The following is a 62,145-nucleotide window of genomic DNA, read 5'->3' as shown; positions in this document are numbered from 1 at the left end:
ATTTCTGGCCATCTTTGAAAGGAGACTTGTATTATATAGGTTTGTTTGTACGGATGTTCTCTCATACCATAAATCATATAGTGTTTAAGATTGCTAACAAGGCCTTTTCCCTCTTCCTATATTAAGTAATTAGTTCCTGTTATTAATGAAAAGATATCTGCCTTTGTTACTGTGTTTTCAATCAACCTAATGCTTCCTGGAGTAGGACCATTCTGCTGAATTTTCACCAGCATGCAAGTTTTAGTAGGAGCCAACTCATTAAAATGGAGAATGAACACTTAGGATAAATATGTCCATCATCACATGCTAATGACACCATGTGGAAGGTCCCTACTACAGCCAAATCAGTCTCCAAGTTGTTATTTGTTTTACCTTACAGTTTCACCCTCACACCTTCTGTTTAATTGTCGTGTGAATAATGAGAAAGTGCTTGGTTTACGCTGATCGCTGTTGGTAGGAACAAAAGAGATAAACATGCCGTTCAACACTCAGTTGCTATGTCCATGAGCCATGAACTCACTATCACAACCTCCTAACACACACACACACACACACACACACACACACACACACACACACACACACACACACACACACACAGTCAGTTCTGATTGGGAAACATCAAGAAATGCAACATGCTTCATCCTTTACTGCTGTGTGTTGAAGCTTTACAACTTCAGCTACTCGTACACCTCATTAGCATACATCAAGTGTATTTACTTCAACAGTCTGGTTACATATAATCCTTTTCTTGCAAAGGTCAAGCTTAGTAAGATGACTAAATGGTGACAATATTTGCTTTTAGATGCTTAATAATCAATACCAATACCAACAATACCAAAAAGACCAAATCTATTAAAGTTTGTGATCTGTATAACTGTAGCTTTTTTCTTGTCTCATCATCTGCCTTCAGCTGAATAAGTTACATAAAATTGCATTGAGTATTGCTCAGCAATGGCCTCGGTTTCAAGTTCAGATAGAGTTGAACCATTGAACAATGAACAATTGAACAAATTATTCAGCTCTGATTCAGTATATTAGAAAATTTAAAGGATTATATTTTTCTTTGTCACTGCAGTGGGACCATCAATGATGCTTACATTTAGTAGGTACTCCTAACCTAGAAGTGTTTAACATATTTATAGTATGTAACTTAAATCCATTTTAAAAGGTTTCCAAGTAAATAATATATACATACTAAAGATAAACAGGGGGAGGGGGAGCCTAGAGTTTAAGGCACCGGATTTCGGATCTGGGGATTGTGGGTTCAAGTCCCGGCCATACCAAGCTTTCACACCCCACCCCAAAGGGTGCTCAGTTGTGGAAATGGGGATAAAGTACTTCGCCATGGACAGTCCCAAGCCCAGCTGCAAAAGGAGGATTGTGCATTGGGCTAGCAACCCGACTTTGTAACAAAACTACTGTACTATCGAAATGGCAAGTAAGCCATCATGCTCTTGTTGCCAAAACCCCAAAGCACCCAAAAGACTAATAATAACATGTCCCCTTACTTTTGACAACCCCTGACATATATATTCTATAAAGTTCTTCTGATTCTTGCTATTTAATTTTTTAGCTAACATTACATTCATTCATCAATCCTATTACAATGTGTAATGATTTAGAAAGCATGTTAAATGATCCATTCATGCTTAATTTACATTAGACTCTTTGTTCTCATTAAAATGTAGGGAGATGATAAATATTTGCTACAAGACAGAAGATTTAGAATGAGAATGAGAGTTCTGATGCTTTATAAAGCAATTCTTTAGACAAGCTACTTCAACAGCATGTTTATGTACATTTAAATATATATATATATATATATATATATATATATATATATATATATATATATATATATATATATATATATATATATATATATATATACATACTATGGCATGCCGTTTAAGAAATTATCCATTAGAGAATTTAATGATAACTCTGAACATTTTGAATAAATTCAGAATATATTGAATGGATTCTGAATATATTGAATGAAATGTAAGAATATTGAATGAATTCTGAATATGTTAAATGGATTCTAAATATATTGAAAGAAAAAAATGTCTGAATTTACAATTCCGACCTTTTTTTCACAATTGCGAATTTATCTCGCAATTCTTTACACACACTCAGTGTAAACAATCTCTTCATTTCTCAAAATTGCAGCAACTAAGTTTTTTTACTGACTGAATATTTTTTCTTATTCTGCCTAAAATCAGGTTTCTTTTAATAAATTCAGAATCCATTCAATATATTTAAAATTCATTCAATATTCTCACGCTTTATTTTCATTCAGTTCTCCCATTGATAATTTCCTAAACGGCATGCCGTACATATACAGCGGGTACTGAACTTAAGTACTGAACATTTCAACATTTTTCTTAGTAAAATATATTTTTAAAGGTGCTATTGACATTACATTGTTACCAGATCTTGGTATCAATGCATGCAATCCACAGATGCAAAGAAATCATACCATAGATGTCCTTAAATTGGGTTGTGTGTAATAATGTGAAATGACGCAGAGAAAAAGTACTGAACACGGTTACTGAGATTTATTTAATACTTTTACCTTTGTTGGTAATGACAGCTTCAAGACGCCTCCTGTATGGAGAAACTAGTTGCATGCATTGTTCAGGTGTGATTTTAGCCCATTCTTCCACACAAACATACTTGAAATCTTGAAGGTTCCGTGGGCCTCTTCTATGAACTCTGATCTTTAGTTCTTTCCATAGATTTTCAATTGTATTTAGGTCATATGTTTGGCTGGACCATTCTAGCAGCTTTATTTTCTTTCTCTGAAACCAATTGAGAGTTTCCTTGGCTGTGTGTTTGAGATCATTGTCTTGCTGAAATGTCCACCCTCGTTTCATCTTCGTCATCCTGGTAGATGGCAGTAGATTTTTATTAAGAATGTCTCTGTACATTTTTCCATTCATCCTTCCTTTAATTATATGAACTTTGCCAGTACTATATGCTGAAAAACAGCCCCTTAATCTGTGTTAGAGAGCACTTCCAACCGGCCTCAGAACTGCAGACCACGTGTAACCACACCAGCCCAGGACCTCCACATCCAGCACTCCTGTGCAGTTCTAAGGCCGGTTGGAAGTGCTCTCTAACACAGATTTAGACAGATTTGTGAACAGTATATATATACTGTATATATATACTATATATATATAGTGGGTAAAATAAGCATTGAACATGACACCTTTTTCTGAGTTCTGAGGCCGGTTGGATGTACTGCCAAAATCTCTGAGTAGAGAAATAAACATTCAATACACGGGCAACAGCTCTGGTGGACATTCCTGCAGTCATCATGCCAGTCGTAACATTTCAAACTTTCAAGCCAGATTTTTTGCAAGTTACCTTTAGTCCGGTTCCCAATGAAAAGTCGCGATCTATCTTGGTTGTGACTTTCAAGGTATCAAGGTTCCCCACAGTGTGTGAGGGTGGGGGTCAGTCAAGACTGCCCACTGTTGCTAGACTTTGGCAGGTTGTAACATTGCAGTTGCCACTTCAATCTTTGCAATTGTCCAGCCAGGACTTGTTTGTGTCCCACCAGCACATTCTCTCAATAGGATGATCTTGGCCAGCAATTTGTGGTTAAAAGAGCATGCCTCGCAAACTTGCAGTGTTTAATCATGTTTAAAAGAGGTTCTCGTTTGCCCTTTTTAGGTGGTGATGGCCTAACAGGCTTTTGTTGGGGATGCACTGGAGATTCCTGTAACATTTGTACTCCAATGCCTTAATCTACATCTCATTCAATGCTGTGAGTATCCAGCTTTCATTTACCAATATTACTCAATGGTTGTCAATGATATATAATATAATTTTCACTGGTATGCTGATATTGTTGTACTTCTAAACATTGTTCAATCTGGTCATGGCAAAGAATGGCAAACGGTTTGTTTTGGTATTTTCCTTTTTTTTTTTTTTTTTTTTTTACTTTTAATTAATTTATTGCCATCTTTAGTCAAAATGTACACAAAAGGACTTGAAAACCTCTTTCTCATCCTTCTGTCCACATACTGTTTAATAGTGCCTTTTGGTTATCACTGTTTACAAGAATATCATTTTCAGAGCCAACTTTCAAAGCATAAGCACTTCTGTTGATGACTAAATGAGTATTTATTTTGTTTCTGGTGAGGGCAATAAAGGCCAAATATTTATTCTCAATCAAATATTATTTTTAATATTCATTCTAAAAAGTCCTTTTCATTAAGCTTTTATTGTACTTCATTCCCCTTCTTAAATCTGTTTTCCTCTTTATTCTTAGCTCTGCTTCTTCCCCCCTTAATTTGTCATTTTTAATCACAAGTTTTTACTTTTCTCCTCCTCAATGATTTCTCTTTAATTCTTTTTTTCTCTTGACATGTTACTGTTCTCTCTTTTTTTCACTCGGCGTGTTGCTTGCTCTGTTGCCTGGCAGAACTCTACATCCGCACACAGACTGAGGCGTTCAGAGGGCTTATAACAAGGTGTGGCTAGGTGCAGGATGTTAAGGCTGATTACATTCAGAAGGGCATTGCATAGCAACCTTGCCGGGTCTGCAATAAATGCCTGTGTATGTGGCTTTGGATTTGTTCCTTATTTTGTGTATTTTGTCTCCTACATAAACCTTAAAAGGATGTTGTAGGTTATTGTACTGTTTCGAAGCCAAGCAGTAAAAAGCTCTCTCTACTGCATTACAGTGTCTGTGTTTTATACTATACCATGGGTGTTTGCTGTTACAAGATTATTCAGATGATCAGTAAAAGTATAGTAAATAATTTTATATCTGCACTTCGATACAAACCTAAGCAGATAGGGAAAATCTGCAGTAAACACCATATGTGCCATTTGTGATCATAAACCCTCCCAAACCAGACAATAACCAGAAAATACACAATGAATTGTTTCAAATTCATGTCACATCCAGTTTCACAGGGTTTATTGGTTGTTTAAAATTCAACTGCATGTATCTAGTAAGAAAACATACACTGATTTATTTATCAAATTTTTTCTGTTGTTGAATGATTTTGTTCATATAAATATGAATCACTCTGACACCGTGTCATGTTTTCAAGCTGTCAGGGTCTCTCTATAGCTTTATGTAATAAGATTAATTGGGACAAACAAGAGACACATTAGCAATTTTCAATAAACTACTTTAGGAAATGTAATAAGACTGTTTACAGAAAATGATGTGTGAGGAAACTTATTTGAACTAGCAGGTGGTAGTCAATGATTATATAAATACCAAACATGAATTAAATTGATTCTGCAAAAAAAAAAAAAAAAAACAACTAAAACCATTTTTCACCGTAGCCAGTCATCTTACCCACATGTTTTTGAGAGGTGGAAGGAAACTGGAGAACCTAAAAAAACTTGCAGACATACAGAAAACAATAAAAAAAACTCAAAAACTGTGACCCATGAAGAATCAAACTGCTGACCCTGAAGTTAAAAAACAAGGAATTATTAGGATATAGAAGACAAGAAGTCAAAGTGATAAAGATAAGGGAAGCCTCAGGAAAAAGCAGTAGATCTGTTTCCCAAGAATCTACCAAGACCATCTGACTAACAGTCACAGTATGTTCAAAATACAGTGCTGCCAAACATTTGCTCTGAAATTAAATCTTGCCAGGTCGTGGCTCTGAGTTCTGGGTATGCCATCATTCTTCATGTCAACAATGCCAGACAAATGGTGTGTATCTCAAAATTGCCAAATCACTGGGATTGAACTTTAAACATGCCAGACTATTGGCTGAGGTGGCAGGGGACGCTTGAGTGCTCATAGCACTGATTTATAAGCAATCAAATATTTTTTTCTTATGTCTAGCATTTTTTTATCCTTTTTAAACACTGAATGCTATTGCCCTATACATTATTTATTAATATAATAACTGATAATACAATTGAATATATTGTATTATAGTGTCTATAAAATGACACTATATAATTTCTTATTAAACTGGACCATCAATGAGTCATAACCAAGAAGCTCTCTTACATTCATCCATGATTTGCATTAGAGTATAGAAAAGTGATCCCAATATACCAATATTACATTTTCTATCAGTACTTATCAGACATGAAATCCCAGAAATGACTAGTTCAAGAAACCAACTATGACCTCAGGTCTAACTCTATTTCTTTCAGAACTAAATTATATATAATAGGTGTTTCCTCTGCTTTAAGACACATTTTAAATATCCGTTTTGACCACCTAAGAGCCTTTAAAAATCAGTCATATTATTTGAAATGTTCTTGAACAATATATTGCTATATACATTTTCAAAAAAAAATTCGTAGTGCTTCCAGATTTACACGCAAATCATTAAACATTATAAATAAAAAGGGATTATTATATTATTATTTTTTTATATTAAGACTTTCTATGTTGTTCTGCAAATATTCATTTATAGTCTCCTTCCTAGATAAAATAAAAAAAAACAATTGAGGTGGGCCAGTGAAATAAACATTGAAATAAACATAATACGGTCACTTAAGTTCACCCGGGTTTAATTTGGTAGATGTACTGCTGGTGCACATGCCCCTCTACTCTTAATTATTATCAAGAAAGAGATGCATAGTAAAGAGAAGAAGGTAGTTTAAAAGGAAACTTAATTTGCTAATTTGCTAATATTAAGCCTTTTCTGCTAATGTCTTTTCAGCCAGACTTTCAAAATTTGAAAACATTTCTACCCCAGCTTCTGTGGAAGTGCTCCATTTACGTGCCTGAAGAGTGATTTAAATTGATTGTCTATGCAGACACTCACATGTTTTATGCTAAATTTTGAAATCCTTGTCACTGACTAATAGGAACCACAAACCTAGATCAGGTTTTTCTTGACTCATGGACAAGCTGCCTATACAGAGTTGTACCCATTTCACTACACAGGCTACAATGTACTCATGTGTTTGGTCTGACACTAAGCAAAAGTTGAAGTTTCATGTAATTGGTGAAATCGAATATGCTTCTTTTTAGGTTTATTTAACAGAGATTTGGAAACTTTTAGCCAATGCTATGTTTTGAATAATATCAGGTACGATAATTATCTTTTTAGAAAAAATATATCATTCATATTATTACCTACATAACAAATTATAGCACATTGCACATTAAATGCACAGAATACCTCCTAGCTTTGTGGCTAGTCATATTCTGAGAGGATTTAATCAAAACAACATATGAACTAATAGCAGGATAATGCAGTCAATAATAGCATGTCTCTCCATTCCACTTACATTTCTCTTGTCTTCAGTCTCAGGAAAGTATTTACAAAAAAAATTTTAATACATTTGCATTGTGCACAGGGGTTCCTGGATAGGTGACAGTGTGGCACTGGTTTCCCATTGGGCCTCCTAGAGTTACCCTGACTCTCACAGAGAAATAGTTTAGCATTTGCCTCCTGAGTATACATTCTAAATGTATTTGTTATATGTTTAAATATTTAAATTGTTATAATGTAAGTATACAATAATACTTTTTACAATCTTTTCATAATTCCAGGTTGGATGGCTAGAATGGGAAAAATTTTTAATCCACAAGCATATATACCTCATCTGTGTATGTTCAGGTATATCACTGATAAACAAATAACAAATAAATAATAGCCTACATTTCATGAAGCATGCTAGCATTACAAATTCATGAATAACACACAGTAAAAATCTAATGTTATGTCTCAAGTTTATGAACTATATTAAAATAATGTGGTCAGAGGACTAGAGGATAGTTTTTGTGTTACGTATTTAAACCTGCTTGTTCTGGGATACATTATAGTGAATTCTTTCTATTTAAACAACAATAAAATGATTTTTTTTTAAATCCACCGAGTATTTCAGTTATGCTTATTATGACATTGGCAATCATTTAGATAATAATTATTTTATCCTGAAAATATTATTTGTACTATTGGCCATCCCTTAAGTTTATACAGACAGAATGAGTTTACAACAAGAAATGTATCCATCATGTACTGTATCTAATGTCACATTCCCCTAAAACTCAGTAGGAGGCCACCTATGTATGTGCAGCAACACAAAGGTTGATTCCCAAGTGATAAAAAAATATATTTTAAAATTGATTTCAAAATATACAAAAAAAAATTGCCGAAAAAAAGATTTGCTAAAATATATTTTCTATAAATATTTTGATCACTTTTTGTATATTTTTTAAAAAATATATTTTAATAAAAATATATTTTTTTTAAATGTATTTTGTCTTCCACATATTTTAATCCAAGAAAATACATTCACACGAAAGAAAATCTTTATTTTATGTCTAATACATGTACATACACATTTCACAAATCAAGCAAAAAAACACATCTATATAGCTATATATAGTAAATGATATAAAAAGTTAAATAATACTGTATATAAAACTTTACTGTAATCCCCAATGCTCCTCTGGACACACTGGGAAACCTCTGCCCTGCCACTGTAATAGACAAAAATCACAGCTATATTTTAAAGGGGTGGTTCACCAAATACCAGCATATAAATGCACACATCAGTAATTGCAAATAGAAGCTCAAGCATTCTTGCTTGAAGTACGAGGATGAGTATTGGGTTCAAGTAAAAAATAAAAGCCTGAATTAAATCTGTTTATCGTATAAATACATATATATAAATATGTATGCATCATATAAAGTGATCGAGTCTCTCCCGAAAATTGGGACTAAATTGCTTGATGAATATAAATTTGTATGAACTTTTTGAAGCATTAATGTGATAGCTGTGTAGATTGTTAATTGAGGGACAGAAATCTCTTAAATTTCATTAAAATACCTTCATTTGTGTTTCTGAATTAAAGTCTTGCGGGTTTCGAATGACATAAGGTTGAGTAAATGATGACAGTTTTTAATTTCTGGGTTTAATATCCTCTCAACTGAATTTTTTACAGAAAATTTTCCTTTCAACACCCTGCGTCTAAAACACAAATACTTTTCTTATATGTATGGATGCACACATACCAATTTTTTCCAGAACGAGTTCAATACTTTTATTTTTTTGTACTTGCAAATACTGATACCTGCATTTTCATAGCATTTTTATAAATAACAAAGAGTTAAACAAAAGGAACAAAAACGAATAATGATAAGAAGAATATGAACCATTTTAGCTGACTTCATTAAGCATATAGATATTTCCTTTAATTATTTTAATACTTAATTATACCAGTTAGAATGTATTCAACTATATACAGTGGGTACGGAAAGTATTCAGACCCCCTTAAATTTTTCACTCTTTGTTATATTGCAGCCATTTGCTAAAATCATTTAAGTTTATTCTTCTCTCTCATGAATGTACACACAGCTCCCCATACTGACAGAAAAACACAGAATTGTTGACATTGTTGCAGATTTATTAAAAAAGAAAAACTGAAATATCACATGGTCCTAAGTATTCAGACCCTTTGCTATGACACTCAAATATTTAACTCAGGTGCTTTCCATTTCTTCTGATCATCCTTGAGATGGTTCTACACCTTCATTTGAGTCCAGCTGTGTTTGATTATACTGATTGGACTTGATTAGGAAAGCCACACACCTGTCTATATAAGACCTTCCAGATCACAATGCATGTCAGAGCAAATGAGAATCATGAGGTCAAAGGAACTGCCTGAAGAGCTCAGAGACAGAATTGTGGCAAGGCACAGATCTGGCCAAGGTTACAAAAAGATTTCTGCTGCACTTAAGGTTCCTAAGAGCACAGTGGCCTCCATAATCCTCAAATGGAAGACGTTTGGGCAACCAGAACCCTTCCTAGAGCTGGCCGTCCGGCCAAACTGAGCTATCGGGGGAGAAGAGCCTTGGTGAGAGAGGTAAAGAAGAACCCAAAGATCACTGTGGCTGAGCTCCAGAGATGCAGTGAGGAGATGGGAGAAAGTTGTAGAAAGTCAACCATCACTGCAGCCCTCCACCAGTCGGGGCTTTATGGCAGAGTGGCCCGACAGAAGCCTCTCCTCAGTGTAAGACACATGAAAGCCCGCATGGAGTTTGCTAAAAAACACCTAAAGGACTCCAAGATGGTGAGAAATAAGATTCTCTGGTCTGATGAGACCAAAATATAACTTTTTGGCCTTAATTCTAAGCAGTATGTGTGGAGAAAACCAGGCACTGCACATCACCTGTCCAATACAGTCCCAACAGTGAAGCATGGTGGTGGCAGCATCATGCTGTGGGGGTGTTTTTCAGCTGCAGGGACAGGACGACTGGTTGCAATCGAGGGAAAGATGAATGCGGCTAAGTACAGGGATATCCTGGACAAAAACCTTCTCCAGAGTGCTCTGGACCTCAGACTGGGCCGAAGGTTTATCTTCCAACAAGACAATGACCCTAAGCACACAGCTAAAATAACGAAGGAGTGGCTTCACAACAACTCCGTGACTGTTCTTGAATGGCCCAGCCAGAGCCCTGACTTAAACCCAATTGAGCATCTCTGGAGAGACCTAAAAATGGCTGTCCACCAACGTTTACCATCCAACCTGACAGAACTGGAGAGGACCTGCAAGAAGGAATGGCAGAGGATCCCCAATTCCAGGTGTGAAAGACTTGTTGCATCTTTCCCAAAAATACTCCTGGCTGTATTAGATCAAAAGGGGGCTTCTACTAAATACTGAGCAAAGGGTCTGAATACTTAGGACAATGTGATATTTCAGTTTTTCTTTTTTAATAAATCTGCAACAATGTCAACAATTCTGTGTTTTTCTGTCAGTATGGGGTGCTATGTGTACATTCATGAGGAAGAAGAATGAACCTAAATGATTTTAGCAAATAGCTGCAATATAACAAAGAGTGAAAAATTTAAGGGGGTCTGAATACTTTCCGTACCCACTGTATGTATAGTAACTTACAGATCTTGATCCAAAGTGGTATATTTTTCCAAAGTGATTTCAAAGTAATTTATGTATATAACATAATATTAATTCTGTCTATTATCATTTAAAAAACACACGCTTAATTGAATATTTAATGGCAGAAAGTCAAATACATTTAATAAATTTTGTATTTTAACAACTGGCTCTGTTTTATTTGTAGTCATCTATTTTTATGTTGTACATAAGATGCATATCTGTTACAGTACTGTTAACTTTTTTACTTTTATTGTTTTTTTGTTTTTTTTTATGATGCTAAATACATTTTAAATTGTGGATACTTTGATCTCCATCCTCATACTTCTGTAAGGTTGGAAATGTATTTTCTTGACCCTAAAATATACTGTGAAATATATTTTGGATTAAATTAAATATATTTTTTATTTCAAAAAATATATTTTATTGAGCATAGCAGCATACAACATATATTTACAATATATTTTGGCCAAAAAAAATTTTTTTTTACATTTGGGGTTTACATGGCTTTCACTGTTCTGGCTGCACTGCAAGTCTGTTCACACCAAGAGAAGGTCAGAAAAAAGTTTGGGAAGCAAACTCTCAATTCTGTTCAGCAAGTTCCATATGGTACAGTCATTAACAATTGATGTTTCTGGGATCAGTGTACCTCTCATACACCACTAATTGACCCTTTACTAAAACAATAGCACTGAATACAGGACCAGTTAGACTAAAGGTTGATGATAATAATAATAGTGAACCGATTTCTGTTATGCTAGTGAAAATAAATTCTTACATTTTGTCATTGTCTATGTATTTGCTTCAGAAAATATAAAGTTGTTTTAGGGATCAGGTTTTTTCAACAGCAAGACATTTTAATTGATATGCAGCAAGTTGTATAGGTTTACAATAGAACATTTTCTTCTTCTTCTTTCAGCTTCTCCTATTAGGGTTTGCAGCAGTGGATCATCCATCTCCATACCCCCCTGTCCTCTACATCTGCCTCTTTCAACCCAACTACCTGCATGTCTTCCCTCACCACATCCATAAACCTCCTCCTTGGCCTTCCTCTTTTCCTCCTTCCTGGTGGTTCCATCCTCAGCATTCTCCTACCGATATACCCCATGTCCCTCCTCTGCACATGTCCGAACCATCTCAATCTCGCCTCCTTCACCTTGTCTCCAAAACGTCCTACATGCGCTGTCCCTCTAATAAAATGTTAATATTATTATCTCTGTTTAAAAGCAAATAATGTATTTTTTTTGTTGTTGTCTGAAAGGTGAATGTATTTCACCTTCACTGCAATCCAGACAACAATTTGTTTTGTTATTTCATGGCTATCTTCAAGAGACACTGTACCCAGCAGTGTGTCTCTGTCTCGCCACTTGTGTTTGTCAATCAGTGTTTAATGTGTGTGTGAAGCAGAAATTGAGGTTCATACACCATGTGTGAAATGTAAGATGATGATTTTGTCCAACCTGTGAATTTCCACTCGGCTTCTGTGGGCTTTTCATTATCATTTATTTATCCTCATCAGAATCGACATGATAGGAAATCAATACTGTTCTCTTTGCTTCACACTTTGAATCTATCTATCTGTATTTCCTAGATTATAAAACATGTTTAAAAGAAGAAAGAGACAGACCATCACAAAGTAATCAATTTTCATACCACAGTGATGTTGACTTTTTAGATCTGACTGTCAGAAGGTGTAACATCACCACTTTAACACTCATGTTCAACACATTAATTGTTTTCGATATGTTAGTAATTTTATGGTGACTAACACAGTGACTTGTACGGCAGATGCTGAAATGAAAGCATTTTCAGTAGTTTCCAATGTCAACAATTTGTTACAGTCTACAGTAACAATCAGATGTAAGGCTTTAACTATATGTTTTGAGAAACTGGAATTTCATAAGTTTTTATATATAGCTTGATAGGTGAACTCAGGAATTGTCTTATTTCTCAGACAATAAACTATAAATGAATATCAGTATGACAAAAGATTCGGCATAAATACTAAATGCTAGTATAAATTGGCATAAATACTGGTATAAATAATTTGGTTATATAAGATTACATGCTCATGGCATGTACATCAGTCCGAACCCCATCATGTTTTACTTGGTATATATTTAACACAATATATTATAAATACGTCTTAGAGCACACGTCTGATACCTTTCATGTGCCAATTTTAGGTGTGTAACGGTATACAAAATTCATGGTTCAGTATATAACCTCTATTTTTAAGTCACTGCTTGGTTACATTTCAATACGGTTATGGGGAGGAATTGCAAAACATGAAATTGCTTGTATTATATTAATCCAGTTTATTATTAATAATATTTGTGGACATCAACAGTTCACTTTTTTTTTTTCATAAAATGCCTGCTTGGTTAAATAATATATATAAAATATTATTTTATAAAAATTAATCAGAAAAACATTTAATCAATTCAATTGTTTGTGAATTTAGAGAAAGCGTATGGGAGACAGGGAGTTGTGGTATTGAATGAGGAAGAAGTATGTGAGGGTGGTGCAGGACATGTATGAGGACAGTGTGACAGCAGTGAAGTGTGAAGTAGGAACGGCAGACTGGGTCAAGGGGGAGGTTGGACTGCATCAAGGATCGGCTCTGAGCCCTTTCCTGTTTGTAGTGGTGATGGACAGTGTGGGAGAGCGTATAAATGCGGAAAGAAGGAACGCCACAACAGGTCAGGTGGAAAGGCTTCACAGCCACTTTTATTTTAGATTTTCGTGTCTGTTTGTTTTGGTGTCTCAGGCAGTACGTCTCCTGGCTCACGCACGTACACACAACACTCGTCTCACACACACTCTCTCCTCCTTAAATGCACCCCCCGATCACTGGAAAATAGAGAACACTTATTAGGTCACATTAGCTTCAGGTGAGGCCATCCCCTGCCTACCTGCTCCGGGCCCCGCCCTCTATTCACAAACCGACGCTCGGCCATGCCCTCGCTGCCACAGACAGGTTGACGGACGAGGTCAGACAGGAGTCTGCATGGACTATGATGTTTCCGGATGATATTGTGATTTGTGGTGAGAGTAGAGAGCAGGTTAAAAAGAGCCTGGACAGGTGGAGGTACGTGCTGGAGAGAAGGAGAATGAAAGTCAGTAGGAGTAAGACAGAGTACATGTGTGTGAATGAGAGGGAGGGCAGGGGTGCGGTTAGCAGGGAGAAGAGGTGGTGAAGGTGGATAAGTTTAAATATCTGGGGTCAACAGTGAAAAGTAATGGAGAGTGTGTTAGAGAAGTGAAGAAAAGAGTGCAGGCACGGTGGAGTGGGTGGAGAAGAGTGGCAGGAGTGATTTGTGATAGAAGAGTATCTGCAAGAGTGAAAGGGAAAGTTTATAGGACTGTGGTGAGACCTGCGTTGTTGTATGGTTTAGAGACAGTGGCATTGGGTAAAAGACAGGAGGTGGAGCTGGAGGTAGCGGAGCTGAATATGTTGAGGTTTTTGTTTGAAGTGATAAGGATGAACAGGATTGAGGACAGTGCATGTAGGACGTTTTGGAGACAAGGTGAGGGAGGCGAGATTGAGATTGTTCAGACATGTGCAGAGGATGGACATGGGGTAAATTTACTGATTGAAAATTTACTGTAAAATTTTATTAGTATGCAAAGGTTTCAGGGATAAAAAAAAATAAGTTTTAATATAAGATCATATAAGATTTCATTGCATTTATAAACCGAGGTTAGTGGGGCAGCTTGGGCAGATAAGACATTGTTTACTTGTTTATACAGTTTTACAAATGGAGCCTGGGTCAAGTCTGAGCTGTGCTATTTCTACAGACTGTGCTTTTAGAACTGCTTTTATTCTGTGGCTGTGTTTAAGTGTGTAATAGAAACAGGGGTTCAGTATGTGGGTGATTGTGTGTTGGGATTTGGAGGGTGACCATTTATATCTGATGGAAAATGAAGTTTGTGTCCTGTAGTGGCGTGACACGTATGACATAGAGAGAGTATAGAGATTAAGAGTGCTTACTTTTTTATTTCTGACCTACCTTTCCTCCTAAAATCTGCCAAGCTGGAATCATTATTAAAAACATCAGTTTGACATATAAAAGTAAATTTTCTATTCCACTGATTTGGTCAGCATTCAAGTGTTGTTCACTTTCCCCACTTATCTCTATTATTATTGCAGTGTTGTCAGAATCAGAATCAGAAAAAGTTTTAATGCAGGGTCCAGCAAAGGGTTCGACAAAGAGCCCTTTACAGTACCAGGAATTTGTTAAGTGTGTAATGGGAACAGGTGTTCAGTACGAGGCTGATTGTGTGTTGGGATTTGGAGGGTGGCCATGCATGTCTGATGGAAAATGGAGTTTGTGTCCTGTAGTGACGTGACTACTTGTGTGTTGTAGTGGTCAAAATGGGATAATACAGTATTTACAAGGGCCCATATGGGGCAAGAATTATATTTTTCCAGATTAAATATTTTTTTTGAGTTGTGAAGTAAACAGTCTTTCTTCTGAGTTTTCCCTTCACACTCTGTGATGGTAACAGGAAACCACACCTGCTGTGTTGAATGTAGTGGAATTACATTGGGGAAAAATCCATTTGAACATCAGCTATCAAAATTAACACTGCAATCATTTTAGTCCACAGTTTCCCTGATTAAAAAGGATGTGATTAGCAAGCGTGATCAATCTAGCTTGCTGTTACTAGCTGTGTTGGTAATGTGCCATTGGAATGCATCTACCTGCATTCTGTTTGCAATCATGATTAACCCTAATTTCTTTAAAAGTATAATTTTCTTTATAAATTTCAATAAAACCATAAGAAATTATTCATCTGAAAGATTGACAAGCTAAATTGATTTACAAATGAATCCAATTAAACAGTAAAGTAGCAGTGTTATGTCAGAGATGACCATTTTCATCTGATGCATCTCTTTCATAACTCTCAGCATCCTAATAAAGGTTTACTCTAAGCATTAGGCATCTTGACTTAAACTGTTGATGTTATTAATGTTGGCCTGCTCTGCCAAAATATTTGGTTCGGTTTGGAATTTTACTTAAAATACAGTGGGGTCATACTGAAGATTCCTGACCCTACTGAAGCTTTTAAGCTGAAGCAAGAACAATTGTACTTTCATCTGTTTCACACTTTTTTTTTTATGTCAGATTGTCAGTGAGCATTGGAGTTTGAAATGTCAAAGACGTGGCTTGTCAGATTGATCTTTTTAGACTTGCTTTGTAGCAAACAAACCAGCTTCACTTAAAACACTTACTTTATTTGTATATGCAACAAATTATGAATTGCTTAGCATTTAAATTTACTGACGATTTGTCGTTTGCACAGCAATGTGTATTGTATTAGGTCTTTATTTGAAATGTAATTCTATGTATCCTTTATTCCTTTTGAGACCACACATATAACCACCCACTCCCATATATCTATATATTTGAAATCAGAACTTTGAGCCTAAATTACTGTTTGGAAATAAAATAATTTGACCTGCATTTATTTTAATGTGTGTACTAACCAACAAATTAAGTGAATGCAGTGATTTATGTGATTTAATTGAATTCGCATTTTATTTGCAATTTCTGCACCTAAATCCCACTCTGTTGTATAATATGTTTATTGAATTATGTTTATTTGTTTCTAATGGTGGTCCTTGTAATTGTCAAGAATATAATCAATGATGTGGTAAATAAAGAGTACACCTAAAGTTATTTTTTAATAGAATTTTTAGTGTCTGCTTCTTGGATTGTAGAGGCTTCATTTGTGAAAACCAGCTTGCAGACCTAACTGTTAACTAGAATCTACATATGTCCTACTTTATTGTTGGCAAGAACTGAACAATAAGTTAGTAAAACCCCAAAGTCTGTCATTTATTTAAGTCATTGATTAGTCATTGATTGTTGTATTTTGAGTATTGACCAGTATTTAGCTAAAAGGTTTATTTAGAATTTTATTTAGTTTTACCCGGCTATTATACTCAAGGTTATTGTTAAAGGCAATCTCATGGATGGGGTTTGATGGTTTTACTATTGTACACTAGGGCACACTAGATTTAGCTGCAGATTCAGCCATAATTTGGAAGCTCTTAGTCAATATCAAACCTGTGAAATTCACTGGCCTGGAGTCCAGTAAACACTCCTGCAGTACACAAAAGAAAGGAGCAATGTTTCTTAACAGTTGCCTGTACAAAAATTATTCTAGTGCAAAATAAAGTTGTCTTGCAATTACTATGTGTATGTGTAGGGCATTTAAAACATCCCCTGTTTCAACTTCTGCATGCTTTTACAAAGTGAGGTTTAACAACACCAATTAGCAGACACATTATTAGCACTGCTAATACTTTTTTTGTATATATTTGTAAACAACATGGAAATAGTCCTCATTTTCTCCTACTGTTTTAACTTCAAGTCAACAAAAGTCAATATAGTGAACACAGCAGGACACTTAGCATTGCTTTTTCACATGTGGAGCAGCTCTACACCGTGTGCAAAAAGTGTGTAAAAACAGCTCACAGATCCTCTAAAACTGAACTACAGAGACACCAGAGAGGAGCCTCAAACAGGGACAACTTTCTTGATGCTCAAAAGAAAAGAGAGAGAGGCAGACAGAGCGAGTCAGGCAGAGAACGAGTGTAAACATAAGTTTGAAACGGTATGGTGAATAATTCCTCCGAAGAGCAGTCAAAGCAAGAATCCAAAGCTCCTGTTTCTGCTGCTTAACCATTTAAATCATATTCATAAATGACTGACAGACTCACTCAGTTGTCTTTGTCTCAGTTTTCTATGAGGTTCTACTGATGTAAAGAAGACTGAAGTTGTAACTCTGGCTTGTTTGTTAGATTCCAAGAGTTTGATTTGAAAAGAAAACTGCAGAAAATGCTACATTTGTTTATAATCAAGCTCAAATCAAAACAAAGTTCTTTTTTTTTTCTAATTTTATTCTTCTAGAATTCAATTATACTTACTCAGTATTTCTGCATGCAAATATGTTTTCACACACCAAATGGTGCACATTTGTTGCATAAATCAGGAACATTGCTAGTACTTCAGCTACCTTTATGCAATTTACTTCATGGGCTTATAATTTACATATCACATCATTGGGCAATTTATCAGTGGTGGGCCATTGATAAAAGACTTAGGTCTTCAGTTGTGTCCTATTTAAGTCAATTCACTTTTTAATACAGTCATTATAATGTCACTGCAGTGAGAATAAATGCTGTTACTAAAGCAAGAAACCCAATGAACACAATTCTTCTTTCACTGAAGCCACAGCTACACTGCCCAAATACATAATCTATAGTAGAAGCATCAATATTAATTTTATCAAATTACCCTGGGTTTTCTGTGCATTTTTTATGCATTACAAGTACTAACCCCAAAAAGGTTAACACAGTCAGGTAACAAACCAATAGCAAGACCTAGCACATACAGGACATAGAACAAAATAACAATAAAAAATTTGAGAATGCCATTAGTTGTCATGGGTTCTGTGGCCTGAAGATTAATTTATTATTCTAATTATTAATGTATTAATGTATTTATTTAAACATAGAATCAGATTGTTTTAAAGTGACATTGCAGTACCTTGACTAGTGTGGATTTGCCAGTTTTTTCATAATTGGCTCTTTTATCACAGAGTGGAACATGTTTTTAAAAAGCTTTTTTTGGGAAAATGTTCACCTCACTTGATCCTATTCTTTTAATTGTTGTGCACCATTTGTATGCTTTCGGTCCATTTTCTCAGGGATATTTATTAATTTAGTCTGTCGAGAGTAGAGCACAGGGTATCTGATGTGCAGACATACACTCATTAATCTAAGTCTGAGTCTTCATTAAAGCAGACAGTAACACAATCCCTTTCTCCTTCATCCTCAATTTAGCCAATTACTCCTATTTTATATTTCCTCCAAATCAGTCTTTCTCTTTGGAACAACTTCTCTTTCTACATCTCTACCCCTCAAATGATTACTGCAACCAAAGCAGGAACCACATGTGCTGTTGTTTGGCTCATTGTAGCATTTTATTATTAAAAGAAAGAGATGGGAAGGCTTTGTCTATTATCTATGGACCCATGAGAAATAGAAAAACAACAGCAAGTCCCATTGGGTAACTTGTGTAGAGTAATAGATGGTGCAATTGATTGGATTCTATTACATCTGCTTACTCATTCCTGCTGTGTTTTCTAAATCTAAATCTGTAAAACTCTACACTGGAAATGTAGATGCTGAACTGAACTAAATTCCTGGAATGTTTTTTTTTAAGGCTTCAATACAATGACTAAATAAAAAGAAATGTAAAACTTTTAATGCTCGTGCATTTGGTGAAAGGATTTTGAATTAGCCGTTTTCTCATTGCCTTCAGTAATTATGTATTTATATGAAACAGTGTTCTTCCCACTGCTCTTGCAGACATATTGGTTATCTTTGGTCACATTGCCCTAATTGCCTTTTAACATGCGTATCTAATGAGAGCAATACATATTTACAAGCTTTAGTTTCAGTCGATCAGAGCAAAAACTTTGCCAAGAGAAAAAATAAATCTAAACACCCTTTATGTAATCTTATTCTCTTAGACCCAAGAATGGTTGTTAAAATTGTGTAGATTGTGCATTTCTTCTATTTCTAAGTGTCTGCTCCTCTCCCAAGAAACAACTCTCACATCACAATGATGAACTACATCCCTTTCAAGTTCATATCTCATTTTCCATAACTGAAATTGATAACACAGAATAATATAGCATAGTACTAGAAAAAAGAGGTATAAATAAACTATGAGACAAAATGAGTCTAATTGTGAGAACAGGTGCCAACATGGGGTGTGTTCACAGCTAAACTGAAGCAGGAGAACGAAAGGAAATAGGAAATAGAGAACAGAAGGCAGAAACAAACAGGAAGAGAATATAAACAGAAGACACCTGTCACACTCAACTTTACCCTGCTTCATTTAGCTCCTTTAATTTCTGTGCTGATTATAAATACTGGAGACAGTTTTGGCTGCACTGTTTCTATGAACTGTTAAGTATTCTCAGGCCACAAAATAATACACCAAAAGAGCGATGAGTTTAGTTTCTTGTAGACAGGAATTCATTTATAGGCTACAAGTTAGTCTAGGCCAATAATTAATATATTGACATGAGAAAAATAGTGTGAAATAGATTATTGTGGCCACAAATATGTAAAAATGGAAATGATTAATATTACACACTATTACAATCTTAACACACAAGCTATACCAGAGGCTACATTATTTACCATTAGCCTGCATAAACTTAAGTGACTTTTTCACCTGTTCTCGTCCAAGAATTGCAAAGATGCAGCATATTAAGAGACAGATATAAAGCTGTAGTTTCAGCATGCACAGTTCCCCACACATGGTGTATCATGGCCAGATCTTATTTGTGCATAAGATATTTCGTTTGTGGCTTTAAATCATATTTACTATGGCCTTAATGTCATGTCAGTGGCTCTTTACTTTTTCAGTATGTTACCTGTCTTTTTTTTATTTTATTATTTTATTGTTTTTTTTAAATATGCAATGCAACAATGCAGATTCTGCACATTGCTGATGGCCATAAGTCACAGATGGGAATAAAAGTTGAGATGTGAGATGATTTGCTTTTCTGGAAATTAGGATTCAGAGGCCTTGGTAGCACTAACACAGAGATTTACTGCAGTGGACATTTGGGGACATGGAGGGGACAGTAAAAGAGATGATGCCTATCGGTCAGTGGTAGAGGAAGTATTATAAATAAATCTTTGCCTTCTGTAAATCTGAAAGTAGTTTGAGGTAATATTGGTCTCTGTGAGCAGGCCAGCCTTTATAACTATTCCAGTACTAGCAATAATAAATCAACAAAGTATTGAATTATTAAATAAGTAGTGAATAAAATAATAATTATGTCCTTTGGACACAAAAAAGACAGTAGAGTTATTGTTTAATATATTGAGGATTACTTCTTTAATTCTGCAGTATATTTTAGCAACGGTTGTAATAAAAAATAGACAATAACACAAAATATTTAAAGTAGAAATACTTTTTAATATAATATATGGATTATACTGGTCAAGGGTCAGTATTTTGCATATGATTTATATGGGCAATTACATTCAATAACCATTCAGCCTAATAATAGACCACCACTTTCAAGTCCAAATACAGGACGAATCAGGTAAAAGCAGATTCAAGATCAAGACATAAGACCTTTAAATCATTTTAGAGACTAAGCCTCTAGTTTGCTTTATTATTGCATTGTGACAATGATCATGTTATGTTTGTAGATGATGGAATTTATGTTGTACATGCAAACAACCAACATTTTAATGTTTCCAAAGACTATATTTAGAAAGACCACTGCTCAAGTCTGATTCCAAATCAATACAGAAACATCTACAGATTGGATTCACATTTTATAGCCTTCAGTGTAGATGTACTTTTACTGACTGTAGTCCTGGGATACTAATCTGTTCCTGTGCACTATTTATCAACTACAATCCACCAAAGGGAAGGTTATAGCTTATAGTGAATAAGGCGTTGAGTTTTGGATCCGAAAGTCATGAGTTCAAATCCCAGCCTGGATCTTATTCAGGTAATAGAATACTTTGTCAGCTATTGCTGCTGGTTCACCACCCAATAAGAGTAATTATGTACTTCTTCTATTATCAATGCTTGTTTGCAGGTGCCAAGAAAATATATCTTTATACATCTATTCAGTGAATAGTTCATTTTTCCATTGTTAAAAAAAGACGAGTAATTTGACTTTCTCATAATACTGTTATTCTAAATTTCACAGCTGCTCTTCAGAAAATTAAATGTAAACCTTGCACTTAAGTTTTTTGAAGAAATATGTATAGTATTGTGTTAAAGCATTCCTGTACGTTTTATCAGCATCTGAACATTCGGGAAACATGATTCTTCTGTAACTATACTACATTCTACTTGTCATATGAATTTAGATCAATTCATGGAGTAAACAGAATAAGGTTATTAGAAACCATATACTGTACATAGCGTGTGTGTGTGTGTGTGTGTGTGTGTGTGTGTGTGTGTGTGTGTGTGTGTGTGTGTGTGTGTGTGTGTGTGTGTGTGTGTGTTTGTGTGCTTTTGGCAAGAACTAAAAAGTTTAGTCTAATGGCATCTGGAGGACAAAACACTGATGTAGATCAATAAAGAAGACTTGGGCATTTACACATTTATCCTCTACTTTAAGAGAAAGGACATCCCAGGACCTCTTATTGAGTCTTTAAATCTCTTTGGCAATGCTAGTGCTATATAGAAGTTTATATGTGAGGTCACTGAAGAGCCAAGCAAGCAAAAGTGCAGACAGAGGAAGTAGTTATTTTCTTATATAGTGCCTTAGAGAAAGCTCACCAAAGTACAGATGAGACTGACAATACTTAATAACAGTGCTTGCCCTATTTTTATACTTCTTGTGAAACTATGATGGTAAAGGTTTGCTGTCTTTGTCATTTATTGAATGAAATGCACATTTACATTTTCCATGTTTATCACATGTTTTCATGTGTCAGGATGTACATTCAGGATCCTAATTTTTTTGAGTTGCTGCAGGCAGGATCTGAATATTTTTTAATTTGGTAGCAATGAAGACAATATTTAGAATTTTGACTTCTCTGAAGCAGAACTGAGCCAGGGTACAATCACAGGTGAGCTGTTAATTTAGGATCGTGCTTGTGGCCTAGAGTAAATTACTGATGAAAAAATACTTCCAAGACAAATAATTGTGTTTCTCATCCTGGTCACTGCTAATAGCCATCTATACACATTCAACTCACTGTTCAGAAAAAGAAATCAAGAAGAAAGAGTTTTATATATCGTGCTCAGGTATGACAAACATTTCCCCTTCTTCTGCTTGACTTTTACTAAATCACAGCCTCATATAATCAGTCAAATAAATTTGTCTAATTATTTTAAAGGTCAAGTGCACATTGCTGACTCAACAATGTGTGATTATTGTAATCATGTATAAATCCAATTATATCTTATGTACAGATTTTAAATGAATAGTTCTGCATTTCTGGAAAGTTTTTGTTCTATTCGAGCCCCGGTATCGCCAGGCTGCCACTCTTGGGCCCTTGAGCAAGGCCCTTAACCCTCTATGCTCTGGGGGTCCCTTACGAGGGAAATATCAAGGTCCGTGACGTCGGAGTGACGTGGGGCCGCCTTCCCGTGGGCTCACCACCTGCAGGAGGGACCGTAAGGGACGGTGCTGTGAGGATTGGGCAGCAGTCGAAGGCGGGGTATGCCTGCTTAGACTGCTGCCCCGCGACCCGAATTACGGATAAGCGGGAGAAAATGAATGAATGAATGAATGAATGAATAGTTCTGCATTTCTGGAATCTTTTTGTTCTAATTTGCTTTTGTGGGCGTTTACTTATGTGTCTATGCCTTGAGAGTGGTTCATGTGTTAGTAAGTGATGCACAAATAATAGTAAGTGGTGAGTACTTTCAGTGAAATATCTCATGAAAGCCTCTTTCGCATGTCCCCAAGATCATTTTTATTTGTGTATTTTTTTCACACAACACTTTCAGGAAATTTCTTCAACAAATGTTTTTCGAAATTACATAATGCTTTCTATACCTAAAGGATATCGAGACATCGAACAACAGCAATGTTAGTTACAATTGTTACACTGTTTTTAAATTAAATTGCACACAATTTATATATCTAATGTGGTTTAACAATGAAATGTTACTTATGTATCAACAACACTGTACAGTGTTTATAAAGTAAAACCAGTGGGATACAGTAGAAATATTTCTTTGCCAACAGAGGGCACTATATTCTTAGTGTGAATCAGATCATAGTTTAGCTTATCCAAACTTGTTCTATCTTTAAACTTGCATATCCATTTCTGCATGTAGGAGTCAGATATGCAACATGTAAATATTAATCATGAGAATTAATAAATGTATAGATGAAACCTCCCAAGTCTAGTTCATTCATTAATTTGCTAGAAGCAACAAAATCAGATGCACAGCATACAGTATAGCTTCTCTAAGAAAGACCATGGCATTTTTGCTTTAATTTAAATTAGAATTGGTTCTGTATGTTTTTAACTAAAACATACAGCACCTGCAGTGTGACATTTCAGGAGAAGCCCCACCTCTTTATGCATGTAAGAGGGAAATGAGATGGTCTCTCCCCCCACACTGTAATGCAGGTATCACCGTATCATATCATCTGTACGCAGACGTAAGCAGGTTACATAATAAAGATGTGTCTTAGTTTTAAGATCACACCCACTGCTACATAATGCCGAGTCATGTAAAGTTCTCGAAGAGAGAAACTTGTTGGCTTAGACACTAAGGAGTCTGGAGACAAAGTATATATGATTTGCATCAACTCCAAGAGTGACTGCAAGAATTGGATAGCAGTTTGTTGCAAAGTAAGAGAATCTTGCCTTCGTTCTTAATTTGTTTCTTGTGAAATTTGTGAATTTATCTTAATTTTAAAATATATAATATTTTTTTTAGCAGACAAATGGCTGCAGACCATTTGCGAAACTTTGTGCAGCCTTTAACTTTTGGCCTGTGCATGGAGCACCAGCACTCTCCATTCAGCGATGCACTAAGCCTCCACTTCGAGCCGATCTACGGTCACCGATACAATGGGCGCTTCTCCTACTTGCACTTCCCCACACACCTGAGCATGTATGACTGCTCCTTTGAACCAGCGTTTATACGTAAACGAAACGAGCGTGAAAGGCAGAGGGTCCGGTGTGTGAATGAGGGCTATACAAGGCTCAGAGAGCACCTGCCTCAAGAGTTTGAAGATAAAAGACTGAGTAAGGTGGAGACATTACGGGCAGCCATCAGCTACATCAAACATCTACAGAATCTCCTGGAGCTCCGGCTGCCAGATGCCATGATGGAGTTGTCTCCCGGGAGTGAAAGACAGACTGAAGCTATGAGGCAGCTCACAGAGTGTAACAGTGATGGAGAGTCTAAACACAGCTTGAGTGACAATGGGGAACCATGCTACTGAAGTCTATAATATTGGACCATTCTTTTGTCACTACAAACAATAACAAACTGTGGAGAAGGATATATTTTATAATATATTTTCCTGATATGTTAAATATTATTTGTTTTCATATAATTAGAGAATCGTGCTATTCAGCTACAGTGGATTTCTCTGAAACAAAAAAACAAACATAATCCCTTTAAGAATTTGTTTTAACTTTAATATGTAGCTTGTTGCATTGGTGCCATGTGAGTAAATTTGGGGACTGAATTGGGGGAAAAGAAAATAAACAGGACTGGTGTGCATTTTTGGGTCACTTTGATAAAAAATGTATACATTAACAGTGAAGAAAATGAATTAAATTATGTGCAATATGTTTGAAACCAGTTTTCATTTCATTTCATTTTTCTTTTCTTTTCTTTGCATATTAATGTTTGTCTGCGCAAAATATCCACAATCATGAACCCACACAAGCTCTTGAATGTCAAACTTTTCCTGAAATGCTAAAATAGTTGTTATTAAGTTCTTATCAGTTAAAGAAAAGGTCAGGGTGCTTTTGTTCTTGTTGCTGTTCTGCTGCTGTGAAAGAATTCAACATAAATAAGAACATTTATAATTAGCTAAATTATCTGGACAGAAACAAAACGTATTATAAAATGTACTCTGCTGTTATTTTCTGTCATAGTGTCAGGCTTCTTCATTAAACTGGAAGGCACGCTGTGTGAAATTTCTCAGTTCACTCAGTTTATGGCATAAATACCACAACTGAGAGAACACAAGAACGTGACAAGAAAGGTTTTTCATTCATCATTTCTATATCCTTTTCCAGCTTTTCATTTTACAGGAGGTTTTCTAAGTGTTATGCTTCTATGAATGTTGTTAAGCAAACCATTATTACACAGATGTTTTCCGAATGTTACAGAATTAATGTTAAATAATAAAAAATAGACTCTTACGCGGCTTTGTGGTTAACTGCAGAATTTAATTATAGGGAAAAAGCATATAATTCACATAATTTCTGTTGAATGATAAACCCTATGAATATAAAATAACATTTAGCTATAGCAAATAACACCAAAATTAACACAATGTAACAAAAGAAAGACAAAACCTCTACATAATGGACTTGCAGATATGAATAGAAAATAATCCACCACTATTTAAATGCTCTGATGGTTTCCATGTGAAAACTGATGAGTTCTGAGAAGCAGTAATAATAATTATGTAAAAATAAGAAAAACAAGAAGAAGAATGTGAAACATGACGTTAAATAATTAATTGCACCATGATTTAAGTTAGATATGTCAGGTTATCAAATGCATCTAATTCCAGGTAAGCTCCTCCAGTGTGATGAACACCATGTTCATTTTACTTCAAAGGGAGAAACAGCCATGAAAGCATTAATGTATTAATGACAGGAGTGGATCAGTGGGAGAAGTGTTTCATCTCATATTTCTATTAACTTAGGGCTATGGTTTTTGCATTTTCATATTCCTACTGTGCAGCTGTTCATTGTATTTTTATTCAACGCCACATGGGGTTCTTTCAGGGATATGATTTAACACCAGAAGAAAGACAGATTTACTCACCATATTTCTTTTATAAACGCTAGAACACACAATTGCGCTGCAGTATTTAATGCATGATATTAGTTTCAACCCCTTAAATTTCAAAGAGCTATTTGTGCATTCAGACATGTTATTAATCTAATAATGTGGTTACTATATAATATATAGTGGTTAAGCCCAGAGTTCAAGAGGTTAACTGTGGAGCCGGATAAAAAAAAAAGAAAGAAATCTGAATTAACATAATTTAGCAATTGTTTTGCAGAGCATGCTGTTCTTACTTGTTTAGTTTAATAATTATAAGGATCACTGAGTTTTCCAGTGTGATATGGTGAATTGTGTTTGTGTATCGCTAACTGCCAGTGTGCATAGTGAGATTAGTTCATTACAGCTAATGCTGAATTAAATTGAAGTAATGAATTACAATAATCCTACTGTTCATAATTAAATCATGTTAGCTAAATGATTGATATCTAGTCTAATTATTAGACATTTAAAATGTCAATTGTGTTTGAATAACATATCTTCATCTTAGAAGTATGTGTTTATAGATTGTATTCCCATTGACATGCAAGATTCACACTAGAATTCCCTCAACCTAAAAATCTATGTAGTTAAAGAAAATCAATCAATCATTCAAATTAAATCAATCTTAAATATTACCATAATGTGGAACAGAACTCAGCAGTATTTTATTAGGTTATATCACATTCACCTTCTAAGTTCTATTTCCCTATATATAGCTGTTGGTGTACTTATTATTAAGCAAGCATCAGTTCTATGCAGAGGAAGTGGGGGAACTAATGCAAGCCACAAAAATGCACCTCCACCCTCCTTAAATCCACTACCTGTTTATCCTTCACGCTTTAACAGACCTGCATGGATGTGGTTTGCATTTCCTATTGCAAATATATCACCCAATCCACTAAACCCCCAAGTTGACTGGGATTTATGGGAAGGAGGGCAATTGCACCAGCAGAGTTCAGTGTCAGTGAACCCTTTCGGGAAGGAAGAATGATCTTAACTCTCACAGAAGGGTGACGGATCTAACAAAAACTGTTTACTGCATCCTTGTGAATAAGAGGTCGTAATTAATGGTGTTGCTGGTACTCTGGCCTTGACGGTTCAGTGGCAGGTCTGCTGGAACTTACGCACATTAAAGTATGCATTAGGGTGGCAATATGCTTCAGAACAAGATCTTATCAGACAAAAAAACCTTCTGAATTCCTCCGTAGGAGACCTGCGGTTTCTTTTTTGCTGCCTGATGCAGTGAAGCCACACGGCGAAACAAGTTTCAACTGCAAAATACAAAACACAAAAAGACATAAACAAGTACTAATCAGCATCTGTTGTCTGTGTCTTACTTTGGAAAGTTTAGTCATGCTGAAAATGGCAATGTAAGTACATTTGCAAAAGGAACATTTCTAATGTTGAACAGGGAAGGAGCCAGCAGTGATTATGCTGAGGACATCCTTGGAATCGATCAAATACAAAAAAATAACAAACAAAAAATGTGAAATATTAGATATCATTCAATTATATTGTGTTATTGATGTTGTCCATACAATATGACCAGGAATGACTATGTACCTCATTTGCAAACACAATGTCATGATCGAATATGTCTGCCGAGATATGATCATTTATAAGCTCTGGCATTGGGTTATAGTTAGGTATTATATAGATTTGTGTAAAAACCATAGACATAAAAGAGTTCTAAATAGAGGATATTTTGCATGTCAAATCAAAATATTTGAGATTTTTTGATAATTCACCTATACATTTTAAATATTTGGGGTTTTTGACACGTTTCATGTTTCAAATGTGGACACGTGTGTGTTTTTTTTTTCTTTCACATGAGATTTTACTTGATTTGCATGATAAATGTATTATTCCCATGTTAATTTTTCACATGTAGGCCACGTGGTTTTATTTATTGTCACATGTAATTGCATGTAACTCCTATAATCAAATGTGAAATATAAGGATTCCACGTAAGAACACTGACATAGGACATGAAGAAAACACCGTTTGTCCCTTGTTTTATTGTGAATTGATTAAAGTGCCTGTTGATTCTAATGGTTTAATTTGCAGTTATTTGTATCAAGTACATCTTTCAGAAATTGCTATGAATTATTCAGGAACTGCAGTGAAACTAATAGGAAATATGTTTAGCAATGCGAGTGAGGAATGTAAGTCTAGACCCACAGCTCCTGGGATATTAAGATGTTAACAAGTGTGATTCTAGTCTACAGCTGAAAAATGAAATTTATATAACTTAAAAACCCATATAAAATTGAATACCTTGGAGAAGAGCTCCATACCGAAAAGGAACAGCAAATTAAGCTTTCAGATTCATATTTATACTGAAAAGTTGTTCAAACTGAATAAAGTTAAAATAACATATATAATTGCCATATCAGTGTGCAGTGGTTATTTCATGTGTTTTACGTGTAGAGACTTTGCATGGTGCGATGGATCTTTTTGTGCAACTTGTAGCCACATGCTTCTCTAAAAGCGCAGTTGTGTTTAGTCTCAGCACACCTTTGCAAGTGTGTTTATGCTTTTGATGTGGAGAAGACTGTGTGTGTGTGTGTGTGTGTGTGTGTGTGTGTGTGTGTGTGTGTGTGTGTGTGTGTGTGTGTGTGTGTGTGTGTGTGTGTGTGTGTAAGATGTGAAGATAGCTCTTATCAACTGCATTGAGATCAATGGGGGACCACCAGGGTAGGAACTGCAACATGTGGTGACAGGTTTTTTTTTTGTAAGCAAATGACACATAAACAGCACAGAAACGCAAAGCACTGCTTCCAGTAGTACTGTGCAAGACATATAACTCTTGGAATAAGCAGCATGCATTAAATAAACATTCAATTTTTAATAAGTCACTACAGTATTGGTTAACCGACAGGGAAAAGTATATTACATGAACTACATAGTTCTTTTCTGATGATTTTGTGTTTAAATAAGACATGTATTTGTAAAAGCTCCACGATATCTGGGTTTACTTGTTTTTTTGCGTTTTTTTTAATGGCCAATTTTTCCAGCTTCTCAAATCACCAAGACCTTTCCACCCAAAGAACTGCTTGTTTGTTTGTTTGTTTATTTTTACACCATTCTCTGTAAACTCTTGAGACTGTTTACATTTGTGGATGGGTTCCCCTTTTGAGTCTGGTTCCTCTCAAGGTTTCTTCCTCATTACATCTAAGGGAGTTTTTCCTTGCCACAGTCGCCATGGCTGCTCATCAGGGATAAATATACACCATTCACCTTGACTGTTGATTTCTGTAAAGCTGCTTTGAGACAATGTCTGTTGTGAAAAACGCTATACAAATAAACTTGACTTGACTTGACTTGATTTGACTTTACATTTACATTTATGGCATTTGGGAGACACCCATATCCAGAGTGACATATAGAATGTTGTGTTGTCATGGTGTAAATATAAAGTAGAAGGGCAAGATTTAGCAAAAAAATATATATTTTTTCCACGAAAAACAAAAAACAAAACCAAAAACCAAACACTAGTGGTTACAAAACAACAAAGGGCTAGGCAAATTGAGGGAATTGTAGGAAACTTCAGCATTAAAAAAAAGTGACACGCAGCATGCAAAACAACTAACCAACAAGAACAAACGTGAACTTAGATTAATGCTTCAACAAAAAAAAATAAAAAAAAATAAATAATCGTAGTATGAGATTTTTAAATATGGGAGGCAGGGCAGCATCCCAAGCCGATCAAAGGGGTGTGGCGATGTTGTTTACACAACAAATTAGAACACAAAACACAGAACTTAAAAAGTGTGACTAATAATTTAAAACATAATTGTGCAAAATTGACTCAGAAAAAGACTTTACAACAAAACAAGAAAACCAAAAATGTGTGCAGGATTGTGCTTGGAATAGGTATAGCCATGACAAGGAGTGCCCTCTGGTGGTCGGGAAAAAAATATCCCTGATCGACATGACGTGCAAATCAGCCCAGCTGGCAGGAAAACAGCCATGCCATGGTCAAAGTCATTGAGAACAAGTTTTCCCCTTTTTGAACTTCGAAGCTCTTGATCTGGGTTTGCACGATTGGAGGCATTTTTCCATAAACTAGATGGCAGCTGTATGTATTTCTTTTTCTATCAAGATTATCAAAAGGAATAATGTTCTGTTCCCTTATATGCAGTAGGACTTTTGACATATTGGCAGCTGTGAGTGTACAGGTGGTAGTGTAAATAAGATGAACATCTGACAGACAATCATATTTTTGTTCATTAATAACAAGAGATAAACAAGTATAAATATTATTTATACTTATAGGTATATTTAATGTTTAATATATGCAGGAATATTATTGTTGAAAACATGTTTAATTAAATAGAATGTATTACTAAACTGTGCATAAACAACTTTTAGCACATAGTAGTTATAGCACAGACTGGTGACTGTGAGTGACAAATTATCATCTTTTATGTGTTTTTATTGCAGCATGTTTGTTGGTTGTACTTACTGCAGAAAAGACTGGAAATATATAGTCTTTATTGTGCTGAATATATAAACTTGTATGAACAGTATGTATTGACTGTGATGCTTTTCTCTTTTTTCTGCTGCACTCTAGTGTGTTGCTGAAGAGTTGCAATCCAGCACATTTGGTGTTTTATAGGACCTTTGGCTTCTGTTAGCTAGTTGGCTATGAGTGCAAAGTAGCTAGTGTTTAAAGACTATACTAACTCTGGGCATCTGATACATATTTGAAATGCCCATCCATTAATAAAGCTCTGTTTTTGTGGACAAATAAAAAAAAAAAAAAAACCTGAAAAAACCTTGCCATCTATTTATTTTTTCACCACTATTTTTTAAATCCATTTTACCTCTCCCCACCAAAACATATATTTGGTTTGCTAACTATGCAAAGTAAGAAACAACAAATAATATTATTATAAATGACAATATATTTTCAAACTTATTTACAGATGTTACAGTATGTAAGGCCACAGATTCTGGTTACTTGTTTAAAAGCACATTCAAAAACACATTCAAGCTCATTTTACAAAGACAAAGATGGTGTGTGTGTGTGTGTGTGTGTGTGTGTGTGTGTGTGTGTGTGTGTGTGTGTGTGTGTGTCTTCAGAAGTAGTTTATTCCATCCTGTTTTTCAATGAGTATCTCTTTCTCAAACTCCAACATAGAAATCCTGTGATTCTGTTGGCTCAGCTCCTGTAGGGAAAATGCCATGCATTTTGAATTCAGGACTGTTGGTATTGTTTTATTGTTGATATTATTTTTGTTTTGTATTTTTGTGTCGTTTTGTTTTCATTTTGTTACAATTGTGGAAGATCTCCTCCTATAGAGCTCTGACCTCAACCCTACTGAACACCTTTGGAATGAATTAGAATGCTGACTGCACCCTAGACCTCCTCACCTCACCTACATCAGTACCTGCCTTTACTAAAAGCCTTGTGTCTGCATGAGCACACATCTCCACAAGCACACTCCATAATCTAGTGAAACATCTTCCCAGTAGAGTGGAGGAAATTATAAGAGCAAATTAGGACTAAATGTGGAATGCGATGATTAAAAAGCACATACCAAACACATGACCAGGTGTCTGCAAACTTTTGGCAATATAGTTTTTGTGAAATTTTTAACAAATGCATTTCTAATGCCTTAATTGTTATTTAAACATGTTTGATTATAATTATTCTTAAACATTATTGATTTGCTTTAGCTTTTTTGTTTCCAGCTAAAATATATATATTTTTGTTTCCAGCAAAAAAATATAACAAATATTATTAGTTGTTTCTAACTAGGACTGAACTACTACACTACTGCCCTGCAGAACGTAAGTGAAAAACATTTTGTTAAGATCTGAGCCCGTTCAGCTGTGTCCTCTATCTCACCCGTGTGAGTGTGGCATTGGTCCAGCGCAGATACCAGTCTGAACCATCCTTCTCATCAGGGGCTGCACTACACACATATGCATTGTTCAGCAAACTGCCCAGACTTCCATTCACACGCTGCATAGCTGAGCGTAATGCACATGACCAGCCTTTCTATACAAACACACACACACACACACACACACACACACACACACACACACACACACACACACACATAATGACAATGAGTATAACAAAACTTTATTACATGTAATAATGATCCTGTTCACGTGCCAATATCCACTTTCATCACAATTAACTCTCCAAAGAAAAAACACAATCATTAGGGGTTTTCAGACATTTTGTTTCCAGGGACTATGACAATATGAGTCAGGTGTGAGTTTTCCTTATGAATATAATCCAGTTGTTCAAATATTATGCATTTCACAGAAAAAGATCATTGTAATTTTGTATATTGGATTTATTGTAGGTTTTTTGTGGAAAACATTCCCCTATTTGTATCTATATTTCAGCTCTTAGAGCAGCTCTTTAGCTCCAACTTTATGCATGAAAGAAAGCATGACTCCATGGTGACCAATCAGGGGAAACCGAGCAAAGAATTCTGCTAATTCTAGATCTTGGAAAAGCACCACCACTGTTGATTTACGTTTTATGGAGGTGCCTGTTCTGGGTGCTTACAGGATTCTTACATGTTTCCTTTTCTTGGAAACAGAAATTAAGAAAGAGGGGCGGGGTCAACAGGTATTCATGGTAGTGTCTATATAAAGACCACCAGGACACACAAATAAACACATACAAGTAGTCCTTCAAATGTTTATTTCAGCCACATTACATACTGTTGCCTTACTTAGACAATTGTTTATTATGGTGCTTTTAAGCCTTTATGATTTCCCTTTTAAATACAGTTTAATTTAAGTAGCCAATCAAAAGGCTCATACAGATCTCCACTTCCATAGACACAGATGTTTTGTAAGAGCTGTGATCTCTATTAAGGGAAGCAATACATGTGTAACCTATGCTACTTAATTAATACACAGTAGCACTGATTGAGGTATTTAAGATATCAAGATATCTTTAATCCCTGCAGTTATTACAAGCACAGTTTAAGCCTTATTATCACACACTGGGGGATGAGGGAGATTAAACTTACTTCTTCCGCATCATGTTCTTTTGTGCCGATCCTTACACTCCTCTGGGAGACTTGATCAAGCTGGTGTTGATAGCAGAACCGAGCCTGTTCCAGGACCTGCAGTCCAATCCACAGACTGTCTTTCTCTCTCTCTAGAGCACGCAGTTTCTTCAGCTTTTGGAGACACATGTATAAGTATCATCCCTGCCAGCAACACTCAAAACTTATGGGCTGAGAACAATTCTTTTAGAATATGTTGCAAAATGTTGAATGATAAAAACTTATGTTCTGTGACAATAAAGGTTGAGTTAGAACACGGTTTATTTTTTACCAGACATGTGAAGAATGAATTGTACTGATACTTGTGTGTAAAGATGAGCATTGTTTAATATAAGAGGTTCTCACACATGCAATATATAGTCTTACATCTTACAACTTAATGTCTCATTGTAAAACACAACCCAAACTCCTATAAAAACACAGACCCACAGAGAAAGCCTCACCCAGTGGAAGAATCGCAGCGCGTCTGAACTGTATAGGCTGTTTTGCAGAGGAACGATAACCACTGTGTAGGAATCACCACATGCCATATGCACATATGTACAAGGACGCCACGTCCACACTGCATTCACCCTATACTATAAAAAAACCGCACTATGACAAGCAGAATAGACCCGAAAAAGCAAAAGAATTCCTGTGACAGGACAATTCGACTCAGTAGGGAACGTTTTGCTGGGAGCAAAGGGGAGGGACAGAGATTGGGAGTGGATGAGACAGGAGCCACAGCAGTCTGGAGCAAAGCCAGTGATGAATTCCATGCTCCAGTGTGGACAGCTGTTTTATTAACCCTGAGACAGCAGAATGAACTATAATGGGGGCAAATAGAAGAGTGAGAAATTCAGAAGTGCGACTTGGGACAGTTTATGTAGAGACAGAGGAAGGAAGTGATGGGAAAGACAGTGTGCCACAACGATCTTATTTGCTTCCAAGTTCCCACAGCATAGTGTAGGTGGAGCAGGCAAATGTAACACTTGCTGTCTTTCTCTGTCTTACCCTCTTACACATGCCTACACTTCCTCACTCTCTGTCTAAACATGTTATTGGAATGTGCCCGAACCTGGACTGGAATAATAAAACTAAAACCAAAGGAAGAGGTGTGTTTCATTAGGTTTCATCAGAAACAGTTACAAAAACATGTTCCTTTTGAGACCACAGGATGCACAGTGCCATGTCATGTAAAATGTCATGTAAAAGTATTTGCCTGCTCCTTAGTTTCTTTATTTCTGCGTATTTGTCCGTCATTCACATCACAGTGGAGGATTTTTGGGCAACTCTTCTTTTTTCAACTCTTCAGGCTTTAAGCCATAATCCAGCCATACTGTTGGGCTTTCAATCAAGAATCTTCCATTTAAGGTTCTGCCACAGCATCTCAATGGGTTTCCTGTCAGGATGATGATCTTCAAATCATTCATTCTGAGTTATCCTGAGATAGACTTGCTCTTGGGCTACAGATCACAGGCTAATGACCAAACTTCCTCCTTCAAGATTTTCTGATAGAGAACAGAATTCATGCTTCCACCAGTTATGGCAAGTAACCCAAGCCATGAATCAGGAAAACATCATCATCACACTACCTTGCCCATGTTTGACTGTTAGTATAATATTCTCATTGTGGAATGTCATGTTAGCTTTACACTCTATGTGTGTAAATATAATACAATTTTTATGTAAATATATAATTCCTCTCCACTGCTTCTCTTTCTCTCCCCATCCCGAGGCTTCCTGAGGTTTGGCCAGCTCCAGTCACGTCCCACCTCGTGAAGATTATGGACCTATGGATGATCATGGAGAAGTAGATGCCGAGTGTTTAAAGGCCCTGGCATGGAGAAGCTGATGCTGGATCTATGATGATCACAAATTGTTCTGTATTGTTGAAAGATTTATGACCAAACTTTTGATGTCACCCATATGAGGATGGGTTCCCCTTTGAGTCTGGTTCCTCTCAAGGTTTCTTCCTCATATCATCTAAGGGAGTTTTTCCTTGCCACTGTCGCCACGGCTTGCTCATCAGGGACAAACGCACACCATTCACCTTCACTGTTGTTTTCTGTAAAGCTGCTTTGAGACAATGTCTGTTGTGAAAAGCGCTATACAAATAAACTTGACTTGACTTGACTTGACTCTATGTATTGGGGCCCTTGTTTTTTAAAAACAGAACCATGTTTTAAAAGGCTTTGGAATTATCAAGGGTTTTTTTTAGTAAATGCAAGATTAACCTTTATGTTCTTCTATAACACTTGTTTTTACTTGCAACTCTTCTATGGTTTTTCTCCATTTATTTTTAATGGTGAAATAATAAATGCTAAGATAATCTAAGGTAAGCGGGGTCTGCAGTTCCTTACGTAAAAACTATAAAAACAGTTTGTGCTTACTCAGGTAGTGCTTGTGTGTTTTACATTTAAAAAATTATAATAGAATCTTTGTCTGACAAAAATGCAAAAATAAAACAGGAAGGGGCAATCGTTTTTATTGCACTGTAGATAAAGTAACTAATGACTACAACTTGGTGTGGACTTTTATAATTTTCTTTTCATTCATTCATTCATTTTCTCCCGCTTATCCGTAATTCGGGTCGCGGGGGCAGCAGTCTAAGAAGGCCCCCGCCTTCGACTGCTGCCCAATCCTCACAGCACCGTCCCTTACGGTCCCTCCTGCAGGTGGTGAGCCCACGGGAAGGTAATTTTCTTTTGTATAGTCAAAATAAAAGGTAGATGAGTAGTATTGATCTAGTATTGATCAGACACCGCCATCTAGTGGCAGTAAAATTCCTCAACTGCCTTCAGGGTTTCTTGTATTTGCTATATTGTAGTAAATAATGAGAGAGCTACTATATATAACTGTGATACTGTGAATCATATATATTATATATAATCATAATCATATATAACTACATCTCGAAATATTTTTATGTGCATGCACACACACTGTAGGACGTTTGTTGTAGAGTATCATGATGTTCAAGTTTTAACAAATAATGGAACAGTATAATAAAATATAAATAATCAATAATAATAATAATAATAATAATAATAATAATAATAATAATAATAATAAAATACCAAATAAATGTGTATTTTATCTACTTCTGCTTTCTAGACTGCTACATCCCTCTTTCTTGAACTTTTCTAAGAAAAACTGACTCTATCCCAGTGAGAGCTAACTTATTTGGCTCAGTAGTAATAAATCATAATATGGTAGGGAAAATAGTCTAGTGGATATTGGGCATATTGGGATAAGATAATGCTGATGTAAGAGATGTATGCACGGCTACTGAACAACAACAAACAAGCTTGTGGCGATAATAAGTGAACAAGTGGGTTTTTATATATATATATATATATATATATATATATATATATATATATATATATATATATATATATATATATATACACACAGTGAGGAAAATAAGTATTTGAACACCCTGCTATTTTGCAAATTCTCCCACTTAGAAACTGTGGAGGGGTCTAAAATTGTCATCGTAGGTGCATGTCCACTGTGAGAGACATAATCTAAAAAAAAAAAATCCAGAAATCACAATGTATGATTTTTTAACAATTTATTTGTATGATACAGCTGCAAATAAGTATTTGAACACCTGAGAAAGTCAATGTTAATATTTGGTACAGTAGCCTTTGTTTGCAATTACAGAGGTCAAACGTTTCCTGTAGTTTTTCACCAGGTTTGCCCACACTGCAGGAGGAAATTTGGCCCACTCCTCCACACAGATCTTCTCTAGATCAGTCAGGTTTCTGGCCTGTTGTTGAGAAACACGGAGTTTGAGCTCCCTCCAAAGATTCTCTATTGGGTTTAGGTCTGGAGACTGGCTAGGCCACGCCAGAACCTTAATATGCTTCTTACAGAGCCACTCCTTGGTTATCCTGGCTGTGTGCTTCGGGTCATTGTCACGTTGGAAGACCCAGCCTCGACCCATCTTCAATGCTCTGAGGGAAGGAGGTTGTTCCCCAAAATCTTGCAATACATGGCCCCGGTCATCCTCTCCTTAATACAGTGCAGTCGCCCCCCAAAGCATGATGCTACCACCCCCATGCTTCACAGTAGAGATGGTGTTCTTGGGATGGTACTCATCATTCTTCTTCCTCCAAACTCGTTTAGTGGAATTATGACCCAAAAGTTCTATTTTGCTCTCATCTGACCACATGACTTTCTCCCATGACTCCTCTGGATCATCCAAATGGTCATTGGCAAACTTAAGACGTGCCTGGACATGTGCTGGTTTAAGCAGGGGAACCTTCCGTGCCATGCATGATTTCAAACCATGACGTCTTAGTGTATTACCTACAGTAACCTTGGAAACGGTGGTCCCAGCTCTTTTCAGGTCATTGACCAGCTCCTCCCGTGTAGTTCTGGGCTGATTTCTCACCTTCCTTAGGATCATTGAAACCCCACGAGGTGAGATCTTGCATGGAGCCCCAGTCCGAGGGAGATTGACAGTCATGTTTAGCTTCTTCCATTTTCTAATGATTGCTCCAACAGTGGACCCTTTTTTCACCAAGCTGCTTGGCAATTTCCCCGTAGCCCTTTCCAGCCTTTTGGAGGTGTACAATTTTGTCTCTAGTGTCTTTGGACAGCTCTTTGGTCTTGGCCATGTTAGTAGTTGGATTCTTACTGATTGTATGGGGTGGACAGGTGTCTTTATGCAGCTAACGACCTCAAACAGGTGCATCTAATTTAGGATAATAAATGTAGTGGAGGTGGACATTTTAAAGGCAGACTAACAGGTCTTTGAGGGTCAGAATTCTAGCTGATAGACAGGTGTTCAAATACTTATTTGCAGCTGAATCATACAAATAAATAGTTTAAAAATCATACATTGTGATTTCTGGATTTTTTTTTTTAGATTATGTCTCTCACAGTGGACATGCACCTACGATGACAATTTCAGACCCCTCCGTGATTTCTAAGTGGGAGAACTTGCAAAATAGCAGGGTGTTCAAATACCGATTTTCCTCACTGTGTAATATATATATATATATATATATATATATATATATATATATATATATATATATATATATATATATATATATATATATATATATATATTTTAGGAACATCTGTCACCATGTCCATCACCATAAACTCCAGAGACCTCATCTTACTTTTCTCAAACAGAGAAATGTGACGAGAAGCTGGCACATGTTCTCAGCCTGGATGCAAATACTGAATACATCCTTGAGTTCAGATTTGTTTCTGCGCTACACTCTTTGGTGGAGAGCACTATAACACTGTGCCCCCGAAATTTATACTTAGCCTTGTTCATTGTGTACACAAGCAAATCAAATGCTTGGTCGAAGAAATAAATATTCCTCATTAAAATATCAAAAATCACACACATTTGTCAGTGACAATATAATATAGCTAATATTGCTCAGTCTCTTGCAAACAGATTTCTAATGTATACACAGAACCAAATATCTGCCCTGTGTGTGTTCTGTGTATCAATGTCTATTTTTTTGGAAAAGTCCTGAAACTGAAGTTCCTCTGACCATGGACAAGAAGAGGGCCCCAACAATGCATAATTATATACATACAAATACACGCATATTGTAAGTTCACATTCATATTTTAAATGCAGCTAAATATAATTTCCTTCACACATTAGCTACACTGTTACTGAATATATGCAAGCATGGGGGGGGGTGTTATTACAAATAATTAATAATAGTAATGTAAGAGTACAGTAAACTTTTTTTCTCATTTGAAATATAGTGTTTCACCACATAGTGTTTGTCCCAGTCTTCATGTTTCCTCACTATAGACCAAAAGTAATGAAATTACAACATAATGCAAATGTAAATCCTTGGTTGAGCTGTTTCCCATCTATATGTCACACTGCAGTATTTCACAGTTGAATGTCAAGTATACAGTGCACCAGAGAACAGCTTTACCCATACTGAAAGAATGTCAACATTTAGAAGAAAGTAAAGAAAGGCACGTGTGGCCATCCATCTTGTCAAAGTCTATGAGATATATTGCGGTGGCACAATATGGCTTTGGTGCCCCAGTTTAGAACAGACGGGATCAGGATCAACTGAGATTGTTGAGAAAACAAGAACAACAAGCTCTCTGGAAGTCTCAAGTCTGGGCACCGTGAACACCATACACTCCTACTACTCCATTCACACAGACAAATTTTACACACACACAAACCCACCCATGAAAACTGGCCCCCCCAAACCATCTGTATGCACACTTCAGCTTTCTGATAGGAAATCCCATTACCAGAAACACAGTCAACAGTGTTACACAGTAGTACAACCACACATGCATGCTCTCTCTCTCTCTCTCTCTCTCTCTCTCTCTCTCTCTCTCTCTCTCTCTCTCTCTCTCTCTCTCTCTCTCTCTCTCTCTCTCTCTCTCTCTCTCTCTCTCTCTCTCTCTCTCTCTCTCTCTCTCTCTCTCTCTCTCTCTCTCTCTCTCTCTCTCTCTCTCTCTCTCTCTCTCTCTCTCTCTCTCTCTCTCTCCCGCACTCTCTTTCTTTAAATTTTCACACATTATACACATACACTAAATTATTTCCACACAATCAACACCCATCCTTTATAGGTAAATTCCAGATGAATATGTTACAAGCCTTATGTATCAAACATTAATACATACTTTATTCTATAAGTCATCTAAAATATTCAAATAAATCAGACAAGAAAAACTAAAAACAAAAAAGAAATGTTATAAGTCTTGGTGAAGACTAAGTGAAGAGTGAAGAGTGAAGTGAAGAGTATGATGAGGGATCGTGTCTTTTAAACCTATTTATGCTGGAATTCTCTCTGCATCATGCTGACAAAACCCAGCTGTCTGGGGCCCCCTGCTTAATTTCGCCCACAAGATTTCCCACTGCAGTGCCTCTAGCAGCAAAAGAATTTAGTTTTCTTCCTTCTTCTGCTCTGTTGTCTCAGAGGTGCCTGGTCCCCTGCAGGCCATGTTGTCCAGTGGGCCTGTTATTACCTTAAGCTTAAAGTGTCTCAGGCAACATTCTACAGTGCAGGAATTTAACCGTTAAAGTCATGCCGTATTATTCAGTTATTTGTGATAAAGTACGTTATTTACTGTGAGAAATCCTGTTTTACTGTAATACTGTATCGAAGAAATTTACATTAAAATAACCATACACAGTATCGTTAAGGTTATTATTGGTACATTATGTTTTTCTTTATTAGATTTTGAAAATTATTTGTTGTTCTTGAGAATTAAAAAAGAAACATTTGTGACCCCATGGTGAGTGCAACAGTTTTATATCAGAGTGCATGGCGCCATCTATAGTCGCTACCTTGTAAAGCGCCTTTTAAGGTGGAAACAATCAAATGCGTCAGCTTTTACCTAAACAGCTAACATTATCTATTAGAACTGTTACTTAAATAGATAATAAAGATTTAAAAAGACATTAATATGCAACTAAGACACGAATGGTAGTCTAATATGAGTGTGTTAGCGTGTGATATGTAATATGTATATTGTATTGGTTTTATTCCCGCAAATGGGGAATCAACTCCCGTCGCTTTGCCACGTTAGAGGAGGCGCCACCTTTACGGTGGTGGGCGTGGTTAACCTTTCGAGCACCGCCCATTAAAACTAGGTTGACCAATAGAGATTTACGGTCAATTCTTCCGCCTAAGACCTCCAACACCACACCATAACCCCCACTCATGTTAGGTGCATAAAAACATGCTAATACAAATTGTAAACAACACGAAAGTAAATTGTGGGTTAATTCTCATTACTTGCATTTGCAAAATAAATGCAAAGGTGGGTTTTTTTGGTCTGGTTTTCTGGTTGGTTGGTTGGTTGTTTGGTTTTTTTTTTGTATGTGATTTTTACTAACAGAGTTTGGTCACAATTTTCTTAACATACTGTTACTTAAACCTTTAATTACACTTTACAATGTAGCACTGAGGGTTATCTATTTGCAAACCTTTATATATATACAGTACAGACCAAAAGTTTGGACACACCTTCTCATTCAAAGAGTTTTCTTTATTTTCATGACTATGAAAATTGTAGAGTCACACTGAAGGCATCAAGGGCTATTTGACCAAGAAGGAGAGTGATGGGGTGCTGCACCAGATGACCTGGCCTCCACAGTCACCGGACCTGAACCCAATCGAGACGGTTTAGGGGTGAGCTGGACCGCAGAGTGAAGGCAAAAGGGCCAACAAGTGGCAAGCATCTCTCGGGGAACTCCTTCAAGACTGTTGGAAGACTATTTCAGGTGACTACCTCTTGAAGCTCATCAAGAGAATGCCAAGAGTGTGCAAAGCAGTAATCAAAGCAAAAGGTGGCTACTTTGAAGAACCTACAATATGACATTTTTCAGTTGTTTCACACTTTTTTGTTATGTATATAATTCCATATATAATTCCACATGTGTTAATTCATAGTTTTGATGCCTTCAGTGTGAATCTACAATTTTCATAGTCATGAAAATAAAACTTTTGGTCTGTACTGTGTGTGTATGTATGTATGTATATATATATATATATATATATATATATATATATATATATATATATATATATATATATATTCCATCATTCTGGAAGTTGCTGATAGAGTATGTACAGCATTGATCAGCTGAAAGGTCGATACCCAAAACAACTTTCTTTCGGCTTCTCCAAAACAACAAGCAGTGGTAATTCCTGATTGGATATTGATTGTTCTGTCACAGTAAATAGGAAAAATGAGACATTTAGTGAGGCATTAGCACGGCCTGGATACACGTGTGTTAGAACATAAGGTAGGCAAAAATAAATCTGCTTTTTAATAAAAAGGCAGAGCCAGTTGGAGGAAAAAGACAAGACTTTACCAGCCATTTAGAATGAACAGAAACTATATTAAAATAGAAAATCAGAACAGCCCTGACTGGACTGCTTGTCCAACTCTGGGGGAAATGTGATCTATTTTATTGTGATCTGTTTTATTTAAGCATGTGGAACTTAAAACAGTTCTGCATCTGTTCAATAAAGTGTGCACTGAGAACCAGCTGCCAAAAACCTGGAAACATTTCGGAATAGTCCTCGTTGGTAGACGGTGAAAGACTCTTCAGTAGCAATAAACTGCAGACTTTCACGTAAAATATTGGTAGGTCTGTAATGGAAAAATGGTTTTGATTTATTCTATACTGTATACTGTAGGGTCATATCAAGTAGAGGCTTAACTGTGGCTTATTCACATGGTTTCTGACCTGTTCAATTAATCTGTATACTAAAAACTGAGTTAAGGCATTGTTCAATTTCCTCTCATCTACCATCTTTTCTAAACATTTACATTTTTTACAATTTATATATATATATATATATATATATATATATATATATATATATATATATATATATATTTAAAATGTGCTATTTTTTACAATGTAATATACTTAGCTAGCTCCATAATTTCCAGCCTTAATCATGCCTTTATTTCTTTAAAAGGAAAGAAATAAATTTAAATATTTTGGGCAGGGTTCAGGATGAATTGATGAAGATGTGTATATATATTTTTCATACATAAACAGCACATGGCTTTAAAAAAAATTTTTGCTCCTTTAAGGTAAAAATATATAAAACAAAAGCAGATTCCTAAATGTCACAGACTAAAATGGAACATGGAGAGCTACCAAAAAATCAGAATGAGGACAGATGTTTTTGCATTCCTTCACTTACTGAGATCCATATGCTAGAACAAACTAACCAAAGGACTTGACATAAATCAAACTAATGAAATTCAACGCTCTGTCACAATAGATGAGTTCACAATACATATTAAATTCTCTGAAACAACTTTACACAAATTGTATTATTATAATTTGCTCTGAAAATGGGAGCATCTGTTTCTTTCTTACAAAAGTGCAGACTACTGATGAATGGCTCGGTTTTTAAAAATGCTAGATTTTAAAATGTAATATATTTATTGCCGAACTAATAAAAAAATGGTTTTGATTCTTTTTTCTTTTTTTTCATTGTAAAAGCATTCTCAGAATTAAATTTAAGCTGACCAATCAATCATCTTCTATACTTACAGATCAGAAACAGGTGTAATTCATTGTCCTTTGAAAATTCTGTCCTCAGTCCAAACACAATGTTTTAATCAATAAACTTTCTAATAAAATAAAGTTTTCAAATATTAGATCAGTTCATAAGGTATTTAAGCACTAAAAGCTCCCCGTCTGGCAAAAATGTAAATCCAAATCCCAAAACAAAGCTAAATAGCTATCATCAAACAACAATCCTAAACTAATAATGACACAACCTAGTTCACATGTTTGACCTATTTAGTGAGAACAAGCTTAAGGGGACTGTGACAACTTTATATGAATTATAATGATTGTTGACGACAGTCAAATATTTAAATAATACCGTATTAAATTGTTATTTTAAAAAAAAGGGGAAAAAAAGCAAAATATTTCTTATTGAAATACAGTTTACTTCTTAATTTCATAAATAGAATTACTGATATATCACCAACATTTTTAACATAATAGGTAAAGTTACCTTTAATTAGTTTGTTTCACTAATTCATTAATCAACTAACCCAACAAAAACCCTTATTTAAAAATGTTAAATGCACCTTTGTTTAATTGCTCTTTTGGTTTTGATATTAGCATGTTTCCAAATTATCATAGTAAAGAAAAAACTGATTATTTTAAGAATAATGAATTATATATATCATATATATATATATATATATATATATATATATATATATATATATATATATATATATATATATATATATATTATTATATTTAGACCTAACAAATTCACACAAATGGCAAAAACAAATGTAGTTTTATCTATATATTGTTTTTCGTTTATGTATGTAATTTGGCAGGTTCGGTTTTCCCTTCCGGTTGCCAAGTTTGGACAACTCGTTTTGATTTTTGCATGATCTCCCTGGGGGTTTTCTCTGGGTTTCCAGCTAAAAACATCCTGATATATTGTTGACTCTAAATTGTCCCTTACTGTGACTGTGTGATGTGGCGTATTGCTTAATCATGCCCAGTGTTTCTTGGATAGACTCTAGAACCACTGTAACCCTTATCATGATGGACAGGCATAAGGATTTTGACATGGGCCAGATTGTGATTGTGCTAGACAACAGGGTCAGAGCATCTCCAAAACTGCAGCACTTGTGGGGTGTTCCTGGTCTGCAGTGGTCAGGATCTATCGAAAGTGGTAGAAACAGTGGGGAACCAGCAACAGGGTCATGGGCAGCTAAGGCTCATTGAACAAAGGCTGGCCCGTGTGGTTCGATCCAACAGACGAGCTGTAGCTCGTATTGCTGAAAAGTTAATGTTGTTAATGTGCGGCGGGTCAGGACTGTTTTGTGACTAACACAATATTAGGCAGGTGGTCATAATGCAATGCCTGGTTGGTGTATACAGGCAAAAGTGCAAAAGTTTACATACCCTTTTGACAAAATAAAGCACAGTGAGTGAATTAGAGCAAAGAATATTATATATAGAAATGGAAAATCCTGCACACTAGGGGGGGGGGGGGTGTAAATTTACAATTCTATTCAATATAGATAAAGTTTAAAAATGGTTAAAGAAAAGTAGAGCTCTATTTTACTTTTTTATAGGGTTATACTTTTTTCTATCTGTATTGAATAGAAGAGTAAATGTATTCCCCCCCCCCCCCCCCTATCAGGGGTAGGTTTACTGTAAACTGGCATATAAAACCTTACCATTTCCCTGTAAACCAGCCCAGAGACTACACTAGTAGTAAAGAAGATGAAAGTTTGAATGAGGGTTTGCGGGAAAGCGCGCGCAATTCGGCTCACGTTGCGAGAAACGTGACTGTAGCTGCTGGCCGAGTGCCAACCTCATGACGCAATCAAAACACCAACAAGTAGGTCACGCGCTGGAGAAGAAACCAAAATGGCGATTTTTAGGCATTAACCTTCAGTCTGCAAACAATGTGGAAATCTGAATAAAAGCCAAAAAGTACGACAAAGCTGAAAGTTCTTGTGTGAGTGAAATAAGGGGTAAAATGCGCATTTGTGCATTAATGTGACATTTATAGTGTTTGGATTCCATGCGTTTTAGTGTATCAGATATTCGAATAACTATAGATATGATATTATTATTAATTGAGGTCAATACTGCCCTGGCCAAATTTTGTGTTATCAGTGCATTGTCGTGCGTTTGACTACAGACACCAAGCTGGGGCGCGTGCTGTTTGTTGTCTCGAGTTGCTCGCAACGGCGGTGACGTCACAGCGGGCGGGGTTCTCTCCGCGTTCAGCTTCAAAATAACAAACAAGCTGGAGGTGGACGTGTTGACGCACTTTCCTTCAGCTTTCTGCTTGACAGATCTGTTCATCCACAGATCGTGTTCGGCGTACTATTTTCTCCAGGAGTATTTCTGCTTGAACACGGCATATCAAGGGTGAGTGCATCATCTGTTTATGTCTTCTGTTTTGTTTACAGTTGTTACAGCCGTCTTCTAAGGGCGACGTTTCAAGTACTTGGTCTTGCTGATCTTCCAGTCAAAATATACCACTTTTTGTGTTTGTATTATTGATTTGTAAATAAAAGATTAAAAAAGAATGAAGAGCAATGCAGGCATTCGTGTGGATCAGTCTGGACATTTTCCAGGTTTCCATACTGTTTTTATTCATCTTCTGTATTTATTATTATTGTTATCTTTAGTAATAGTTGTAGTAGTCTATTTGTTCAGTGTTTATAAGGGTATGGTGTAGTAAGTTAGTATGTATATCACGCCCATTTTCGTAGAATTGTACACCCCACCTGCTTCTTCGTAGTAAAGCTGCGGTCTCGAGGCCACGCCCATTTCTGCTAATAATTTAGTATGCATACTTTACTAACATTTCCTCGAAGTCAATAGTAAAACCACGCCCACTTTTCTACATAAACATCCTTTTACTCCAGCACTTTTTCCCCCTCCAGCTGCATGGTTAGAACACACACACACACACACACACACACACACACACACACACACACACAGGGAGTTACATTAAGTAAAGTGGCTGTTCAACAAGTTCATGAGGGATATATAGACATTTTTGACAATGAAATTAATTCTTATTACTGCAGGTTTTAAAAAATAAATATATAAAATCGTTTATGCAAATGAGGTGTCAATTTTTGGATACTTTTAGACGATAACTTTTCTTTTAAATGTGAACACACTCTTCAGAGGCTTTTACCAAAACAGTGGGAAGAAATTGCATTTTTTTGGTAACTTTATGCAAGAAAAAAATCAACCACTGTTATTATCAATTATAATGTTGTTTTGGTTTTTTTTAGCAAGTGTTTTATTGTAAAATTGCGGAATATCTGTAATCTAGAAACTGAGATTTTTTTTAATTGTAAACAAAGAAAAGAGTTTTAGAGAAAAATGTGTTTGAGCATTAGAATGTATTCGAATGTGTCTGAATTTGTAAATATATACATTTTCGAGTAAATGAAAAAGTAAAAGTAAAGTAAAGTAAATGAAACTGACATATATCACAATTTTACATTAAACACGTATAATATAATGGCATGTACATTACATTGTGGCTATAAGTGGACAAAAAGAGTAAAATTATCATCTTTGCTCTTAAAGTAATACAATGTAAAAATATAGATAATGTAAAATAATATTTCAGGTGCAATTTATAAAATATATCCAAAAATAAAATTGTGACCAAACTCTTATTTCTTTCCTACATTGTGTAAATTTAGGTAATAATGTAGGCAGGTATCTGCTTCCAAAATAATTCAAATGTCTTTACATTTAATTTACTAAATTGGGCAATTTGTCATATACGTATGTTCCGTTTTGTGCTTTGGGTACAAAAACATCTTACATGTCAAGCAACAGCTGCAAATTGATCTTTAACTCCTCTTTAACGTCCTACAAGCGTTTGGTTTAGAGTTTACTAAGCCTTTACTGATAAGGTGTAAACGGTTGCACTGGTGGGCAAAAGCGCACCTCAAGGAAGCAAATCAGAATCCATAATAAGTATTCCAGCTTAGATAAGAAGCCTACAAAAGCTGCTATAGTTTTTCACGCAGGGAATGAACAGGGAATTGAGGACAGGTTGCTAGAGATCAGCTTTTGGGTGGCTGAATTTCAGATGCAGTTTTAGGTATCACTTTCTAATTCTGTTGATCATTTAGAACATAAAACATGCTGCCACAATATTCCTCAGCTAGTTTTTTTTTTTTTAATAGGAAGACCATGACGGCTCTCAATCTTCAACACAGTCTTTTCACCTAGAGTGTGTTTTTAATTAGTAGCAGATTGTGCTGATCTGTTGAGTTCATGTGAGACATTTGTCACACTTGTGCATCTTCTGCTTTACATTCCACATATGGCCATGTACAGTGGCTCAGTCTCATAGAGATTCTATTTTTGTGTGTAGTTTTTCCTTAGTCCACAGCAAAATGGCTACAACTTCATCTCAATATGACCAAGTAGAGCTTGAAGGAGTGGAAGAGGATGTTAAGCCACGGGGCACAGGTGTGCGGCGGAACCTCTTTGGCCCGGTCGACCACCAGCAGCTTCAGCAGGACTTCCACAAATTCATGTGCATGAGATTAGAAGTGGCCAAACAGCGCTGGAACTTTGACTTCCAGGGCGAGCGTCCTACCCCTGGCTCAGTGCAGTGGGAGGAGGTGCGGTGCCAGGATGTGCCAACTTTCTACCACAGCTGTGTGATGAGGTTGGAGAAGCGCAGACTGGTGGTTCCTGTGAGCACTGATGTAACTCTGGCTTACAGAGGAGCCGAGCTCGGGAAGAGAGCAGACAAATACAGACAGGCTACCATCACAGGTAAGACAAGAGTCAAACTCTATGTGTGTACATTGCTAACATTGAGAATAGGAATGTTTGCACTAGGCTTAAATAACACTTAGTATACTGCATAGGTTTTCATTCCAAACCCTCAGGGTTAACCTGCTAGTCTATTTAATCCTTTGTATTTACCTTCTAAACAGAGCTGTAGCAGGAGGTTGAGATCTGCAGAATGTTAAATATCTGGGCAACATGTGTCAAGATGAAAAGATTAACAAAACAGAGCATTTATGGTGCAGAAGTCTTTGAGGATTTCTTAGAAACCTTTAAACACCTTTTCTCTTTTCTAGACTTCTTCACCGTGAAGAAGAGGCGGTGTCTTCATTACAAAGCCTCATCAAGGCAGTAAGAAGAGAGAAGATACTTATGCAGCTGAAGATCCTTTTAAACCCTCACTGTGTGTGTGTGTGTATATATATAAATATATATATATGTATATGTGTGTAAATGTACATACAATACCTGCAGTTATAACCATTAGTAGTATATGGGGATTATGTTATCAAAAAGTTTTAAATACGCTTAAAGTATACTGTGAAGAAGTACAAAAATGCACTCTAAAAAAAGAACACTTTAATTAACTTGACAACACTCAAGTTGTGACAGTTGTCTTCCTCCCCTGTATTCTAAATGCCAGTGTGATTTGGGTCTTGACTAGTGTGCACAAAGCCTAACGGCTCGGCAGGTTATAAAACCGCTCCCCACCTCAACCGCAACCGACATCGGATTAATACTGACCTCCAGACTTAAAACGGTTACAAACAGTCTTGCTGTTCTGATACTGGCTGATTTACGCTTCTTGTATGTATAAAGGCCTTTGAAAATGTTATAACTGAATAATATTACTTAATGATACTCACTACTTATTTATTTTCACATTATAAAACATTTTATAAAAAAGAACCAGATTTGAACTGGTAAATCTGAGCCATGGCCTCATTGTGTTTGTGTTATACAGGATTGTTCACAGGGAAAAAAAAAAAAAAAGTTGATGAATTCTTAATGAATTAATCTCTCTTACCTCAACATGGTCACTGAGCTAGGTCTCAGAAGAATGTAACCTCTGACCTCTAATGCATACCTGAAGTCCACTTTGTAAACATTTCACTACTTCACCATTTAGTGTAAAATTTGTTAAAGCATCTCAAACGGAAGACATATAACTACCCAAGTTACAAGTTACCTTGCTGACGACTTAAAGAAAAAAACAATACTACCTACATTTACTTGATTTATTAATCATACAGACAAGGGGCAAAATGACAAGACTTTCTTTTCTCGTTTTAACATCCTTTATTGTAAACGTGATCAATATAGCCTTCTTTTAAAAAACAACATATATAAACATTAGTTGTGCTTTTCTGCGATTGGTGTTTACACTTTAAGACTTCTGTGAATATGTCACAAAAATCTAAAAGTAAAATTGTATAGACAAAGAATATCTGTTGTATTAACAACAGTAACGCACAACATCTTATGTGGACTGTATATGTTTTATTTTTTTATTTTTTTGGAGTTCATGTAGCATTTTATCTCAGTTTTTATTTCTGTTATGTTAACCGTTTTGGTTCTGAATACTATATCAAAAAATGTAGCGTTTTTATGTGCGGACTGAATCGTGTCCAAAAAATTATGTTTGTAATTGTTCATAAGAGACTTAAAAAGCCATGCTAAGCATGTAAATAGCAGGGAAGTATATCCAGGTGTTTGTTCACACAGTGTTTGCTGTGAGTTTGTTTGTAATTGTGTTTTAATTTTTACATGTTGTCATTATGTTTGATTTTTAGAAAGGCAGCTTTAGAAACTAGCCAAAGATTAGCTCCACACAGTGTCAAAAGGAAGCAGCTACCAACTGCTGTCAATAAAAAGGGACAAAGCCACTAGTTTTAACCAGACTCAAAAACTCACAAAACACACTTTTGGCCTTGTGGCAGTGGCGCAGTTTTTCAATAAAACACTCTTTTAGTAATATATCTGGTGAGTCACAGTGTCCTACTCAGCTCACTCAGCTATTTTTCATGTTTGTTAATATTTTTGAAGAAGAGTTTTCATCTACCTCACAGAAACAATGAAGTTTTCATTCCCTTATTAGAAACAAACCCTCCTGATCCAATCAGCACACAGACATGGAGTTTGTAGATATGTGAGATTTGTGAGATTCGCTCACCTTTTGAGAATTATGCTAATCAAGTCCTGTTTGTTTTAGGTCTTCTTAATCAGAAAATTCTACAGTAGTTGGCCAAAGGTCAAAACCGAAATTCGCCACACACACACAAGACAGAGGAGGTTATGCACAATCATGTCCGGGTGCTTAGTCATCGTCTACCACATTAAAGTTGAGTCAGTGTCTATTAATTTACTGCATGTTTACACTCATCACCTCAGTCTGAAATGGTTTGATCATTTCTCCCTATAATTTTTTAATGTGTGCGCTGTACCACCATTTTTTCATTGTAGCCATCATTTTTGTTTGAGAGCAGCCTTAAATATGTTTAACTTATTGGAAGGTAATTTTGTTCATAGATTACTAACTGGTTTTGTACGAGCTTTGCACTATTCAATATTACTGTTGCAGTGTATGGTAACCTGCAGTGATGTTAAGAAGTTAGCATGAATAAAAATTAACATTGGCCAAGTCTCTGCAGTGAGAAACTTTACTCTTTTAATTACAAACATTAATTGCATGTATTTATATTTAGGTACGAATGCAGCCTGCCAAAAATACTAAATCTGGCTTTCAAAATTTTCTATGCAGTGATTGATATAAATGATAAAGGTATATACCCTATATATTGTATATGCCAAAAGTATACATTATATGGGGCAGAGTGCTTGTTTGATATTGAATAAAGTTGTATGGATTATGATCCAAAAATGCTGAAACTGATTCACTCTTCTCAGTTCTACCAAATGTTTCTCTTTCTTTCATTGTATTGTGAGATTGTGAATATGTCGCCATCTTTAAATCACAAATTATAATAAAAGGATATTCATGTTTATAAAAAATTTAATTTGTGACTTTTTTGAAAATGGGAAATTCTTTGAAATTTAAGACCACTGAAATACATAAAAACTAAATACAAAATAAATACGATAGATAGATAGATAGATAGATAGATAGATAGATAGATAGATAGATAGATAGATAGATAGATAGATAGATAGATAGATAGATAGATAGATAGATAGATAGATAGATAGATAGATAGATAGATAGATAGATAGATAGATAGAAGTATTTGAACACCCTGCTATTTTGCAAGTTCTCCCACTTAGAAATCATGAAGGGGTCTGAAATTGTCATTGTAAGTGCATGTCCACTGTGAGAGACATAATCTAAAAAAAAAAAAAAATCCAGAAATCACATGATTTCTAAACTACTTATTTGTATGATTCAGCTGTAAATAAGTATTTGAACACCTGTCTATCGGCTAGAATTCTGACCCTCAAAGACCTGTTAGTCTGCCTTTAAAATGTCCACCTCCACTACATTTATTATCCTAAATTAGATGCACCTGTTTGAGGTCGTTAGCTGCATAAAGACACCTGTCCACCCCATACAATCAGTAAGAATCCAACTACTAACATGGCCAAGACCAAAGAGCTGTCCAAAGACACTAGAGACAAAATTGTACACCTCCACAAGGCTGGAAAGGGCTACGGGGAAATTGGCAAGCAGCTTGGTGAAAAAAGGTCCACTGTTGGAGCAATCATTAGAAAATGGAAAAAGCTAAACATGACTGTCAATCTCCCTCAGACTGGGGCTCCATGCAAGATCTCACCTCGTGGGGTCTCAATGATACTAAGGTGAGAAATCAGCCCAGAACTACACTGGAGGAGCTGGTCAATGACCTGAAAAGAGCTGGGACCACCGTTTCCAAGGTTACTGTTGGTAATACACTAAGACGTCATGGTTTGAAATCATGCATGGCACGGAAGGTTCCCCTGCTTAAACCAGCACATGTCCAGGCACGTCTTAAGTTTGCCAATGACCATTTGGATGATCCAGAGGAGTCATGGGAGAAAGTCATGTGGTCAGATGAGACCAAAATAGAACTTTTGGGTCATAATTCCACTAAACGTGTTTGGAGGAAGAAGAATGATGAGTACCATCCCAAGAACACCATCCCTACTGTGAAGCATAGGGGTGGTAGCATCATGCTTTGGGGGTGTTTTTCTGCACATGGGACAGGGTGACTGCACTGTATTAAGGAGAGGATGACCAGGGCCATGTATTGCAAAATTTTGGGGAACAACCTCCTTCCCTCAGTTAGAGCATTGAAGATGGGTCGAGGCTGGGTCTTCCAACATGACAATGACCCGAAGCACACAGCCAGGATAACCAAGGAGTGGCTCTGTAAGAAGCATATCAAGGTTCTGGCGTGGCCTAGCCAGTCTCCAGACCTAAACCCAATAGAGACTCTTTGGAGGGAGCTCAAACTCCGTGTTTCTCAGCGACAGGCCAGAAACCTGACTGATCTAGAGAAGATCTGTGTGGAGGAGTGGGCAAAAAAAGTTAATTGCAAACAAAGGCTACTGTACCAAATATTAACATTGACTTTCTCAGGTGTTCAAATACTTATTTGCAGCTGTATCATACAAATAAATAGTTTAAAAATCATATATTGTGATTTCTGGATTTTTTTTTTTTTAGATTATGTCTCTCACAGTGGACATGCACCTACGATGACAATTTCAGACCCCTCCATGATTTCTAAGTGGGAGAACTTGCAAAATAGCAGGGTGTTCAAATACTTCTTTTCCTCACTGTAGATAGATAGATAGATAGATAGATAGATAGATAGATAGATAGATAGATAGATAGATAGATAGATAGATAGATAGATAGATAGATAGATAGATAGATAGATAGATAGATAGAGATAGATAGATAGATAGATAGATAGATAGATAGAACTACTAAAAAAAATATTTAAAAAAAGTTTTAATAATAATAATTTTCTCTATATTCTCATTATCTTTTATAATGTATTGTAAAATAATGTATTTTACTGCATTTTAACAGTATTTTTATTGTGGATATTTCTAAATAGTCACTGCCCATGTGGTCTCTTTAAGAGGCAACATTGAAAGTAAACAATTCCAGAATTATATTGAGACTTTTGAGAGTAAAAATCATTCATTTACACTACAAGCTCAGTAATATAATTATTTTTAATATAATGTAAACAATGATTTGACATTTATAGTGATATGATTTTGTTTGTATCAAGATGACATTTGTTGGCAAGTGTTTATATACAAAGTGTTTGCATGAGTTTAAATGCATTATTTATCTGAATCAAGATTGCATTCATTGTAAAAAGAAAAGAAAAACATGTAAACATACAAATAAAAGAGAAATGTTGAGGCATTTCTATTTGAAGTGCAAATGTGAAACATCCATATTCAGTAAAACCTTTCACATTTAAAAAAATTGCTATTATAATAAAACTGCAGCTCTACTCCCTCATCACAACACTTGACTAAAGAACCTGAGCCTGATTTCAACAATAAATGCATAACATCAAGTTGAGCTTGCATTAGATCTAAGAAAATCACACCTGCACCATGTGATAGTGATGCCTTTTTGTTTCATTAAATAGGAACAAATCTAAGGGCATGCACTACGAAATTATAAAGCACAAATGCGCAGTAAAGAAAGTACTAATAGCATTTTACAAAAATCTGAAAAAGTTCCAGTTACAGAATGTGTTGAATCAACCTGTATTCAACAGTTTAAGATGTTCACACAAACATGTAAGCAAATATAAAATTTTAAATATTTTGGTCATAAGATATTGGACAGATGACATCACATACACAGATTATGTATTTAAACAATAAAATAAAAAAAAAATGAAGCATTAAAAATACATTAAAAATATTTATCACTGTGCACAACATACAACAGATAACACATTTCTTTTAAATATTTGCTTCACAGATGCAAATATTCAAACAGTTGCCAGTTTAAATAAATCAACCACACAGGTGTATTTTGTGAGTAACTGGAGCTCTGGAAAGAAACCACCATGGGACCAGAACTGATATCATTCGAATGGTGAATCGTTCCGAGTATTAGTAGATTGTAGTGTAACAGGTGCACAAATATATTCAGGTCAGTGTCACTGCTATGCTGAGAATGTTACACACCCCAAACAATAGGAGTCTCAGATATCCTGTCGAGGTCTTTTTCCACTCAGTAAAAACAAATTGTGCTGTGACATACAGGCTACAGTCAGTTATTACATTATTTAAATAGACTTACATTACATGTATGTGAGATAAAAAAAAAAAAAAGGCCATGTAGTGTAAGATGCAAGGCAGGTCAATCTTATAAACTAGCAACTGAATGTATCCCTCTGGGTAATACATAAAGCAGAACAATGAGTGGTCAAATCCTTGACATAAACCTACATAGTACCTTTAGTATCTTTAACACTACACTACATTTTTTTGACAATAAATACAGCTAAAAGAAATCCCATTTGGAACAATGTCAGGTTCAACAAACAAATCTTTTTAAAATCTGGAATGACATAATAATGTAACTTCCACAGAGAGTACATCGATGATATGCCCTGCACCTATAGCAGCCATTCAAATCAAATTATTAAAAAAGATGAATTAATATGCTTTTAAGCAAAATATAGTTCAAATTAGACCACATATACATTTTCTTCATAATCATTAATCTCACTATATATTGATTAAAAAAATATTATATACACTAAATAAATGTCTTTTATAGGCCAAGTCCTTTGTATTTTTAGAGAAATAACTTCTAAGATCACAAAGCTCAGATTGTTTTCAAGATCAAAATACAGAATGAAATAAAGGCACTTTAAACATATGCTCAAAGTTTCCTATTTGTTGGCTGTTTGTACAACCCCAATTCCAAAACTTTGGGACACTGTGCAAAATGTAAAAGAAAACTATATTCTATGCACAATAAAACAACAAATAAAAACAAATCAAATGTTTAAACTTAGAATGTTTACCAGTTTAAGGAACAATTAAGGTAATTTTATATTTGATGGCTGTGAAGCGTCACATATTCTGTACGTATATATCTGGAAACTAAGTTTTGGGAGAGGAATGTTGTTCCATATGCATCTGATACAGGATTCCAGCTGCTCAACAGTTCTGGGTGTCCTTTGTTGTATTTTTCATTTCAAAATGCGCCCAATGTTTTCAAATTGTCTAGACTGCATGCAGTCCAGTTCAGCACCTGAACTCTTCTACTATAAAGTCATGCTATTGTAACAGATGTAGTATGCAGTTAGCATTGTCTTGTTCAAATATGCAAGGCCTTCCTTAAAAAGCAGAGGTGCTGATTTTTTTCAACTGAGCGCTGATAAGAGCTCTCCTCTGGTGGTGTCCGAGGTTTAAAAAAAAAAAAATTACAATTTAATTTGTTAGACCATTGAACAGTTTTTAAAATTGCCTCAGTACATTTAAAATGAGCTTTGGTGACGTTTCTGGATCATGTTTACACATGACTTTGCATGATAGAGATTTAACTTGCATTTGTGGATGACATGGCAAATTGTGTTCAGAAACAATGATTTCTGGAGGTGTTAATGAGGCCATGCAGTGATTTCCACCACAGAATCTCATCACTTTTAAATGCAGTGCCACCTTAGCCGAAGATCAGGGACATCCAATATTGATTTCAATATTTGAAATTTCTCCACATTCTTTGAAACTTTTGATATTACATATTGTAAATGATTAGATATACAACTGTTTTTTTGCAATTATGTGTTGAGAAACATTGTTATGAACAATTTATGGACACAGTCTCAGATTGGTGACGCTCTGCCCATCTTTACTTCTGAGACCCTCTGCCTCTCCCAACTTTGTTGGAACTGGGGTTGTATTTTGTTGGTCAAATTTGATACCTGACACTCACATTAGCAATGGACACAAACTGCAAGCCTGGTGTAGTATCGAAATGTTAGTGCCTGAGCCAGGTCTCATAAAGGAAGTTTGCACCATTCTGCATAATTACATTGTCAGTAGTGTTTGTATTACTTGTTAAATAGCATTCGTTTTAATTCCTTGACCTGGTTTGGAGCCCTGGCTAAAAATCGTTAGATGCGAGAACAGACGCACACATTGTTAGAACTTAATTTAGTGTTCATCAATGCAAGGTTACTACACCTCTAGCAGTCCTGGATGGACGTACTGTTTATATGAACACTTCAATTAACTTGAAGATCACATAATAATCATATCACTTGTGCACTCAGTTCTGCAGTATGAGTTGCACTGGTCTAACATTTTGTCTACATTACATACATTTTTATAGTTAAGATTAGACAATAATAAATGTTCAAGTCTATTGTCAACAGATTAGTTATGATGATTGTCTGGATGATTTTTCACAATTGCTAGTTGCTGTCCTTGGCATTTTATTATTATATAAATGCCAATGGCACTGATAGAATCAAGAACTAATCATCTAAAACACCATTATTCTACATAAAAAGCAGCTTTAAAAAAAACAAAAAAACAAAAAAAGAACGGAGAGGAAAACTGGACATCTTAGCTGATACACTCTCCACCTTCTTCATATAAACTCAGACAAGACGAGATGTTATAAACAGCGCTACATGTTCACAGCTGGTGTGTCCTTGCTTGACTGTCTCTGCACATGGAGCGTACCTCTTTTACGATAAGAGGTATGATGAATACGATGCTGAATCCTGTCTATAGAGAAGAAAAAACCACAACCAAGATATCAAACAAGCATGTAGATGATCAGATCAGAGAATTAACCTCTGAGAGAAATCTTACCATCAATATGAAGAAGTAGAAGACCCACATCCATCCTAGTTTGCTCTCAATGAGTGATACCAGGTACTAAAAATAGATAAGGGTTATGTTAGTTATGTGCCATCAGAACGATTATTTTATACATTAACATCTACCTACATATTAAATACGTTTGTCTGAGATTTTATATATATGATGTTTATGAGACTGAATATGCCTTTCTGACCAGTAATAGTTAGAAGGCTGAACTAGATATTGTCCTCAGATGGGGAAAATCACAAAAAATGTCTAGGTTAAGAAGTAAGCAAATTAGTGTCAAATCCCACCTGTCCTCCAGCGGCCCCGATGCTACCAGTTCCATCCACTATGCCTGTGACAGTGGCTAGAGCCGCCTGACTCCCCTGCAGAGCTTCCTGCCGACCCAGATCTGCTGAAATCGCTGAGCTTATCATGTTCGACGGACCACCAATGAAGAAACCTGAAGAGAAAACATTTTGCTTTACTCAACAGGAAACAGCTATGGTAAAAATGTTCTCTCATCATCATATGTTTTCTACCCATTACGCTTACTTGAGCTTATATAATATATTATTAACTGTAGTATGAATATAATAAGCACAGTACTAATTACATATTGGATATTTATACAGTATATAGTTCTGTATACATATTTTCCTGAGCTGTGTTTCTCTTTTGTATGCACCCCAATCACATGTGATGCCACAGTATTTTTTATACGGTTATATGGTAGACCTACCTACTGTACCTCCACCTTCACAACCATTACAATGTTTACAAATTTAGGAAAAACCCTCACTGGCATATATTACTCTCTTTGTGTATATATACACATGTTCCGGCACATTGTGCAGTTATCTAATCGGCCAATCATCTCAGATAAACATTTTGATATTTTTTCCATTGTCATCTGTGTAAAGTACAGTGACCGTGTAAACACTTGATTATAACTAATCAAACTGTGAAAATACACACAAAGCAAACAAGGCGAGCTGAGATAAGATAGCAATGAATGTACTAAACACTATATTTCTCTCTCACCTGTAGTTGCTAAAAGCACTCCATTCACAATCTGGTCATTCGGAGAGTCTAAATAAGGAAAAGAAAATAGTGAGCAATATGTTTACAGCAGTCATTGACTCTATAAAGATGACTCATGTGTGTGCATATATGACTAAATGCTGCAGTCCAGACTCACGGCTGTATCCCACCAGAGATCCCATAGCTAGCAGCAAACTAATGCATAGGACAGGAGCTCTTTTCCCCAGGAAATCAGAGATGAGACCCTGCAGTGTTCCTCCTGAGATAAAGAAGGTGCAATAATATATGAATATATATAAATGCATTTTTAGGATTGCAAAGGTCACAGAAGTTGAATACAATGAATATAAACAACAATAATAATATTTCATTGGCAAAAATAATTCTAATGGGTACTTTTTTCAGGGTAATTTTTTATACTACACAAGATTTAAAATATACAATAAATATAAGTATACTGAAAACAAATAAAGCTTAATATTTGCTAACTGAAGTGCTTATAAAATTATGCATAATTAACTTCTGCTTTTTCCTTAACATTGACCCTGAACTATACAGGGTAATGTATTTCATTTTAAAGGGGTACTCCAGTGTTTTCAGTGTACTTTTTATCTGTCTATCTACCACATCTGTAGCATACACATGATTATCATTTCATTTTAAAAGAATTTTCACTCGTTTCACTGTTCTGAGAAAATAACAGAAAACTGCTTACTCAAATCGCACCTATAACAGAAATCCGCAGCAAGTTTCTTTTCTCAAAAAGTGTGTGTGTGTGTGTGCGTGCGTGCATGCGAGCGAGCACGTGTGCGTGCACATATAGATAGTCTTTGAGTCTGAATAATTTGTATTTTCAATGATGGGACTTTTACAGAGCAAAGACTTTGAAATTAACTGGTACCAGCCTGGTATGTAAATGTGTGTTTCTCTCTGTGTTTAAACTGGTAACAACATTTATAAGTGAGTTATTAAAGTGAACAGGATTTCTATTTTTTGTTAGGAAATTCGATGTCAAAAGGATTGTATTACGCAGTCCGATGCAAACAGAGGCAGTGGATATAATCCTCATAAAGTGTATTCACACTGCCACTCACCGATGATTCCGCCAACGTCATACCACACAGACAGCCGGTCTGCTTCTGCTTCTTTCCACCCAAAGTTGTTGCTCAGATAAAATGGCAGCCAAAAGAAGAAAGAGTAGTTCACCAGTTTCAGGCAGGCGTAGGAAAGAGAGTACTGTCAGAGCAGAAAAAGGGAAAAAAAATCACAACTGCATAATTATTGACTATACACCCAGAAATGAAAGTAATTTCAATTCTTCAAAAAGCTTCAGTTCTCGTTTTCTAAAGCATATTTGGTATGGTTTATCTTTACACTCTTACAAATGTACAGTGGATAATCTCACTATCTGGTGTCACATAAAGAGGATGTCTTTTGAGGCTTCCTCTCAAGTTTTCTTCCTCAAATCATGTCAGGAAACTTTTTTGCCACTGTAGCTTCTTCCTTGCTCATTACAACTCTAAATATACTTTTAGATTTCTTTAAGTTTGCTTTGTGACAATGTCTATTGTTAAAAGCTCTATATATTTATATATTTTGTCATATATATATATTCTTATGACAGATTCAACTCACTAGTCAATTAGATAACAATTAATATCATTTAAAACAGGGATGCCCAATACATCGATCACAATCTACCGGTCGATCGCAAAAGGTAGTGTGGGTAGATCGCATAACATTAAAAAAATAGATATTTATTTATGCATTTTTATAGTAAGTAGATCATTTTGACGGTCATTTTATAAATAGCTCGCATGCTGAAAAAGTGTGTGCACCCCTGATTTAAAACTTTGCAAATGTGCATCCTGTAGCAGCAAAACAAAATATGTTTGCAGCAAAGATACTTATTACACCAATATGCTGTTTGTTCACTGTCTCGATCACCTTTACATATGCTGACTAGAGGTCGACCGAAATGAGTTTTTCTGTGGCCGATGCCGATATTTAGAAATCAGGACAGCTGATGGCCGATATATAATGCAGATTTTTTTCGCCAATAATAAAAACGTAATACAGAAAATGTATTATTTTTATTATAAAATTATATATATATATATATATATTTGTAAATAATTTTAACATTTATTGAATAACACAAGCCTCTCCAATCAGTGGACTTGTTACCAGGTTTTGGTAACCGAGCCTCCCCTAAATGTCAGTGGGGTTCCGACTGTCGGTCGGCTTTAGTTTTTTTCGGCACCAGAATTTCTGCTTGTCGAATCAGCAGCCGAGCTCGTCGACAACAAAGAGACCACCGATTGGCTAATTAGCTTAGAAAACGAGCACCAAAAAAAAAAAAAAAAAAAAGACACGCTTGTTGTCATTCTTATTCCTGTCTTTGCAATCTAGCAGACATGATTGGAAAAAGTTACAGGATTCCCTTACTAAAGTTTGCAGCAGGTGTAAACGTAAAACTCCCTGTTTGGATGCCGAATACAGACTACTGCCACCTGCTGGTATGAGTTATGTTTTCTCACGCAAGCACGGAACGTACACACGTGTCAGATGCCCTTGCTCAATAATCGGCCTTATTTGCAGCACACTCGGACGATGCCAAATTCATTTAAAAATGCCAAAAAAACAAAGGTGGAGTTGCCCTAAGCGAAAGCAAAACAAAGCATGCTGTTACGTATCTTTTTACTAAACTATCAAAATATCAAAATGTACATGTTGAAAAAAGAGCTGTAAATCAAAGTTCAATTCAGGATAATAAAATTAAGAATTTGACCTACAGGTAAAACTCCTGGTAAACAGAAAGCTTGGAAAAAGCCAATGGCTTTGGTTTGGGGCTCAGGCTCATCATCCTGCTCTTGTATAGAATAGTATCCTCCGTCATACACCACTTCATCCTTATCATCCTCATCATCACTCATAAGTGGCTGATGACTGTCCGTGTCTCTCTCCACTGTTGTTAGACCTGTTACAGGTCCTTCACTCAGACCTGGGAGAAAAATATCACACACACACACACTATATTCAGTATAACACAATCAAACAGAGATAAGACGAGGGCTCAATCATATATAATCATTATTAATGACATTTATACTTTGAAAGCTTTCCAGGCACATTGCCCAAGAAATTGCGAGACTTAAAAGTATGCAATCTATAGTTTCATTTAATAATTTTATGTACAAGTCATCCCTCAACCCAAATGTGTTTCAACAGCCACGTTTTTTTTTTTTTTTTTTTTTCGGAATTTGCTTCTTTAACTTGCAGTAATGTTGCTGTCATTTATCGCAGCATATAGAATTACAATTGTGTAACCTGAATGCCTAAATAATCAAGAATTTCCTTGTTTGTCTTGGTCAAAGAGGTCAGTTTGAAATTATTTTAAAGTAAGTTGTGACTGACCAAATAAAGGTATTAATACATAAAATATTTTCATAATTTTTAAATATGTAATATTTTATTTAAATTTAATGTAAATTAAGCTTAAGAGTTATTTGTAAAGGTTTCCTGTACTGAAACAAACTTAAGTATCCACATAGAAAAAAAAAAGAAAGATATTAAGTGTTAATTCTTTCCAAAACTGACAAAAGTTTACATTCTATGACAAAGTGAGCAAAAAACACGCTAATAAAATGCAGTTTCATGTCTAAAACTGTGGTACAGGTGGTGGCTTCTTAAAGGTACGTGCAAAGAAAGTGAAAAAAATGCAGCCTCCTTCTGAAACTCACCCACTTCCTTTGGGGATGTAAGCAGACCGAAAAACACGACTACCCCACCTGCAAACTGCACCACTGATGTCACCAGGAAAGCGTACTGAGAACAAACACACACTATTATTTCTTCCTGTTTTAAAAGAACATTTTAAATTCTACAGCTAAAGTAATACTCAAAATTCTCTAGTGCCTGACTAAGATTTCAGTTCATGGTTGACAAGAAGGCAGAAGACCACTCCTATCAATGCAAATCAGTCTGACTATTATCATTAATATGGTTTGTTTACCTGCAGATCTTTCACTG

The 62,145-nt window shown here is 35.7% G+C and overlaps 3 protein-coding genes and 1 long non-coding RNA gene across 5 annotated transcripts in view; 2 read left to right on the top strand and 2 right to left on the bottom strand.

Moving 5' to 3' along the window:
* The first annotated feature begins 24,024 nt into the window (after window positions 1–24,024).
* Window positions 24,025–25,769, top strand: LOC310718777. The gene is made up of 2 exons (XR_014531266.1): window positions 24,025–24,236; window positions 24,328–25,769. It is a non-coding gene; the product is annotated as an uncharacterized lncRNA (long non-coding RNA).
* A 6-nt stretch (window positions 25,770–25,775) lies between these two features.
* Window positions 25,776–34,135, bottom strand: sapcd1 (suppressor APC domain containing 1). Of its 2 annotated transcripts, none has more exons than XM_083527768.1 (4): window positions 33,899–34,135; window positions 33,417–33,569; window positions 32,264–32,416; window positions 25,776–27,677 (listed from the first exon to the last, which is right to left on the bottom strand). In XM_083527768.1, exons 1-4 carry the CDS (start codon window positions 33,983–33,985, stop codon window positions 27,582–27,584), a joined length of 489 nt encoding a protein of 162 aa, XP_083383894.1. In that variant the 5' UTR covers window positions 33,986–34,135; the 3' UTR covers window positions 25,776–27,581. The 2 variants fall into 2 exon arrangements, with proteins under 2 accessions (XP_083383894.1, XP_083383895.1); XM_083527769.1 differs by lacking the exon at window positions 25,776–27,677 and adding an exon at window positions 30,669–31,580.
* Window positions 34,136–45,338: 11,203 nt separating this feature from the next.
* On the top strand, window positions 45,339–51,276 carry cdkn1d (cyclin-dependent kinase inhibitor 1D). Its single transcript, XM_083527787.1, has 4 exons — window positions 45,339–45,433; window positions 45,620–45,852; window positions 47,840–48,249; window positions 48,561–51,276. The coding sequence occupies exons 3-4, from the start codon at window positions 47,862–47,864 to the stop codon at window positions 48,617–48,619; spliced, it is 447 nt and encodes a 148-aa protein (XP_083383913.1). The 5' UTR covers window positions 45,339–45,433; window positions 45,620–45,852; window positions 47,840–47,861; the 3' UTR covers window positions 48,620–51,276.
* Window positions 51,277–53,427: 2,151 nt separating this feature from the next.
* Window positions 53,428–62,145, bottom strand: part of slc37a3 (solute carrier family 37 member 3) — a 14,874-nt gene continuing 6,156 nt past the window's right edge. The window contains exons 8-15 of the mRNA XM_083527785.1: window positions 61,857–61,941; window positions 60,909–61,117; window positions 59,208–59,349; window positions 58,271–58,372; window positions 58,114–58,161; window positions 57,381–57,532; window positions 57,076–57,141; window positions 53,428–56,988 (exon numbers count right to left, since the gene is read on the bottom strand). Coding sequence (XP_083383911.1) covers window positions 56,896–56,988; window positions 57,076–57,141; window positions 57,381–57,532; window positions 58,114–58,161; window positions 58,271–58,372; window positions 59,208–59,349; window positions 60,909–61,117; window positions 61,857–61,941 — 897 coding nt within the window. The 3' untranslated portion in view covers window positions 53,428–56,895. The remainder of the gene's footprint in view (window positions 56,989–57,075; window positions 57,142–57,380; window positions 57,533–58,113; window positions 58,162–58,270; window positions 58,373–59,207; window positions 59,350–60,908; window positions 61,118–61,856; window positions 61,942–62,145) is intronic.

This window comes from Silurus aristotelis (genome assembly GCF_946808225.1).
Source record: "Silurus aristotelis genome assembly, chromosome: 24".
NCBI lineage: Eukaryota > Metazoa > Chordata > Actinopteri > Siluriformes > Siluridae > Silurus > Silurus aristotelis.
This window is presented reverse-complemented; position numbering and strand designations above follow the sequence as displayed.

Bases quoted from the DNA above. Each gene is read 5' to 3' on its own strand.
- sapcd1 (XM_083527768.1), bottom strand. From the start codon at position 33,985: ATGGCATGTGGTGATTCCTACACAGTGGTTATCGTTCCTCTGCAAAAC. The intron at 32,417-33,416 runs GTAAGTTTAATC...GTGTTTGTATAG, and splicing joins AAGAACATGATGCGGAAGAA to AAAGGCTGGTCATGTGCATT. The intron at 27,678-32,263 runs GTGAGATAGAGG...TGTATTTTGCAG, and splicing joins CCAATGCCACACTCACACGG to TTGAAACTTGTTTCGCCGTG.
- cdkn1d (XM_083527787.1), top strand. From the start codon at position 47,862: ATGGCTACAACTTCATCTCAATATGACCAAGTAGAGCTTGAAGGAGTG. The intron at 48,250-48,560 runs GTAAGACAAGAG...TCTCTTTTCTAG, and splicing joins CAGACAGGCTACCATCACAG to ACTTCTTCACCGTGAAGAAG.